The sequence below is a fragment of the Elephas maximus genome, chromosome 7, assembly GCF_024166365.1.
Source record: "Elephas maximus indicus isolate mEleMax1 chromosome 7, mEleMax1 primary haplotype, whole genome shotgun sequence".
Lineage (NCBI taxonomy): Eukaryota > Metazoa > Chordata > Mammalia > Proboscidea > Elephantidae > Elephas > Elephas maximus.
In genome coordinates, this window is record NC_064825.1 from 124,027,042 (window position 1) to 124,089,841 (window position 62,800).

At 48.8% G+C, this 62,800-nt stretch overlaps 3 protein-coding genes across 3 annotated transcripts; 2 read left to right on the forward strand and 1 right to left on the reverse strand.

The window, feature by feature from the left end:
* The first annotated feature begins 3,724 nt into the window (after nt 1–3,724).
* On the forward strand, nt 3,725–13,030 carry TMEM109 (transmembrane protein 109). The gene is made up of 4 exons (XM_049892124.1): nt 3,725–3,880; nt 9,030–9,277; nt 10,619–10,721; nt 11,413–13,030. Exons 2-4 carry the CDS (start codon nt 9,038–9,040, stop codon nt 11,802–11,804), a joined length of 735 nt encoding a protein of 244 aa, XP_049748081.1. The 5' UTR covers nt 3,725–3,880; nt 9,030–9,037; the 3' UTR covers nt 11,805–13,030.
* Nucleotides 13,031–13,830: 800 nt separating this feature from the next.
* On the forward strand, nt 13,831–29,741 carry TMEM132A (transmembrane protein 132A). The gene is made up of 11 exons (XM_049892122.1): nt 13,831–14,368; nt 19,033–19,247; nt 19,433–19,651; nt 20,567–20,898; nt 23,069–23,218; nt 24,306–24,501; nt 24,598–24,741; nt 26,216–26,418; nt 27,383–27,662; nt 28,085–28,276; nt 28,704–29,741. The coding sequence occupies exons 1-11, from the start codon at nt 14,269–14,271 to the stop codon at nt 29,736–29,738; spliced, it is 3,066 nt and encodes a 1,021-aa protein (XP_049748079.1). The 5' UTR covers nt 13,831–14,268; the 3' UTR covers nt 29,739–29,741.
* A 71-nt stretch (nt 29,742–29,812) lies between these two features.
* SLC15A3 (solute carrier family 15 member 3) lies at nt 29,813–43,930 on the reverse strand. Its single transcript, XM_049892123.1, has 8 exons — nt 43,240–43,930; nt 37,657–37,946; nt 36,909–37,056; nt 35,329–35,439; nt 34,476–34,644; nt 32,253–32,411; nt 30,679–30,834; nt 29,813–30,189 (listed from the first exon to the last, which is right to left on the reverse strand). The coding sequence occupies exons 1-8, from the start codon at nt 43,795–43,797 to the stop codon at nt 30,056–30,058; spliced, it is 1,725 nt and encodes a 574-aa protein (XP_049748080.1). The 5' UTR covers nt 43,798–43,930; the 3' UTR covers nt 29,813–30,055.
* Between the last annotated feature and the right edge of the window lie 18,870 nt (nt 43,931–62,800).

Sequence of the window (62,800 nt, forward strand, 5' to 3'; positions counted from 1 at the left end):
CTTCCATAAAGATTACAGCCTTGGAAACCCTATGGAGCAGTTTCACCCTGTCCTATAAGGTCAGAATGAGTCAGAATCTATTCAACGGCAACGGGTTTTGACTATACTATATGGCAATGGGAACGGGGTTATATGCCAAAGGGCTTTTTCAAGGCTTTTGGGTTTCAAAAGCCAGCCCCATGGGAAATAGAAGGAATTCAGGGAATAGACAATTGACTTAAATATCATGGGTAAGTGCTTGATCTCCACACCACCACCACCCACTTTGTCCTCCCCACAAAGGAGACAGGTATTCCCTAGTCTGAAAACGGAGCTTTAGAGGGAAAGAGAGAGACTCATAGCTGTTGGTAGGTCCCTAAGAAAGGAATCCTGATCCCTGTTCTTCAGGCCAAGGCTGTTGCTGCTCCTTGGAAAAGGTAAGTTCACATTGGCCAATAACCCAGAAGAAGGCTGGGCTCCATTTCCCAGGTAGACTCAGTGGCAACCTGTGTAGACAAATGAGAGGACGATGGAAGCCTCAGGAATTGACAACTGGATGCACACCTAGGGTCATATGAGCCTCCCCCTCCCCTTTGGCCATATGCTAATCTTCCAAAACGTGTGCACAGCATGAAAATCGGGGATGGGAAAAGTTCTAAACTGTCTGAGATTATTTCCACTCTACCCCAATGGAAAAGAGAGTTGAAAAGAAATTAATTTTTCCTAGGAAGAAAGAAGTTACATTTCTTGCACAGGAAAATCTGTGACCTGAGATTTAGGTAGTCCTACAAAGCAGCTGAAAGAACCGAAGAAAAAAGTCAAGCCTCGAGTTGCAATATTGAAGGATTCTATGGGGAAAATATTGAATGAAGCAGGAAGCATCAAAAGAAGATGGAAAGAATACACAGTCACTGTACCAAAAAAAACTGATTGATGTTCAACCATTTCAGGAGGTAGCATATGATCAAGAACTAATGTTATTAAAGGAAGAAGTTCAAGCTGCGCTGAAGACACTGGCAAAAAACAAGGCTGCAAGAACTGACAGAATATCAATTGAGATGGTTTGACTAAAAGATGTAGGGCTGGAGGTGCTCACTCACCTATGCCAAGAAATTTGGAAGACAGCTACCTGGTCAACTGACTGGAAGAGATCCATATTCATGCCCATTCCAAAGAAAAGTGACCCAACAGAATGCAGAAATTACTTAACGATATCATTAATATCATACACAATTAAGATTTTGCTGAAGAAAATTCAAAAAACAGTTGCAGCAGTACATCAACAGGGAACTTCCAAGAATTCAAACCAAACTCAGAAAAGGATATGGAACAAGGGATATCATTGCTGATGTCAGATGGATCTTGGCTGAAAGCAGAGAATTCCAGAAAGATGTTTACCCCTGTTTTATTGATTATGCAAAAGCATTCGACTGTGTGGATCACAACAGATTATGGATAACATTGTGAAGAATGGGAATTCCAGAACACTTAATTGTGCTCATGAGGAACCTGTACATAAACCAAGAGGCAGTTGTTCAAACAGAACAAGGGGGTACTGCATGGTTTGAGACTGAGAAGGGTGTGTGTTTGGGTTGTATCCTTACACCATACTTATTCAATCTGTATGCCGAGCAAATAATCCGAGAAGCTGGACTATATGAAGAACGCAACATCAGGATTGGAGGAAGACTCGTTAACGACCTGCCATATGCAGACGACACAACCTTGCTTGCTGAAAGTGAAGAGGACTTGCAATACTTACTGATGAAGATCAAAGACTACAGCTTTCAGTATGGATTACACCTCAACACACAGAAAATAAAAATCCTTGCAACTGCACCAGTAAGCAACATCACGATAAACGGAGAAAAGATTGAAGATGTCAAGGATTTCATTTTACTTGGATTCACAGTTAACACCCGTGGAAGCAGCAGTCAAGAAATCAAGGGACATATTGCATTGGGCAAATATGCTGCAAAAAAAATAAAGACATCTCTAAAGTGTTAAAAAGCAAAAATTTGAGGACTAAGGTGCGCCTGACCCAAACCATGATATTTTCAATCACTTCATGTGCATGTGAAAGAACAATGAATAAGGAAGACCGAAGAGGAATTGTTGCCTTTGAATTATGGTGTTGGCAAAGAATATTGAATATACCATGGACTGCCAGAAAAACAAACAAATCTGTCTTGGAAGAAGTACAGCCAGAATGCTTCTTAGAGGCAAGGATAGAGAGACTTTGTCTCACATACTTTGGACATGTTATCTGGAGGGACCAGTCCCTGGAGAAGAACATGATGCTTGGAAAAGTAGAAGGTCGGTGAAAAAGAAGACCTTGAATGAGATGGATTGACACAGTGACTGCAACAATGGGCTCAAGCATAGCAATGATTGTGAGAATGATGCAGGACCAACGGGTAGTGTTTTGTTCTGTTGTGCATAGGGTCACTATGAGTCAGAACTGACTCCAAGGCACAGAACAAGAACGCAAATCAGAAATGATCTCACAAGCATGTGTAAAATTGCCACTGTTACAAAGCCTTGATGGGGGGGCCCAGGATGCTACAGAGTCTCTTCTGGAAGAAAGAGACTCTTGGCAGAGGCTGGGAGTGATGAGGGCACTGACACAGATGGGTGAGTCTGAGAAACATCTGAAAGAAACAACTGGGCTAAAGTAAGACTGGGATCCACTCTTCTGTGCAGTCTGGAAAGAAAGCAAAATCAGAAGGCTGGCTGGGGAGGAAAAAAAAAGAGTTCCGTTTTAGAGACCGGAGTTTGAGGAACTGATTTAAACACTAGGGAGGAGCTGTTTTCTGGCGGACAATGATAGTGATAAAAGCATTTGGACAACAACTTAAAAGAATGATCACTCTTCTTACTTCATTGACTACTCACACCTACTATGAAGTGCTATTTTTAGTATCTTCCCCATTTTATTGAAGAAACTGAGGCTCCCCCAAATCAAGCCATGCGCTCAGGATCAAAAAGCAAGCAAAGGATCACCTCACTCCAAATCCCTAGTTGCTCCCCTTCACAATGCTGACTTTGCTGTAGAAAAGGGGTCTGGGGTTAGTTCCCTTCTGAGCATGGCTTCCGGTTAAAACCCCTGCTGAAAATTTGCATTTCCACCCCAGATGTTCTGAATCAAAATCAACATTTTTAACAAGATCCCCAGGTGATTCTTACGTATAACTTCCTGGGAACTTGTCAGAAATGCAAATTCTCAGCAGGGGATGGAACCGAATGAACCTGTTGGAAGCCCTGAATCTGAATAGGTTTCAGGACTGGAATTTACGGCATTAGCCGACTTGGCAGTCATTTGCAGAATACAGGTATGGATGTACCGCGTGCATTTTCCAGCGTTGTTGTGCCTTTAATTACTCCTCACCGTCTTTTCCCTTTGTGCCTTTTTAGCGCCGCAGGTTTTTTCAAAAGACCAGATGCTCTCAGGAGCCTCTTCCTTAGAACTACATTTCCCACAATGCCCCAGGGAGTCCTCGATGGCCCCGAGAACTACATTTCCCAAAATGCTGAGGGGCTGGAGAGGTGAACGGACTTCCACCCCCATTTAAAAATACAGTTTACCCACTCTACAGCCCAGATGCAGTCATTTCTTTCCCCTTTCCTGCCAGAGACTTCCGTTCCCAGCTCGAACTTCCGAACCCATTCTTCTCTCCGGTGGGATTGCTTGGGGCGGGGGCGGGGGTGGGGAGTAATCAAGAGGCTACAGCGCATGCGCGCAGGGCAGCGCTTTAAGCCTGTGAGGGAGGCAGGCTTGTGTCTAATCTCATCCCGCCTGGCGCGTGCGCAGACAATAAACCGACGCCCCGGAGTTGAGGCGCGGGTTTGGTGGCGCGTTTTAGCTGAGTCGCACGTGAAGGGTAGCAGTGATCGGAGCCGGGTGAGTGCGAACCAAGACCGGGGCTAGGACAACAGCACTTGCGACGGGGAGGCGGCAGCCCCCACGGGCGGGACCAGTGTGGAGTCGTGAGGCCTGGTGAACCCGAGTGGGGAGGGGTCCGACATCGCGCGGCGGGGAAAAAGAACTGGGGACCTGGATCCTCGTTGCTATGCAACCGGGGGCGTCGTTACTGGGTAACACGGGAGGCGTGCGTTTCCCGGGAGAAGAAAGTTCCGAGCGCTGCGCCGAAGTCCTGCGGAGGCGCGGCGACTGCCTGGCCGGGGGACGAGGCTAGCTCTGAGCCCCTTGCACCGATCTCCACCCCGCGACTCAGCTTCGCGCGGTCTCGGTCCGAGCCCCTCGGGGTACCCCGGGCCCATGGTCCGCGCCGCGTCCCCTGCCAGCGACGCCACCCCGCAGGGCTTGGCAGGGGACACTCTGTTCGAAATAGCACATGCCACTGACACCCTGTCTCGAGGAGGCTGGGCCCTGGGGAGGGCGCGGCGCGGCTGGGAGGCTGCCCCTTCACCCGTCGCCCTGCCCCCAAACAGTTGCTGGGCAGCAGCTGTCAGGGACTTAGGGCTGCCCCTGACCTGCCAGGGCGCTGACTTCATTCTCCCCACTGACGGCTTCGCCCCATCTAGGAACTTCCTTTCAACTCAGCCGTGCTTCTAGAGGGACTGCTGCATATTTGGATCAGCTATTAAAGTAACCCCCCTCCAACTCTTCGATGTCTCTCCGTTTCTATACTCACGGGTTCCTAGCATGCCTCTGATGTTAACTTAACAAGTGCTTAGTAACCCTCGTTCTATGCTAGCCTCCCCCCAAAAGCTAGACAGTGGAATTCCAAGATAAGTTAGACAGCACATCTGACCAGGAGGTGCTTAAAGTCTAATAGGGGAGACAGGTGTAAAAACTGCTAAATTAGCTACAGTGTAATGAGTTAACACTCATGGATTGGCAGTTTGAGGCTGAAAGTGCTGCAAACAAGGCTTTGAATCTGTTCATTCCTGTTCTAACCCCTGCTGGGAATTTGCATTTCTGACAAGCTCCCAGGCCATGCAAATGCTGCTGGTTAGGGACCAATTCTGAGAACCACTAGTAGAGCAGTGGTTCTCAAGATCATACATAAGAATCACCTGGGGATCTTGTTAAACTGTAGATTCTGATTCAGTATATCTGGGGTGGAATCATTAGTATCGCCTGGGAACTTGTTAGATTGTCTGCAGGGGTTCCAACTAGAAGGAACCTGTTGGAAGCCCTGGCTCAACATTTCAGTGGATGTTTACAGTTTACAGAGATCTTGCAGAAACATCTTAACTCCTTGCAACAACTCTCTATCCATTTGAGAAGACTGTAAGTAGCTGGCATGGGTGGTGGCTTCTGATCGTGGCAAAACTGAATTTAGGATGGAGGTCTAGAGTCCTTTGTACAGTGCTGCGCTGTTGGGGCTTTGCCTTGAGTAGACTTTTTCTTGCCGAGTTGATTATTTATTGCAGCTGTCTGGCTACGCATCAGAAATCCCTGGGGAGCTTTAAACACAAAAGCCTGCGCCCTTCTCTGGGAGGGTGGAGCAGACAGCTTTGCTTTACCAGGCTCTACAGCCGTTGTGAAGGGCATCCAGAGTTGAGAGCCGCTGCTCCAGAGGTGGCTATGAGCAGTGGATGGGAAGATGAGGGCCAGCAGAGGGCACTAAGTTAGCTGCTCCTCCTGCCACGGGGTGATTCATAGAGAGAAAGGAAACTAACCACCTATGAGAGGAGGAGGAAGAACAGCCTTGGCAGAGGGCTGTGGACTGCCCCACCCTGTCCTCTTAGCAAACCACAGCTAAACATATAGTCCTCACCACCATAGTAAGTGAAGCAGTTTCCCAGGCCAGCTGGGTTCTCCTGGCCTGGCTGGAGCCATACTGCAGCTGCCTGAGCAGAAGTGGGAGCCCTGGTGGCACAGTGGTTAAGAGCTCGGCTGTTAACAACAACAAAAAAAAAGTCAGCAGTTTGAATCCACCAGCCACTCTTTGGAATCCCTGTGGGGCAGTTCTACCCTGTCTTATAGGGTCGCTATGAGCTGGAATTGACTCGATGGCAACAGGTTTGGTTTTGGTTTGGAACAAAAATGACAGGTCTTGGCCCCATCTTTTGTGGTGCCCTCATGCTTCTAGGTACAAAACCATGACCTGTAGGCCCAGCCACTGGGTCATCTCGTGCTGTGTGGTCTCTTCTTGGGAGTCTGGGTGTCCCCCCACTTTGAGCTTGTTGATATTTGGCCGAACTTTAAGCTCCTTTGAAGGCAGGGACCACATTACTGAGGCTTGTCTTGTGCCTTAATACGAGCCTTTCAGGAAGGCAGCGTGGGGTGTGCAGCGAGCAAAAGGGCGAGATTTGGATCCTAGGTTCTGGAATCAAGTCCAAGTTCTGTTGTGTGATCTTGGGCAGATCACTTGATCTCTCCAAGCCATAGTTTTTAAGTAACATAGGGGAGAGTAGTAATATTTTATAGGATTGTTGTTAAGAGTTAAATGAGGTGGGGATGTAACAAGCGCTTGTAAAGCACCACACAGAAATTCTTATAACGCGTATTTTTGTTGCTGAGTGCCTGCTGTTAGTCTGAGTCCAGGCATTTGAAGACATTTAAGACCGGCTTCTCCTCTCAGGGAAACCCTGGTGGCGTAGTGGTCAAGAGCTATGGCAGCTAACCAAAAGGTCAGCTGTTCAAATCCACCAGGCGTTCCTTGGAAACCCTATGGGGCAGTTCTGCTCTGTCCTGTAGGGTCGCTATGAGTTTGTTTGTTGTTTCCTCCTCTCAGAGCTTGTAACTGTTTTGGCTCTTGACTTCCACGGCCTCTTTCTTTTTAAAAAGGATTTCATTGGGCCAAAGTGAGGAGGCATAATGGTGGTGGGACAGACTCTTGTTGCCTGGGGTTAGCCTGGAACAAGTGAGAAGGAATCTGTTAGAACAATTTGAAGAAACAGACCAGCCAGTCAGCCGTACTTGGTATCTCCAGAGGGGACACTCCGGATCCTGTTAGATTTTGGCTTCTGGTATAATTCAGATGCCGGCTTCACTGTGGAGGGTTTATTTCCAGGTGCCCGGCTCCCTTGGACTGGGGCAGATGGTCGCCTGAGAGTTGAGGCTGGTCCAGAAAGCAGCAGGCTGCCATGGTGGAGCAGCTCACGTCACCCTGACCTTCTAGAGTGGAGGAGATGACATTCAATCCCTCCTGGTGGAGGTCCTTGGATACAGGATCCAACCCAAGATAGCAGCCCTGCTCTTTAAGTCCCCGATGTGGTTATGACCCAGATAGCTCAGGAACTGACCCGTGCTTTCCTCTGTCTACCACTGGCAGGCAGGAACCATCCAGCTCTTGGTTTATGCCAAAAAGAGTAGAAAGCTTTCCCAGCCTGAGGTCCTTCCACACGAATTGCTTGATTTGCAACCCTGCTTGATCCTGCAACCCTCAGGAGGGGCTTAGAGCAGCTGTTTCTGGGCCAGAAATGCTCCTGAATATAGTATTTTTAGAACCCCTTCTTGGACGCTCCCACTAAGCGGGAATAGCAGGATGCTTCTCTCCCCTTTCCTCCATCCTGAGGCTCTGGATTTCTGGCCAGCCTCCTGAGTGCCACGGTAACTGCAAAAACTTCAAAAGCCTGGCTGCGCCTACCTCAGGGCCGTGGCTTGGCATCCCTTCATCAGATCTGAATCTTGGAAACTCCCTGGAGCTATGCGTTGGTTTCTGAGCCCAGGAGAGAAAGGTGCTATTTGACATTTCTCAAGCCTGGTGGCACATAGAAGGTGGATGTGCAAACATTTTTTGTGGCTGATCTTCATCTGGTTGAATGGGTAGGTACTTGTTGGGTCTTAACTTGCCTATGTCATCACGTTACAGACAAGCTCAGAGCACAAAGTGGTTAGGTGCATTTTTACCAGTAATTCCCTGAGACGATTTGTAGATGTCAGGTTTATTTTTGCTCATGAATCATCCATTGTCTGGCTTTCTAAATCCCTTCTGAGACTTAAGTTGGAGCCATACAGCAAGATGGTTGTGTGAACGGGTTCTGATAGCAGATGTCAGATGCACCTGGATTCAAAACTTGGTTTCCCTACTTACTACCTACCCTTCCTCAGTTTTCTCATCAGTAAAAATGGGGGATGATAACAACACCCACCTGATAGGTTGTGACGATGGAATGGAATCAGTGCCATATGACAAGACCTAGCTAAATGTTTGCTTTTTATTAATAACAATGTCTCTCTTTAAAGTGTTGTCTTTAACCCTTTGCCTAATTTGGGGGCGGAGAGAGTTGAGGTCATCCTGAGTCAGTGGCTCTCAGCTTTGTACCGTGGAATCACCTAGGGGAGCTTTTATGGTTCTTGTGCCTAGGCCACACCCAGACAAATGGCATCAGAGCCGGTGGGTTTGGACACGGGCAGTGTTACTTTGTGCAGCTCCCGGGTGATTCTGCTGAGCTGCCACAGTTGAAAACCACTGTATGACCTTGACGGCCAACGAGTAGGGGATTTGGAAGCAGAAAGTCTGTGTCTTAGCCCACTTCTAAGCCTCCTTTTCTTCTTGTCTATACACATGGGGACATGAGGATAATCCCACCCCCTCACCTGATGGTCCTGCAGAGCAGATTGTGTACCTGCAGTTGTTATTGTCAGAGCACATAGTTGTGAACTTTTCTGTACATCTTTATATGGTGGTAATTCTATTTGTGTGCTATTTTTTTTAAGCTGTTTTTTTTTTTTTCTATCAGTTTTATCATAAGTAGATTATAAGCTCCTTGGGGACAAAGCCTTAAAGTCTTATTATTCTCTTAGGCCCATAGCACCCAATACACAGGCCTTCAGATTTTTAGAGCTAGAATAAACCTTAAAGAGATCTTGTCCATCCACCCCTAAGGCATTGGAGAATACTTGCTGTCTAATTAATATACAAGTGGTCTGGGAAGTGAAAGGAGAGCCCGGGAATCAGATGGTTGTGCCCAGACTGAGTTGAAAGTCCCAATTCTTTCTTTCTCAGTGAACAACTTTCTAGCTTCAGCTTGGGTGCTTGGGGTGGGTGGGGGGGGGGGGGCAAATCCTAGCTGGCAGAATGGGTTTCTCCCACTCCTGGCTCCCTGCTTACCCTGTACTTCTTTCCTGGCAGACCCAGCCATGGCAGCAGGCTCAGGAAGCAGCTCTCCATGGGGGAAGCATCTGTACAAAGCCATCCTGATAGTCCTGGTGGCCCTCGTCCTCCTCCACTCAGCATCATCCCAGTCCCATCGAGACTTTGCACCACCAGGGCAGCAGAAGAGGGAGGCCCCTGTCGATCTCTTGACTCAGATAGGCCGATCTGTGCGAGGGACCCTGGATGCCTGGATCGGGCCAGAGACCGTGCAGCTGGTTTCGGAGGTAAGGAAGAGAGTCCCCACTGTGATTGCAGGTGTGATCAATGGTAAAGGGAGAGACAGCGCTGCTCCCGGCCAGTCCATCTTGGCTCCACGTCCTCTCTGTGTCATAATCCCTAGTGCAGAGAGGCCCAAATGCCACAAAAAGAAACCAGAAGGTACCTGCCTTTTGCTTTCATTGTTTGATTCCTACCCTAGGGCCTTTTAGCTCCTCCCCCATTTTTCCCTGGTTCCTGCCCTTTCTTGGCGAGAAAGACTGAGGAATGAGCCACCTTTATAAACCCATCACTGGGTGACCGTAGAGTCTGATTTTGGTTTAAATCTGATCTAAAGTCTTTACTTTTTTTCCTTTTTATTGTGCTTTAAGGTGAAAACTTACAGAGCAAATTAGTTTCCCATCCCATAGTTTGCACATAAAGTGTTTCATGACCTCGGTTTTATTCCTCACCGTGTGTCAGCACTCTCCCCATTTCCATCCTGGGTTCCCCATATCCTTTCATCCTGATTTTCTACCCCTTCCTGCCTTCTTATCTTTGCTTTTGGGCAGATAATATAATACCCTTTTGATCTCATATAACTTAGAGAGTTCTAAGGAGTACGTTCCTCTCGGGTGTTATTGTTTATTTTATGTGCTTGTCTATTGTTTGGCTGGGAGATGGTCTCTGGGAATGCCTTCCTTTCCAGGACAGAAGGGTGTCTTAGGGCTATAGTCTCGGGGGTTAACCTAAAGTCTTAAGTTGTCAAATACCAAGACCTGAATTGTTTCCTTCACCTATAAGGATGTGTGTTGCGGGGAGAAGGAGGGGAGGTGGCTTAGGAGCTTAAGACAGTTTCTTCAGCCTGCTGGCACCCCAGGGACGGTGCTTCATGCCTTGCCGGGTCATACTGACAGGCTGGGACTACCATTTATAAAGCATAGTACACCTGGTTGACTTTGTTTTCATTGACGGGCCCTAGCTCTTTACAGATATCATTTCACACATTGTCATGGTTCTCCTGGAGGCTAGGGGCACCCCAGTTTTATAGGGTGGCTGCTAAAGGGATTTGTTGATGTCCACTCTCCCACATACACATACTCCTCCCACCAAAGTCTCTTAGCAAATCAGTTGAGTGAGACCCCAGGTGTCCTGGCTTCCAGCTCAGGAAGGAGAGATGGCCTGCTATCCCTTCTGTGCACTGCAAGCCAGGTGTGGGAAGGACCCTAGGCAGGCCCAGGGCCCACACACCTCTGACCCGGGCCTGTCCAGAGACATTCTTGCCAGCCTTGCCCGAGCAGTCGTGCTTAGGCTGGGAGGAGAGGAGCGTCATTAATTATGGACTCGTCTCACCCGTGCTCTTTCCACAGACTTCGTCTCAGGCGATGTGGGCCATCTCTTCAGCCATCTCTGTGGCCTTCTTTGCTCTGTCTGGGATTGTTGCACAACTTCTGAACGCCTTGGGGCTAGATGGTGAGTGGCAAAGCACTAGTTAGGTCACCCAGAGCTTGGCCCATGACTTGTGTTGTGGGAGCTGATCTCTTGTCAGGGTCAAGACCTTTCCAAGCTGTTCAACACTCCCCAGGTTTCCCCAGAGGCGTGGCTTACGCGCAGCTGATAATTACTACCACATACATGGTGTTTAGGTCCCCTGGTGGTGTTCTTCTTGGCTACTAATCTAAAGGTGTCACGGAAGAAGGGCCTGGTGATCTGCTTCCATAAAGAGTACTGCCAAAAACCTATATGGAGCAGTTCTACCATGTAACTCATGGAGTTTAAGTGAGTCAGAATCGACTCAGCGGCAGTGCTGTTTTTGTTTTTTTCAAACCAGGAGTTCACTTCATGGCAGGCACCATGCTAAGCTGTAGTATCTCATTTGATTATTAACCACAACCCAATGAGGCGGATAGAATTGTTCTCATTTACTAGATGAAACAGAGGCTCAGAAGAGGGATGTAATCTCCCGAAGGTCCAGCAGGAAACAGAGCTGAAATTCAAACCCATGTCTCGTTAACTCTGTGGGAAGGGATTATTCCTTTGTAAGGGGTTTTTTTTTTAAGGGGGTTAGCGCCTGCCAACCTGTTTGTTTCTTGCCTCCCCCTCCTCCACCCCGCCGTCACCACTTCTCCAAGTTGGCTGACACTGTGACTCTCCTTCCTTCCAGGTGATCACCTCACCCAGGGACTGAAGCTCAGCCCCGGGCAGGTCCAGACCTTCCTGCTGTGGGGAGCCGGGGCCCTGGTCATCTACTGGTTGCTGTCCCTGCTCCTCGGCTTACTCTTGGCCTTGCTGGGACGGATCCTGTGGGGCCTGAAGCTTGTCATCTTCCTGGCAGGCTTTGTGGCCCTGGTGAGGTCGGTCCCCGACCCTTCCACCCGGGCCCTGCTGCTGCTGGCCCTGCTGACCCTCTACGCCTTGCTGAGCCGGCTCACCGGCACCCGGGCCTCTGGGGCCCAGCTGGAGGCCAAGGTGCGGGGGCTGGAGCGCCAGGTGGAGGAACTGCGCTGGCGGCAGAGGCGTGCGGCCAAGGGGCCCCGGAGCGTGGAGGAGGAGTGAGAAGGATGCCTGGCAGTGCCACCTGCGTCATACCAAAGAGCTGAGCTGCTTTTGGTTGCACAGCCTCCCTCCAGCCCCCTGCCCTTTTCTTGCCCTGTCTCCGAACCTCCAGAACCTTTGCCTTTACGCCAGACCCCCTAGCTCAGCAAGAGGAAGCTCATTCCCCCTGCTGGTCCCCAGGGGCCCTGTCTCCTGAGGTTCTCTGTCTGGGTTGGTTTTCATAACCCTTGCTGTGCTCCCAGCCTGTCTGAACAGGGCAGGTTGGATAGAAGGCAGCCCCAGCTTCTGCATCTGCTGTCAGCCAGCATCACTGCCACTGGTCTCCCCTGACGTTGACTGGCTCCCCCTGCTGTTGCCTCGCCCCCTCCTGCTGCTCTTGTTCATCTGTCCTGTAGCTCGTCCCTTGCAAGTCCCTGCTCCCTGCCTGGTTTCTTCTTCCTTCCAGCCCTGTACTCCAACCAAAGCACAGTCCCTCAAGGCAGGCCCCTGCCCTCTTCCCTGCCCTGCAGTGGGGAAGAAGCCAGGGATGTGGGGGCCTGAGGATGGGGGGCAGGGTCCCCGAGGCCTGTGGTAGAGTTCCAGCATGGGGCTGGGGGTGAAGATGGACACTGAGTCTGTTACAAGTGCCTTAATCCAGCCAGCGGGGCCCTCTGCTTGCCAGTGGCTGTGCTGTGTGGAGGCAAGTGGACTGTGTCTGCTTCGTGTCAAGAAGAGAGCAGCTCCCTGCAGAATCTTGATTCCCTTTCAGCCAAAGCAAAAGAGGGCTGCTTCTTCATAGGCTTGTGCCTGCAAGTGGGACCCTGCAAGGGGCCGTCAGGTTCCCTGTGGGCATTCAGAGACCCTGAAGGAGGAAGGTGGACCATCTCCTTGTCTGCACAGTCCAGGCTATTCTCTGTCCGCTCATTGCCACCGAGGCCCAGTAGGAGCACAGAAACCAGATTCGTCCCATTGTCCCTTTCCCTGCTCGTGCTCTGTGCGGGGCAGAGTGGGCCTACTGGCTGACCCTTCTCTACTGGGTCCTCATTCTTAGCCATGAAAGGCCGCTTCTTCCCTGGAAGCTCTGGTAGGGGTGGGTGTTCTCAGCCAGGCCTGGCATATGATGTGAAGAATAAATGCCCAATTCTTACTGTTAAGGTTTGATGTGGAATCACAGCTGCAGTGATAAGTATATTTTTATCAGTGCTTGGTTGGTTTTTAAATAAAGTGCACGCTATTTTATTATCTTGTTCCATGTGAAATCTATTTACTGAAGGTCTGGATCGCTTTGATTTCTCCCTCTACTGCTGAACTGATTTCTGCAGGATCATCCTGCTTTCTTGACTTCTCCCGGTAAGAGTGGTGTGACTCCAGCCCGGGGGTGGCAGGGAGGGAGCAGGAAAGGCAGGCTGGCACCAGGTACCCTCCCCTCCTGGAGGAGTGAGGAAGATGTCCCTCATCACAGACCTTCCAGGGACCAGCCAGCACTGTTGGAATAGTGGGGGGGTGGGGGAGGGAGGAAGAGCAGAGGGGAGCTAGCCAGCAGCCACAGGGAGACCAGCCTGCCCTCCCTGCCCCTCCCTGCCCCCCACCCCGGGCTCCTCTCAGACCCAGGTTGGGATTTGGTCTTAAATAAAATCTGTCCGGGGCTCACCAGCATCCGTGCCTCCCCATCGGTGCCCTCTAGGTCTCAAAGCCCCTGCACCATGGTTCTCAAGCAGGTCCACAGGGTGGATCAGTTGTTCTGTGGAAAGGCACGGTTTTTTAAAGCTGTCCAGGGGATTAATGTGCAGCTAGCTCCCCTGCCCTGGACCTCTCCCAGGCAGTGACCCCTGAGCCAGGCCTGCCTTGAGGAGAGAGACCAGCCCTCACCTTTCCCAGGCCCACAGGCCTCTCCCTGGGGTGGGACCGAGAGTGAGAGGAGCTGCCTGCACCTGGAGCCTTTCCCGTACAGGGTGGTCCATGGCTCTGTCAGGGCAGGCCCAGGTGGTTGTCAACTGGCCCCATTTGGCCCTTCCTGCCCCTGCAGGCCTCCTTCCCTGGAATCTGAATTTGGGTCTGATTCAGGTGTCAGATGCCTTTACAGGTACGCTGCTTGGGGGGTGGGGGATGTGGAAGCGGAAGTGGCTTTTCTCTGCTTGGCCAGGAGCTTTCTAAAGGGAGCCCAATACCCCGTGTCCCTCCTGGCAGAGGCGGGCCAGTCCCCGGTTAGGTCAGTTAGTCCAGAGGGAAGCGGCCTCCTTTCTGACCTCAGGCGCGGGGGAGCGCTGGGCTTCGGATCCGCAGGGCACTAGGACCCGGCGGGCCGGCGGAGGGGCAGCCCATGTGCTGCTGGCCTCCCTCCCACCCTCGCGCCCGCTCCATTGTCTGGGAACTGCTGCCGCGGGGCGGGCGGCCGGGCCGGGAGGCGCGGAGCAGGCGCGGGAGATGCCGGGCCGAACCGCGGCCGCCTGAGCCGCCCGCCTAGTCCCCCGCCTTCTGTCGCAGGATGTGCGCCCAGGTGGCGGGGCGCGCGGCAGCGGCCCCCGGGGGGCCCTGCGGCCCCTGGCTCAGCCTCCTGGTGGCCCTCGCCCTGGACGTCGTGAGAGGTCAGCGAGGGGGTGGCGGGGCCGGGCGGGAGGGATGCGAGCCAGCCGGGATCCTGCCGGTGCTCAGACTAACCCCAGAGCCGGGGCGCACCAGGGCGCCCTGAGGGCTGGAGAGGTCAGGTTCCCGGGATGCTGTGCCCAGCCGCGCGCCCCTATTGCTTCCCTCACCTTGTACAATCCGGCAACTTCTTCCTGACCCAGGACCAGCCTGGCTGGGGCGCTCCCATGCCCCCTTTCCTTCCAGGAGCTTCCTCTCCAGCCTGGCATCTAACCTGGCTACCTCTGGTCGAGCTGCCACTGTCCCGGCGCACCAGCGTCCCCTTCTCTCCCTCATCTGCCTTTCATAGAGCTGCACTCAGTTGCTCCTAGCCACCCCCCTCATCATACCCACCCCCCAGGGAAGAGGAGCAGCCCCTTTGCCTGAGACCTGCGAGATAAGCTGCCCCCAGCCCCTTCCTTTGCCCCAAGGAGCGCTCCGACCTTGTGCCTCTGAGCCCTTGGAATCCTCAGCCCTAAGAAGGGTCAGCAGCTGCGCTGTGCCAGGGATGGGGGTCGGATGCCTCTTGGCGTGGGCTGGGGAGGTGGGCTGTGGCTGCAGAGTGGATAGGGTTACAGGAAAGGAGTGGGGGATAGTGAGGCACCCCCCAAACCTCCCCAGAATTGAGCCCTGGGTGATGGCAGTCAGGCTACAGAGCACCTTGTAATTACCGGGTAATGGAGTAGGAGGAGGACCCGAGGCCAGAGGCCAACCCCAGGGAGGGGCAGTCACTCACCTGTTACACTTGGGACTGGTGGGGAATCTCAGACACATGCTTCCATGCTGGGAGGGCTGCTGGTGGAGGGCGAGGCCATCCAGTCCCCCTCCCACCTCCAGGCCCAGAGTGGGATGGCTGATAGGAAGTGGGCTCCGGGGCTACTTTCAGCCACCTGCTTCCCTCCCTGAGGGACCAGGCCGGAGCCCTAATAACCAGAGAGACTCATCACATGCATTATGCAGCAGTCATTATGCCTTCCCCCCACCTCCCTGAAAGAACTCCACAGTTTACAAAGGCCTGCCCCATCCCTGGTGTCACTAAGTACTCCTGTAGGTGAGGAAATGGAGGCTCCAAGCTCCCTGAGGCAGAGCAAGGACTTAAACCCAGGTCTACAGATTCCCAGGATGTCCTCTCCAGGGAGGGCTGCTTGTTAGAGGTATTCTGGACTGAGTAAGACAAGGCCTAGATGACAGACAGGAAGATGACTAACTCAGAGGAAGCACGAGGGGTGGGGGGTGAGGGAGAAGAACTGAGGGAGCTCATGGGAGGGTGAGCAATCAAGGAGGGCTTCCTTGAGGAGAAGGCAACTTTCATTGGTCCTGAAGGGAGCCCCTTGAGGAGGGAGGCTGCCACAGGGGAGTGAAACCTGCAAGTTCACTATTCCAACAGTGTAGGTAGGAGAGAGGCAGCCAGTGTAGAGGCAGGGTAGACTAGTGGTTAATGCCTGGGCTCTGCCCCCCATCTCCACCAAGCTCCAGCTGTGGAGCCTCAGGCAAGTATCTTAACCTTTCAACCTCATATCCATAAAATGGGGTTCGTTGTAGTAGAACCTAGCCTGTAGAGTTCCTTTCCACTTTAGCTACTCTACCTTCAAGAATAAGTTTCCATTTTGGCCTTTTCTTTCTTTCCTGTGTTTTTAATAACCTCTTGATTTCTTCATGTATGATGTCCTCGATGTCATGCCACAACTCATCTGGTCTTCAGTCATTAGTGTTTGATGTGTCAAATTGATTCTTGAGATAGTCTCTAAATTCAGGTGGGATATACTCAAGGACCTACTTTGCCTCTCGTGGACTTCTTTTAATTTTCTTCAGCTTCACCTTGAACTTGCATAAGAGCAATTGATAGTCTGATTCACAGTCAACCCCTGGCCTTCTTCTGACTGATGATATTGAGCTTCTCCATAGTCTCTTTCCACAGATGTAGTTGATTTAGTTCCTATGTGTTCCATCTGGTGAGGTCCACATGTATAGTTGCCACTTATGTCGCTGAAAAAGGTATTTCCAAAGAATAGCTCCTTAGTCTTGCAAAATTCTGTCGTCCAACCTCCGGCATTGTTTCTATTACTAAGCCTATATTTTCCGACTACTGATCCTTCTGCTTTGATTCTAACTTTCCCATTCCAATCACCAGTAATCATCAATGCATCTTGATTGCGTGTTTGATCTATTTCAGACAGGAGAAGTTGGTAAAAATCTTCGGTTTCTTCACCATTAGCATTAGTGGTTAGTGCGTAAATTTAAATAAGAGTTGTTTGTATTAGGTGGTCTTCCTTGTAGGTGTATATAGATGTTACCTCTCACTGACAGTGATGGGCTTCAGTATTGATCTTGAATATCACGTGCAAGTAAAATTTTTATGAAGATAATTAAAAAATGGTTGCAGCAGTATATCGACGAGGAACTGCCAGAAATTGAAGCCAGACTCAGAAGGGGACATAGAACAAGGGATGTCATTGCTGATGTCAGGTGGGTCTTGGCTGAAAGCAGAGAATACCAGAAAGATGTTTACCTGTGTTTTATTGAAGATACAAAGGCATTCAACTGCGTGGTTCACAACAGATTATGGATAACATTGTGAAGACTGGGAATTCCAAAATACTCAATTGTGCTCATGAGGAACCTGTACATAAACCAAGAGGCAGTTGTTTGAACAGAACAAGAGGGTACTGTGTGGTTTGAGATTGAGAAGGGTGTGCGTTTGGGTTGTATCCTTATACCATACCGATTCAATCTGTGTGCTGAGCTAATAATCCAAGAAGCTGGACTATATGAAGAAGAACATGACATCAAGATTGGATGAGGACTCACTAACAACCTGGGATATGCAGATGATACAACCTTGCTTGTTGAAAGCGAAGAGGACCTGAAGCACTTACTGAGAAAGATCAAAGACTACAGCTTTCAGTATGGATTTCACCTCAACGTAAAGAAAAAAAATTCTCACGGCTAGACCAATAAGCAACATCATAATAAATGGAGAAAAGATTGAAGTTGTCAAGGATTTCATTCTACTTGGATTCACAGTCAACACCCGTGGAAGCAGCAGTCAAGAAATCAAACGATGTATTGCATTAAGCAAATCTGCCAAAGACCTCTTTAAAGTGCTAAAAAGCAAAGATGTCACTTTGAGGCCTAAGGTGCACCTGGTCTGAGCCACAGTGTTTTTAATCACCTCATATGCATTCAAAAGCTGGACAATGAATAAGGAAGCCTGAAGAATTGATGCCTTTGAATTACAAATTGGCAAAGAATACTGAATATATCGTGGACTACCAGAAGAATGAACACATCTGTCTTGGAAGAAGTGCAGCCAGAATGCTTCTTAGAGGCAAGGATAGTGAGATTTTGTCTCACCTAGTTTGGACATGTTATCAGGTGGGACCAGTCCCTGGAGAAGGACATCATGCTTGGTAAAGTAGAGGGTCAGTGAAAAAGAGGAAGACCCTCAAGGAGATGGACTGATACAGCGGCTGCAACAATGGGCTCAAACATGACAACGATTGTGAGGATGGTGCAGGACCAGACGGTGTTTCACTCCGTTGTGCGTAGGGTTGCTGTGAGTCAGAAGCAACTCAGTGGTACCTAACAACAACAAAAGTCCATAGTGTTGTTACTAAAATGAAAAGAGTTAGTATAAGTAAAATGTGTAAAATAATGCCATGCATATAGTTAAGTGTTCAAAAAATGTTAATTATTATTATTAGGACTAACTATTAATCAATTAAAGAGCCCTGGTGGTGCAATGGTTAAGCACTTGGCTCCTAACCAAAAGGTTGGTGGTTCAAACACACCTAGTGGGTCTATAGGAGAAAAGCCTGGCAATCTGCTTCCATAAAAATCACGGCCAAGGACGTTCTACTCTGTTACATGGTGTAACTATGAGTCAGAATCAACTCGACAGTACCCAACAACAACCGTAGTCAGTTGGCATAAATCAAATATGGCCTTAGTGGTCCTTTGGCCTCCAGGTTGTTGAATATTTTGACTGTCTCTCCAGGTTCATGGTCCTCACCCCATCTCTGGGGACTCACATGGCTTCATAATCCTTTTCAGCATCCCCTCATACCACTCTAGTACTCCGAGACCCAGTTGGGAGAGGGCAGAAAGGAGCAAGCTTAGAAAGGTGGTCTGGGGTTGCCATGGCAATGACTGGGCTGCCCAGCCAAGTCTGACCAAGGACCCAGGGTCAGAGGGAGAGTCTTCATTTCTACAAAACTCATCTCTTCACAGTTGTTTATCTGCTGGGCCCCACTTGGGGAGAGTCATACCCCACAAATGCCATATTGGTATCAGAGGCAAGTAGGCAGGGAGCAGGAATAGAGGATGAAGGGCATGGAGAAAGTTTTGCTGGCAGGAGGAAGGAATGCGTTAGAAACTGTCATCCAGGTACTGTGGAACAAGTCCTGGACTCAGATTCAAATTCTGCCTCTGTTACATGCTACGTGTGTGGGGTTCTTTCAGTCAGTGTCCTCATCTGTGAAATGGGAGATTGCCCCTGGACCCGAGGGCATGGAACATTTACCTTTCTGCCTCTGCTGCCCACCGCCTCTGGGCCTCAGGTTGGAGCCCGATTCAGCCCCTGGCTGCCCAGGAGCTGTCACCATCCCCACCCCTTCTCCCTCTTCAGTGGGCTGTGACCAGGACCCCCTGGACCCCGTCTACCTGCCGGCAGCCCTGGAGCTCCTGGATGCCCCTGAGCACTTCCGCGTGCAGCAGGTGGGCCACTACCCACCGGCCAACTCCACCCTGGGCTCCCGATCTGAGACCTTTCTGCTCCTGCAGCCGTGGCCTAGGGCCCAGCCGCTTCTCCGGGCCTCCTACCCACCCTTCACCACTCAGCAGGTAAGGAGGGGGTACAGGCACTCCCAGGCTAATGGACTCAGAGCCTGAGGTCTGCTGTGTGTGGCTCAGGGATGTTCCCCAGCACCCGTTGGGCTTCCCATTTCCCAGATGGGGAAACTGAGGCCCACAAAGGCTCTCTCCTGGCTTCCACCTTCCCAGGTCCTGCTTTCTTATTCTCCCTCCAGGTGGTCCCTCCCCAGGTCACTGAGCCCCACCAGCAGCCAGTCCCATGGGATGTGCGAGCCGTGTCGGTGGAAGCAGCCGTGACTCCAGCGGAGCCCCATGCCCGTGTCCTCTTCCATCTCAAAGGGCAGGATTGGCCGCCGGGGCCCAGCAGCCTGCCCTGTGCTCGGCTCCATGCCAAACACCCTGTGGGCAATGCTCACAGAGCCTGCCGCTTCCAGGTGAGTGGGTGGGCCCACGTAGGCTGGCCTTGAGAGTGGGCCCAGGGTGTGAAGAAAAGAACTCGGCCCTCATGGGAAGTTTCTGTTCTGAGAGATTTCACAGGGGCCCATGAAAGGGTCATTTAGGGCCCCTAGGGGGTTCAGTCCATTGTATCTGACTTTGGACAAATAACTTAATCTCTCCGAGCCTCAGTTTTCTCATCTGTAGAGTGGTAAGAACTTCTATCTCATACGAAGTTGGAGTAAAGAATAAGTGAGAGGATGCAAGAATAGCCTTTAGCACAATGCCTGGCACAGAGGAATACTCAGCAAATTGTGTGCATTATTGTTGCTGCTACTTTTATAATGGCTGTCTCTGCTATTGGAGTCTGGCACAGGAATCCATTGGAGAGAGGTATTTTGTGGGCTTTGAGAATCTGAGGGAGGCCCTAGGTGACGCAAACGGTCAAGCACTAGACTACTAACCAAAAATTGGCGGTTTGGACCCACCCAGAGATGCCTCAGAGGAAAGACCTGGCAATGTGCTTCTGAAAGGTTCTAGTCTTGAAAACCCTTTGGAGCAGTTCTGCTCTGCACACATGGCATCGCCATGAGTGGGAATGGACTCAACGGCAATGGGCTTAGGATACTGAGAAGAAGCCCAAGTTGTTGCCAGGGCAGTCCTAGGGCATAAGGGTGAGTCGTTGGGATTGGCTCACTTTGGAATGAAACCATTCCCCAAGGTGGAATAACATCCTGCAGACATGTTCCACCTTACTACATGAGTCATGTATTGTCACCTGGGACACATCGCTGGCCCACCCTGGCTCTGTCATTCATGGGCCCCTCCAGCTCTGGTTCCCTGACAGGCACTGGGCATCCACTCCCACCCGACCCCAGTCTCCCATGCCAACCAGGACCATCGTGTCTCTACAGCCGTCCCTGGGGGCCTGCGTGGTGGAGCTGGAGTTCCCTTCACACTGGTTCTCTCAGGCGTTCACCACACGGGCGGAGCTGGCCTATACACTGGAGCCTGCAGCCGAGGGCCCTGGAGGCTGTGGCCCTGGTGGGGAGGAGGACCCTGGGAAGCAGGCACTTCCAGTTGGTGGCGTGGAGCTGCGGCCGGCAGACCCCCCACAGTACCAAGAGGTGCCCCTGGACGAGGCCGTGACTCTGCGGGTGCCCAACGTGCCCGTACGGCCCGGCCAGGTCTTCAGTGCCACCCTGCTTCTTCGGCACAATTTCACAGCTGGCCTCCTGACCCTGCGGTGAGCACCGGGCCTGGGCATGGGGGTGTGGGGCAGGAGTCTCTAAGGAAGACTGGTCTGGTCCCTGCTCCTCTTGGGGTCTTTGCTGAAACCCTAAACTTCTGTAAAACCCCTGTCTACCAAAACCCCTCGAGATAAAGAGCTGTGCTTGCCGTGGCAGCAGGCACGACCAGTGATGGGCATAGCCCTGAACTTAAGGTTAGAGGTAGGGAGGCACCCCTGTCCCTGGTGCCTTTCTGAGACAATTCTTTTTTTTTTTTGTGTGTGTGTGTGTGTGTGTGTGTGAAATTATACATACACCAGAAAATACACCCATTCATCAATTTCTACATCTACAATTCAGTAACATTGGTTACATTCTTCACATTGTGTCACCATTCTCACTGTCTCCACCCTTGTTGTCTTAGACTCTCTACCCCCTACCCTTCTTATCTCTGCTTCAGAGTTACTGTTGACAATTTGATCTCATGGAGATAATTCTTTGTGAGATCAAAAGAGTGCAACGCTCATGGTGAACATTCTTTACTAATTTCACTATACACGTTTAAAGATGGCTTCAAGGGATAATTTTGGTTCATGGTTTGAAGGTTTTCTCAGAGTGATAGATTTGGAGGTTCCTCCAGTCTCAATAGTTCTAGTACGTCTGGATTCTATAAGAATTCGATCCCTTGATCAAGGTGTTCAGTAATGGTAGCCAGGTACCATCCAGTTCTTCTGGTCTCATGGTCTTCATGAGGCAGTTAGACCTGCAGTCCAGTTCCTTCCCTGATTCCTGTATCTCCTTCCTCTGCTGGTGCAGGTGAATAGAGACCAATTGTTATATCTTAGGTGGCTGCTTGCAAGCTTCGAAGACCCCTCTCTGAGACACCTTTGTCCAATGTGGGTAACATTGCCCACTTCACAGGGCAGCTGCAAGGCTCTAAAAAAAAACCCATGGGCATTGAGTCAATTCCAACTCATAGCAACCTTAAAGGACAGAGTAGAACTGCCCCATAGGGTTTCCAAGGAGTGGCTGGTGGATTTGACCTGCCGACCTTTTGGTTAAGAGCTCAGCTCTTAACCACTATGCCACCAGAGCAGCTCCAAGGCTTTAGGAAGGGGAGAAAGGGGAGGGCTTAGAAACCGGAAAGAGGAGTGCCTGGTATGTGTGGTGGTGGTCGGGGGCCTAGTGCTCTAATGCCCCAGAGAGGGGTATTTGTCCCAGTCACATTCAGGTGCATATTCCCCTCTGCTTGCCACTCTTGCCCCAGCTCCCTGGTCTGTGGACACACCCGTTCCTCCCCACAGGAAGGGCCTCCTCTTTGTATCCCTTCCCCCACAGTAGCCTCCCCACCCAACTCATTAGCCAGGATTGGCGGAGTATGACTTGCCTCTCCTGTACTTGGGTTAGTGAGTGTCCCATCCCTGTGTGTCTCATGGGTGCCTCGAATACCTCCCCATCTCTCACTCCCTTACACGCTCACTAACCAGATCTTTGCTGGATGCTTGCGATATGCCAAGCCCTGTGTCTCCACTCTGGAGATACCAAGAGGAGCAGGCTCAGGCCCCATCCAGCACCAAGGAGCTCCCAGGGTGGGGAAGGGGTCCCAGTGGGCATGAATGGGGTTAGAAGGCACATGGGTCTATGTGCTCTGAGGAAGGGCCAAAGGGCTGTGGGGGTTGGGATGGAGGAAATTCACCCTGCCACAGAAAGTTAGGCCAAGCTTTCTAAAGGAAATGGCATTGGAGTTATTGGAGGATTGAAAATGAACCAATACAGAAAGGAAGGGCAGACCAGGTGGAAGGCATGGGCTGAGCAACCGCCTGGAGGCATGGGTGGCCTTTGTGCATGGGAGAAGAACTTCTGATGTGGTCAATGCCAAAAGTGTGGGAGAGATGTCACAGCCAAAGATAAGGCTGGAGCAGGCCCTGGAGGGCCTCGAATGCCAGGCTAAGACTTGACCAGTGGGCAGTGGAGAATCATAAGTGGTCTTTGAGTGGGAGAGTCTTTGGCATGACCTGGGTTGAGGTGAACTCCTTCTGAGAGCAGGTTGGAGGATGGCGAGGAGGAGATTCAGACAGGAACCCAGGAGGCTGGAGTCTTTGGCCCCTGTCCCTTATCTTCCCCTTCAGATCCAATCCATAGCTTGGTACCCACCTTGACACACTGGACCTATGTCCTGTCCCCCAGGATCAAGGTGAAGAAGGGGCTGCATGTGATGGCCGCCCGCCCAGTCCAGCCCACCATCTGGACTGCCAAGCTGGACCGCTTCAAAAGTTCAAAGCACCACACCACCCTCATCACCTGCCACCGTGCTGGGTCCTCAGGGCCAGACTCCAGGTGGGCAGCTCCCCATCCCAGGGGGTGGAGGAGGGAGGCCAGGTCCTGGAGTGCTAGAGGGCAGGTTTACCGGGCCCAAGGGAAGGGGGCCGCCATGATGCCTCCATCTCCCCATGTGAGCAGGGGCAAGAATAGACTTTTTCAAGGAAGCTATACAGAGCTGGTATATCATTCATTCATTCAGCCACATTTATCCAGCCCCAACCACATGCCAGGCACTGTTAGGGTCTGTGATTCCTATTCCCGGTGATGCCATTATATCCTGGCCACCCTGCTGAGCCCTCACTGCCATTAACCTGCCCCCACCTCCCAGCACGTGGTCCTCTTTTTCTGAGACTTTATAATTCAAAAAAGAAGGCCAGCTTTCCTTGCAGACCTTAACATTCATGAACTCTTCTTATTTATGCCCTGAGCCTGGGTCAAGGCCATGAGCTTTGTAGCCCCTGCTCGAATCTTGGTCCTAACAGTTTTCAGATGAATAACCTTGAGCAAGCCAGTAAACCTCCTACTTCATCCCTTTCCCCCACCTCAGCCTCGTTTTCCTCACTTGTAAAATGGGGATAATAACATATCACTCAGGGTTTGTGAAAATAAATGAGATACTGTATATCAAACACCCAGGACCAGTCCTGGCACGCAGTAGATATTTGATCAAAGGAAGCAATGAGAGTTACTATTCAGAGAGTTGAGTGTCCAGTGCTGGGACTTGGAATCGAATCCTCCTGCTTGTTGGAAATTGACATCAGGTGCTTTACACCATCCTAATGGCCCTGGAAAGTAGCTGTCTGAGTGGAGGGGGCTGAGTGAAGCCAGCAAGCGTTCTGAGAGGTGGTTAAATGCTGCGTGGATCTTGTAGAGCTCAAGAATGGATAAGAGCCTGGGCTCTAGAACTGGGATGCTTGGGCTTGGATCCCAGCCCAACCACTTAGTTGCTGTGGGACCTTGGATGAGGGACATAACCCCTGTACCTTGGCTTCCTCATCTGTAAAGTGATAATCTCCTAGTGCTTAACTGATGAATACATGGAGTGCTGAGGACAGTGCCTGGCAGCTCGCAAGCACTCAGTTCCTCTCTCCTCTGCCTGCAGCCCCCTTCAACTGTCTGAGTTCCTGTGGGTGGACTTTGCGGTGGAGAATGGCACCGGTGGGGGCGTGGCAGTCACTCGCCCCGTCACTTGGCAGCTGGAGTACCCCGGCCAGGCCCCTGAGGCAGAGAAGGACAAAATGGTGTGGGAGATCCTGGTGTCGGAGCGGGACGTAAGAGCCCTCATCCCACTGGCTAAGGTAAGGAGACCCTACCTCTGCCTGGCCGGGTGGGGGCCAAGTATCGGGGCCCCACAAGCTGAGGGGCTTGGGACTGAGCTTCTCCTGTACTCCCAGGCAGAGGAGCTGGTGAATACGGCACCGCTGACTGGAGTACCCCGGCGAGTCCCTGTGCGCCTTGTCACTGTGGACAGTGGGGGGGCCCTCGTGGAGGTGACAGAGCATGTTGGCTGTGAGTCGGCCAACACACAGGTCCTGCAGGTGAGTGGCACATGCCAACCCCACATAAGTATGCATTTGTGCACACATGGTGACACACCCCAGCTTGCCTCCTTCCCCACTTGGGTCCCTGTGAGAACTCCTTCTCCTTGAGATCAGAAACCTCATAGGGTAACCCCAGTTCACCTTCTTTTGTTCCCACCAGAGTCCGGTGGCAGCCAGGTAACCCTAAGAGCCACCAGCTAGGGCACTTTCATGTTTATTGTTGCATTGGCGTGGTCCCTGGATGGTGCAAATGGTTAAGTGCTCAACTACTAGCCAAAATGTTGGTGGTCTGAACCCACAGTGGTGCCTTGGAAGACAGGCCTGGCGATCTGCTTCCAAAAGGTCGCAGCCTTGAAAACCCTATGGAGCAGTTCTACTCTGCATACATAGGGTCACTGAGTCACAATTGACTTGACAGCACCCAACAACAACAACAAATTGAATTTGCAAGTGAGCTGACGCAGGAGAGTTAAGAGCATGTCCTTTAGGATCAGAAGGTTTTAGTTTGAAACCCATCTTTGTTATCTACTAGCTGTGTGATCTTGGGCAGGTCTCTTAACTTCCCTGAGCCTTGGTTTCCTACACTATAAAATGGGAATATGTCTTATGGTTGTTGTAAGAATTAAAATCTCCTAGGACAGTATCCAGCAGAAACAGTGGTAGATACTATTAGGATAATAATATAATAATTATAAAGTTATTATTTTTAGAACTTTGCAATGACCTGCGAGGTCCAGTGGAAACCCTGGTGGCATTGTGGTTAAGAGCTACAGCTGCTAACCAAAAGGCCGGCAGTTCGAATCCACCAGGCGCTCCTTGGAAACTATGGGGCAGTTCTACTTTGTCCTATAGGGTCACTATGAGTTGGAATCGACTCAACAGCAGTGGGTTTATGGGTGAGGTTCAAAGGGTCAGGACAACTTTCCACATTTTGAAGTTCTGAAGGGAAAGCCGGGGATCTGCATTTACACGAATCCTGGCCACCTGAGTGGAGAAGGTGTCTTTCTCCCCCGTGGCGGTGCTTTGCCCACAGGTATGTGGCTCCTACCTGGTTCCCACATGAGGGCCCTTGGATGGCTAGGTCCCTCAGCCTCTGTCCACCTGCCTATGGCTGGTTGCCCCTTGGCTCCAGCAACACAGTCAGAGGCCAGCACTAACGAAGAGCCAAATTTGTGAGTTCAAACCCCTCCTCTACGGGGAGGAAGACTGCTGCATGTTTCCCCACGTGAACCCCAGGCGAACTCACAGAATGGCCCAGTTCTTCCAGGGGCTGTGGGCCTTGGAGAAACAGCGAGTTCTTTAAGGACAGTGGTTTAACCAACAAACCACCATGACATACATTACAGCAAAATACAGAACTGGATTTCAGCTGTACCATGTCTTAGGCCTTGGTGTCAGAGCTGCCCTCTCTGGCCCCTCTTGTTCCATGGCTCAGCCTGCCCCTCCTCCCCCACCCTCTGCCTTCCCACAGGTGTCCGAGACCTGTGATGCTGTGTTTGTGGCCGGCAAGGAGAGCCGGGGTGCTCGAGGGGTCCGGGTAGACTTCTGGTGGCGGCGGTTGCGGGCCTCACTGCTGCTGACCGTGTGGGCCCCGCTGCTGCCCCTGCGCATTGAGCTGACCGACACCACCCTGGAGCAGGTCCGCGGTTGGAGGGTCCCTGGCCCAATGGAGGGGTGAGCAGAGGCCTGGGAAGGCTGGCAGGCCATGGGCACACAGCCATGAGCCCCAGGTGGGGCCAGAAACATTACCCAGTTGCTTGCAGCTCCTCCCTGCCTGTTCCTGCCCCTCACCACCCAGCCCCTGACCACGTTATTTGACACTGCCAACCTCCAAACTCCCTGGCCCCCTTCCCTGCCTTGTTTCTCTCTGTAGTAATTCTGTTGGTTGTCTGCCTACCCTTCTCTTCTCACCGAGAATGTAAACTCCAGGAAGGCAGGGCTTTGGGGGTTTTCTGTTTTCTATTCTGTTCACCGGTCCCAGTTTGCGCCTGACTACTAACCTGAAGTTGGCGGTTGCAACCCACCCAGTGGTAGAGCAGAAGAAAGCCCTGGCAATCTGCTTCCATAGAGATTACAGCCAAGAAAACCCTATGGAGCAGTTCTATTCTGTAATACATGGGGTCACCATGAGCTGGAATTGACTGGACAGCAATCGAGTTTGGTTTCAGTTATTCTTTTCACTGCTGTAACCTCAAAGTCGAAGCTGGTACCTCGATCAGTAAATATTGAATAAACCCTGAGGCTCTCCCACCCGAACCCTGGAGTCGGGGGGCGGGGGGGGGGGGGCGGGGAACAGGTCTTTTAAGTCTAAGCCCTTTGGCCGCCTACTCAATGACAGTGGTCCACTTAGGGGTTAGAGGAGGGTGAGAGCGGCTTGATAGACAAGCCCAGGCACCAATCAGGAACGGGGCTGGGGCGTCAGCGCCTCCAGGTGGAAGAGCCTGGCCCCGACAGGTGCACTAGTCAGTGAATTTTGATAACCCGGAGCCCAGAGCCTCTTGATAGGCTGGGGCGTGCGCAGGTTGGGAGCCAAGGGTCTCCTGAGGGTGGGGTTCTTGGCTAGTCGGGGGGAGGGAGCGGGGCCCTCGGCTGGCTGGGGAGGGGAGCCGGGCCGGCGTTGACCCCCGCCCGCCCGCAGGGCCGCGGAGCCCGAGGCTGCAGCTGGGGCGGAGGAAGCGGAGCGGCGAGCCCGCGGCTGCCGCTTGCAGTACCAGCACGCCGGCGTGCGCTTTCTCGTCCCCTTCGCGGCCCACCCGCTGGACGGCGGCCGCCGCCTCACCCACTTACTCGGGCCTGACTGGCTGCTGGACGTGTCCCACCTTGTGGCGCCGCACGCCCGCGTGCAGGACCCGCGCATAGCCTCGTTGGAGGGCGGCCGCGTCCTGGTGGGCCGGGAGCCCGGCGTCACCTCCATCGAGGTGAGCGGGCGCGGAGCTCCTCTGAGAAGGATGTAGGTGGTCCCTAGAATGTATGGGCAAGTGTGAAGCGTGTAGGAGGAGCTCAGGGTGTACCTGGGGAGGTGTGTAGCCTAGGTGTGTGAAGAGTGAATTGGGGATTGGATGAGAGTGGGGTAGCCCAGGGATTGGGGGAAGTCCCTTAGGCTGGGCGAGGACACGTGGGGGTCTTGAGAAAGGAGGGACCTGTTCCCTAGGTGTGGGACTGCGATCCAGGTTTGGATAGCCCACATAGTTGAGGTTGTGAAGGATGGGGGAGAGCAGCCTGTGAGTATGCTGGAGGCAGCAATCAGATTCCTTCGTGGGGGGTGGGGGTCTGGGGTCTCACAGAGTGGAGAGGCTGTTCATGCACAAGGCCCCCACCTCCACCTCTCTCCCACCCTCAGGTGCGTTCCCCACTCTCTGACTCCATCCTGGGGGAGCAGGCGCTGGCTGTGACGGATGACAAGGTCTCGGTGCTGGAGCTGCGGGTGCAGCCAGTGATGGGCATCTCGCTGGCCCTGAGCCGGGGCACTGCCCACCCCGGGGAGGTCACAGCCACATGTTGGGCACAGTCAGCCCTCCCTGCTCCAAAGCAGGTGACAGTTGGGAGCCAGGGGGATGAGGTCATGGTCTCCAGATGGGGGCTGATGGCAGAGGGGGATGGGAGCCCTGGTACTTCGACCCCTCATCCTAGGGTTTTCAGAATGAGGACTTACTTCCCTGTGAGGTAGTGAGCTCTCCGTGGCTGGAGGTGATCAAGCAGTGGCTGGCTGGAGTGTGGCAGTGGGAGGTTGATTAGATGGCTCTAACTGAGGACCCTCCCGATGACCCAGACCCCGGGGCTGAGTGGCAGAAAGGTGATTGACGCCGGTCCCCTCTCTCCCTGTGTTGTGTCCACCTGCCTGTGTCTCTGTTTTCTCTCTGGTCTCTTCTTCTCCGTGTGGCCTGTCTCTGTGGGAGTGGTCTCTGTGTGCATGCGTGCGTGCCCTTGCTTGTCTCTGCCTGTGTCCGTGTGCCCCACAGGAAGTGGCCCTCTCCCTGTGGCTGTCCTTCTCGGACCACACCCTGGCCCCTGCTGAGCTCTACAACCGCAGTGACCTGGGACTGTCCATCTTGGCTGAGGAGCCTGGCGCCATCCTGCCAGCCGAGGAGCAGGGCGCCCAGCTCGGGGTGGTGGTGAGTGGGGCGGGTGCTGAGGGGCTGCCCCTGCATGTGGCTCTGCACCCAGCTGAGCCCTGCCGCCGGGGCCGCCACCGAGTGCCCCTAGCCTCTGGCACTGCCTGGCTGGGGCTACCCCCTGCCCCCACCCCAGCCCCTGCCCTCCCATCCAGCCCAGCCCGGAGCCCACCAGCCACAGAGGCCAGCCTGGGTGGTGGAAGGTGGGCAGTGGGCAGTGTGGGGGGTCGTGAGGGTGTGAGGGGCAAGTTTGAGCCGGTAGAGGAGGAGGCCGGGAAGGAGGAGGCCGAGGCCAGGGAGGAGGACGAGGAGGAGATGGTGCCTGCCCCTCAGCGGGTCACCGACCTGGAGCTGGGCATGTACGCCCTGCTGGGCATCTTCTGTCTGGCCATCCTCATCTTCCTGGTCAATGGTGTGGTCTTCGTGCTGCGCTACCAGCGCAAGGAGCCTCCTGATAGCGCCACCGACCCTGCCTCCCCCCAGCCCCACAACTGGGTCTGGCTGGGCACTGACCAGGAGGAACTGAGCCGTCAGCTGGACCGGCGGTCCCCTGGCCCGGCCAAGGGGGAGGGGGGCTGCCCCTGCGAGAGTGGGGGAGGAGAGGAGGCCCCAGCCCTGGCTCCCGGCCCCCCCGGGGGCACCACCGGCTCCTCCAGCACCCTGGCCCGAAAGGAAGCTGGGGGGCGGCGGAAGCGCGTTGAGTTTGTGACGTTTGCACCAGCGCCCCCAGCCCAGCTGCCTGAGGAGCCCGCAGGGGCCCCTGCTGTGCAGTCCATCTTGGTGGCGGGCGAGGAGGACATCCGCTGGGTGTGTGAGGACATGGGGCTGAAGGACCCGGAAGAGCTGCGCAGTTATATGGAAAGGATTCGCGGCAGCTCCTGACCTCGTCCCCACCTGCCTGGTGGTCTTCAGGCCAGCAGCCCGGGTAGCAGGCAGCCTCCTGCCTGCCTCTCCTGCTGGTCCTCTGATCCAAATCCCCTGCCTGGTCCCCTCACGAGGACTACCACCTAGGACCCCAGTGCCCCATCCCTTGTCCTAGACCATGGTCATGAGGAAAGACTCGTGCCCCTTATTTATGAGAACCATTTCATTCTTTGTTGGGTACATAATAAAGCGAGAAGGAAATCACATCTGTGACTGCTGCTGCTCCCTGTGTCCAGCAGGGCGGGGGGGAGGCGACATGTGGATGGGGGGCATGTTCAGTTTAGGGAGGCTGGGCCCTGAGCTCTGCGCTCATAGCGGCCAGCAATCCAGAGAAATAGCAAGAATGTGGCAGCCTGGATGCCAGCCAGCAGGAAGAAGTAGAGGTCCATCCGGCAATTGTTGATGTTCCCTGGTGAAAGGAATGGTTGACATTGGGGTCAGGGCAGGGACCCCCTGCCTTGCACCCCTGCCCCCCATCCTAGCCCCATGGGAAGTGGGTGGGGTTTAAAGACAGTGGCCAGATACCAGATACCGCTGTAGTATCTGGCTGCCCCAGGTGTCTCTTGGGATATCTACAGCTCCCCTCTACCTAGCTTCTCATTCATTTTCTTGATAGACAAATATTGCAGGGAAAAGTGACCCTTCAGCTAGAAAGGCAACAGAATTTTAGAAGCAGTAACACACCTTGGAGGCCCATTGAGTTTGATGCTTCCTTTTTGGCAGTTGGGGAAACTGAGGCCTAAGGAACGGAAGCCATGGTGTGGGTGAGTGGCCAACGGTGGGCTAGAACCCTGTTTTCCGTGTCCAGTCCCCTGCCTGATTCTGCTTAGGGTCAGAGTGCTTAGCAGTGGCCACCTCCTTTCCAAGCCTCCACTCTGGGGATACCCCCCACACTCACCGAAGTCCTCAGGGCAGTGCAGCCAGCCCCCTGGCAGGGACAGTAGGGACAGCAGACTGGAGCCCAGCAACGAGCCCACCCCAGAGAGGAAGAAGAAGATGCCTATGATGGCGGCCTGCATGGAGCGAGGGGCCTCTGAGTAGGCAAATTCCAGGCCTGCAGAGAGGGAGGTGCAAGGCACAAGTGGAGTAGCAGAAAGACCCACCCAGCCACCCAAGCCTCCATCCTGCCTTCCCTGGATGACCATCTGCTCCTGTGGCTGTGACAACGTTGTGCACCAGTGACACCCTCACCTCTGCCCTGGGCATCCACCTCCCAGCTGAACACCTCCACCTGGATGTTTGGCACGCTGCCCCAAGAGCCTGCTGCTGTCTTTCCTCCCTCCTCCGGGGTTCCCATTTCAGTAACCACAGCTCCACCCAGGCACCAGCTTCACCCTATCCCTCCTGCCCACCGCCAGTGTCATCCCCAGATCATTTCGATTCAACCTCAGAAACCTCTTCCAAGTGTATATGCCCTCTCTGTCCCCACGGCCCCGGCCAAACCCCAGCCCTGGTCCTTTCCTTTCTGGCCCCTGCAAATTCTCTTAAACCCGTCTGTCTCCTGTCCTCCTCGCATGGCCAGATGGATCTCTGTTGGGGTCTTTTTCCTACCCAAAACCCCTTGGGGTTCCTATTGCTCTTAGGAGAAATCCCAACATCCAGGCTCAGTTCCCAAGGCCCTGTGTGACCTCACACCCCCGGTGCCTCCCCAGCCTTATCCTCCACACTTCCCAGCAGACTTCCCTCCAGCCTGTGTATGCATGGACACACCTCTGGGTTTTTGCAGATGCTGTTCTCTCTGCCTGTAAGGTCGTTCCCCACCTGCTGAGTTCTGCCTCCTCCAAAGCCCAGCTCAATACTCCCTCCCACCTTGCCCAAGGGCTCCTGCAACACTCTCTGGTCACAGCACTCAGCAGGGTTCCCGCTGGCATGAGTCTCTTCCCCCCCACGCTGAGTGCTTACACCAGGTCAGCTTTATCTTTACGTCCCACCAGAGCCTAGCCCTGGACTAGTTATGTGGGCCCAGCTCCTTTGCTAACTACAGAGCCTGTCCCAGCCTTGCAGCTCTAGCTCACAGCCCAGTGGGGGAGATGGACATACAAAGGCATTATTACAACACCGGGGCCTGTGTGCAGAGCTAGAGAGATGAACATGGGGATGGGAGGGAGCATTCTCCTCCGGGGCCTTGGAGAGGAGATGGCATTGAAGGGTAAAGAGGAGTTCACCTTCAATCTAAAGCAGAGGGAACAGCAACTGCAAAGATACAGAGGGCAGGGAACATGGCACTGGAGAGACTATGTGGAAAGTTGGTGAGAAATGGTCTTATTCACCTCCACTTCAGTGCCCATTGCAGTGCCTGGCACAAACTGGGTGCTAATAGATGTCCATTGGATGAAAGCAGTCCAGCTCAGAAAATAGTGCCTTCCTCCCTGCAGACGAGCCCTTGGAGGCTGTGTCACGGGACCCTGACTTCCAGGTACCACCAGGCATAGCCCATCACTGGTGCAAGAGCAGGGAGGGGATCCAGAGTACCTGGGATGCTGGCAAAAATCTCACTGATCCCAATGAGCAGATACTGAGGGATCTGCCACCCGATGGACAGCGGTGCTGCGTAGTACAAGTCCTGCCCAATCTGCTGGGACACTGTCTCATTGTGGTGGACGTAGCTTAAACGCTCCATCTCCAGGATGCCTGGGGGAGGGGGGAGAAGGGGAGAAAGGGGTGCTACAGACAAGCCCATCCCACCCTGTAGAATGTGGCACATGGTGGGTGCTCAGTAAGTAAGTAGCCAATGATCGACTGGGAAGGAAAAGAATACTTGCCTGAGGGGGTCAAGATTTGAGTTCCAACTCTTCCCTTTTTGCTTTGGCTGCCAGGAAGCTCAGAGCTAGGCTTTGTGCTCAGTAATCGTAATGATTCTCATTAATCGAGAGCCTGGTATGTGCTAGCCATCTAATATGCATTCTTGCAAATGAAGAAATAGAAACTTAGGTTAAGCAGCCAGTCCAGAGTCACAGCAGCTAAGTGGTGCGGCCTGGATTTGAGCCCCAGTGTGTCTGGTTTCAAAGGCTCTGCAGTGGTATCACATGCCTCCTCTACTGCAACAATGTTACAGTCCGTGTTTCTCAGCTGGCTTTCAAGTTTAACTATTTTATCTCTATCCGCTTGTTGCTTGGGAGGCAGATGTGCCCTAGTTGAATGAAACTGGACGTGGAGTTAAGGAGCCCTGGTGACACAGTGATTAAGCGCTCGACTGCTAACCGAAAGGTCAGTAATTCGAATCCACCAGCCACTCTGCAGGAAAAAGGTGTGGCAGTCTGTGTCTGTAAAGATTACAGCCTTGGAAACCCTATGGGGCAGTTCTACTCTCTCCCATAGTCTCTATGGGCCTGTTTTTTTGGATATGGAGTTAATGGACTTGGATCTAATCCTGGCTCTGCCACTGGCAAGCTGTGTGACCTTGGGCAAACCACTTAACCTCTGTGAGACTCAGGTCCGTTATCTGAGAAGCACGAATAAACACCCTAGGGTTATTGTTAGGATGAAATAGAACAACAGGCATTAAGGCATTTTATAGCTGAAAAAGAAATCTAGATCGTTTCGCATCCCAGACCAAAAAACTCATTGCTGTCGAGTCAATTCCAACTCATAGCGACCCTATAGGACACAGTAGAACCATCCCACAGGGTTTCCAAGGACCAGTTGGTGGATCCAAATGGCCAACCTTTTAGCTTACAGCGTGAGCTCTTAACCAGTGGGCAATACTGATAGACGCTTTAATTTCTCCAGTTCCTACTTGTGATCCAGGCACGTGGCTGGGTTCTTTACAGACGCCATCTCGTTTAATCTTCAACACCCCGCTAGGCCACATTCCATGCCCACATTCCAGGGCAGAGCTTGGGTCCAGCACAGTGTCTGAATGAATAAGCATCCCCATCTTAAAAGATGAAGCTCAAAGACCCGAAGTAACTTCAGGGTCATGCTGTTACTAAGTGTAGAAGACTCAGGTTTGTGTGACTTCATGAAAGACTTCTTTACCTGAGTCCTTTTTTAGTTACTGAGTTGATTCTGACTCTTGGCAACCCCATGAGTGCAGAGTAGAACTGCTGCATAGGGTATTCAAGGCTGTGACCTTTCGGAAGCAGATCGCCAGGCCTTACTTCTAAGGTAACTCTGGATGAGTTTGAGCCGCTAACCTTTTGGTTAGTACTCCGGTGCTTAACCCTTAGCAACACCCAAGAACTTCTGAGCCCTTTTTTATAAGTGGTTTCAAACCCCTTCAAAATGGAAGGAGGAAGAGAGTAAAAAATACATTAAAAAAAGTTTCCCGTTTGCCACGAAGTGGCTGTATGTCTTTGGAAAATTCATTCATTCAACACATTTTTGAGCACCTATAGACATTTTTTTTGTTTGTTTGTTTTATAGACATTATTCTAGACTCTGGGGACACGGCAGCGAGTAAAAAAAGATCAAAATCCCTGCCTTCAAGGAGCTTACTTCCCACTGGGAAATATCTTTTTGACTCTCTTGGGTTGAGTTTTTTCATCTGTCAAAACCAGAGGAGGCTGGATTCTATTAGGAGGGTCTCATTCAGCTCTTGCTTTCTGGGAAGGCTGAGGATATGTTTGGCATAGGCCCACAGCTTCAACTTCAGCCCACAGTGGAGCCAGCCACCCTCTTTCCTCCCTCCACACACCCGGACAGACCAAAGCTACTACCCACCCCCACTGCACCCCTCTGCTCAGGTCCACTCACCTGCCACAACGACAGAGGTAAAGCCAAAGAGCATTCCCAGGGCCATCTTCTTCAGAGCCGAGGGAAGCAGCTTGTGCCGCAGCAGGAAAGGGTCCAGCAAGTGGTCCTTCAGCGGAACCAGGATCAGCACTACCACAACATTGGCCAGGAGGAGCCAGGCTTCCGGGATCTGGGCAGGAGGCAGCCAAGAAAGGCAAATAGCAGAAAGAAGCTCAGGACTGGATTTGGGAGACCTGGACTTCCCAGGTGACCCAGGGTTAGCCCTGACCTTGGACTCCTCAGCTGTGTAATTAGGGCGTGGGATTGGTCAGGGATAGCAAGTAGGTTCCTCTTGTAATCTAACTTCTATCAATTGATGGTGGCTGCCTGGAAGATTTATGAGTTCAGAGTGAAATAATGTTGTGCTCGATTAGTGATGTCTGCCATGGGCAAGGAATGGGATATAGTGGTAAATATGCCATTTATCTGCCAACTCTGAAAATCTTTGATTTTATGAACTGGTTTTAAAAGCCCTGGTGAAAGGTGGAGATCTGGGGATCCAGGGGTCCTAACGAGGAAGAAAATGGCGTAGAGTCGAGTAGGAGCCTGAGTGCACCTGATCTGAGGGCCTGGTGCAAACTGGGCAGTGAGGCCTATTTCAGGTGGGAGTGAAGCTGGCTTGTATTCGTTTGAGCAATTGATCATCTTGACAGGATGCCTGGGCTGTGGCACAAGTTTACCCATCCTCCAGTATCCTGAGGACGCCCTGTAGCAGGAGGAGGGGAGTGTAGAGGCAACTTCACCTCCTCCTTTGCTCAGAGGAAGCCCCCAGCCCAGCCCGAGCCAGAGGCTGAACACATGCTTGGTCTCTCACCGTGTAGCTGCTGGGCCGGGTGTGGAGAGCTGTGAAGCTGCTGGCAGGATTGGCTGGGAAAATGTTGGGGATCTGGAGGTGAAGACCCTGCAGGACGTACGTAGACTGCATCTGCCAGGAGAGACAGACATGAGTCTCCCCTCCAACCACAGGAGATTCCTAGCTCCCAGGCAGGCATTCCTCAGCAATGCCACGGGGCAGTTGGGCAGCTGGCCCCTATCCCAGCCTCAGGGGAGAAGTGACTTTCCCACCCCTTAGGAGCCAGGCTTTGCTCTACTCTCAGACCCGTGAGCGGTGGGTGCGGCCTTATTCCAGAGCAGGGTCAGGGACTGCAGTGGGCAAGCTGGGTCTGATTCATCTTGTGTCTCCAGGACTTGACATGGAGTTAAAAAAAAAGGCATGGGTAAATATTTACTGAAATGGGGAAGATAATGGCATGGCTGTCCCCATGGGGAGTTCTCATCTGACACGGAGGCCAAGCTGAGTTCCACTGGCTGACACAGCCAGAACTAAGTAGACACTCGCCAACCAGAATGGGCTCTGGGCACAGCTGTGGGCCCCCACCATACCAGGCATCACCCCTTTAGTTACAAAATCATGGAGAGGGGCCCAGGGGAATCCCATGAGAGGAGCCAGGTCAGGGAAGGGCACTTGGGTGGCTCAGGACAGCAGCCACTTCGTATGGAAGAATGTCATTATCTGACAAGCGGTACCACTAAGAATCAGCCATGGGTTCCCCACCCCATGTCCCTATCCCATCATGGACACCCTCTACCTCTGCACCCCCCAAGTAGCAGGCTGGCTCTGCATGACCCTGTCTTCTTTTGCAACTCAATCAAACTTCCTATAAGGGGGTCTTATGGTCTGGGGCTTGTGCCCACCCTCCTCTCTCTCTCTCACACCACACACACACACACACACACACCCCTCTAACTTTTCCTATTGGAAGCAATATGGGGTAGAAAGCAGTAGTTCCCCGAACTGCCTGAGTATCACTATCATCTGAGAGGTTAATTAAAACTCCTAAGCCCTCCTTAAGCAATTCCAAATCGGTTGTCGAGTGAGACTCAGAAATCTGTGTCTGCTTTAAAAGCTCCACAAGTGATTCTGAGGCACAGTCAGGTTGGGGAACCTCTGTTGCAAAGCACTGAGCTTGCTCCTAACCTGCTGTGGGATCTTGAGCAGCCAACACACCTTCTCTGGGCCTCAGCTGCCAATCCAGAGAATATGAACACTTTAGTGCTAGAAGAGCCTATAATCCAAGCCATCAGTTTACACATGAAGAAACTTAGGCCCAGAGCAATGGAGCAACTTACTCAAGGAGCTGAGCTTCTGTCTCAAGGGTTCCTCCTGCTATACCACCTCCCTCTCCCCACCAAGGGGAATTCATTCCACAAACATATGTGGGGTACGGCTTTGTGCCAGGCCCCAGGCCAGCTGGTACCTCGCAGCAGTTCACTTGATTTTTCCTCTTTTCCTGCTCCCATATGCCCTGGGCTTCTGTGGAGAGAGTTGAGCCTAACGAGAAGACTAGGGAGCCAGGCTCTCCCTGCCAGAGCAAAAGGGCAGGGGGTCCTCACCTGGAAGTATACCATCCAGTAGGGCACCAGAGTCACCATGACAGGTAAGATCTTCACCAGCACCTTGAAGTTAGTGATGTCTTCTTGCGGGGAAGGGCCAGGCTGGGGAGACCTCTGGTTAGGGAGTAGTTGGGCGCCTTGTGGGTCTCTGTGGGGCCATAGCGACAGCAGATAAAACAGGTTTGCTTAGCATAAGTGGTCAGTTACCTAGGAAGGAGAGGGGCCAAAGAAAGCCACTGGGCTCATGTAAGGCCATGCAAAGCCTTTCTGCCTTGGATGTCAGCTAATGAGGGAGGGAGCAAGTATGTCTGATTTCTGAGACCTTCTTATACTTAATATGAGGATAGTGTAGAATTCTTCATATTATATCCCAGCAACCTTCACTGGTACCGTCATCTCTGTAATCGTCATCTCACTACCATTATCATTGCCATTACCAGTGTTTATCTTCACTGTAGGCACCACCACCATCATTGCCCTCTTTATCACCACTGTTACTGTCAAGATCATTAACGTCCTTACACTTTCTACAGTTAGCCCATCGCCAATAACACCGTCACCGCCATTTTGACCTCCATCGCCATCCTTAGCCACTAGGGCAACTCTGGCCCCCTGGAGAGCAGGTCAGAATGGAGGGCTATCACTGGGGCTGAACCAGAGTGCCCCCAATCTGGACCATCCCTCTCCAGGAGAAGTATGGAGCTTCTCCAGGTCTGATGGCCCCCTTTGCCCAGGGCCCACTCCTTACCTGGCAGAGTATCGACGACACAGCTGGGGGCAGCAATTTCGGAGTGCAAGTTTAAGCATTGAGGACACTTGGCTGCCCATGGGGGGCTTGGTGATGAAGACAGGGGTGGCAAAGAGGAAGATGAAGAATGCCAGGCCCACACAGGCCACGGGGATGGTATAGCCCAGCAGGAAGCTGATGTTCTGCTGGATAAAGGCCACCACCAGCAGCGACAGCACGGCACCCAGGTTTAGGCTCCAATAAAACCAGTTGAAGAAGCGTTGGGTGGCATTGCGACCAAGACTCATCACCTGCCAGGCAGGGGTGAATGTGAGGGACAATGAGGTCCAGGAGCACCCTGCCCATGATGTACCCTCTGTACCTGCACCCCCTGTCTCCCACAGAGACTCTTCTTGGGTCAGTGGGTGGGCATTCTGACACTTCCCTAGCCTCTGATCACTAAATAGATACACAATAAACATTTGTTGAATGAATGAATGAACTCTTTTCTTGGGAGTCATGCTAATGATCAAGACACTTCAGCACAGCTGTTTGTTCATTGCCCGTGACACATATTGCTTTTATATTGTCACCAAGTAGAACACACAGATGTCTCAGATGCTACTTTGTTCATTTCTGGCTGATTTATTCCTTTGACTGTGCAACCTGCAGTACGCATGACTTCTAGAATCAGAAAAATGCCAATTCTGCTTTCCGTGATTAAATGTGATGCGTGCACGTTACTGAAAGCACAGCTGGAAATCTGATGGAGAATTGCCCTGCAGTTTAAAGCTGCAAACACAGTATTCTATTTTGGCTCATCTCTTCCCCTGACTTGCCTCTCTCTGATATATGCCCAATTAAACAAGGCTGGCATAATTAGGGAAAGAGGTGCTCCTAGACATAGCCCCAAGAGTGGTTCTGGCTGTGTGAAAAAAAAAAAAAGAGATTTTTTTTTTTAGGTCCCCCAGCAAGGGCGGATGGGCTGAAAATCTTTACCCAGCATTTGAATTGATCAGCAGCAGTCAGGCCCTAGGCCCCTTTCTCGTCTGCTGGTTTGAGTCAGCAGTACTGGCTGCCCTCACCTTTCCCAGACCCTATTCCCAGATTCTGACTCAGCAGATCTAGAGCAGGGCCCTGGCATCTGCATTTTAAAAAGCCACCAGGGTAGCGATAATGGTGGCTCAACATGAAAAATGTTGTCAACGTCACTGAATTGTAAATGTGGAAGTTGTTACGTTGGCAAGGTTTTGATGTGTATATTTTCACCACAATAGGAAAAAAAAAAAAAAAAGCAATGAACCCTTGGAGTCACATCTCTAGATAAGTGATTCTCTACAACCATTCACCCTTTTCATAAACCCCAACACCTCAGAATCCATTACTGCCCTTCCACCCACAAATACATTATTTCTAGTAGGTGCCCTGGTAAGTCAGTGGTGAAGAGCTATGGCTGCTAACCAAAAGGTTGGTAGTTCCAAACCACCAGCCGCTCCTTGGAAACCCTATGGGGGCAGTTCTATTCTGGCCTATAGGGTCACTATGAGTCTGAATTGAATCGAATAGAATCAAATCAAATCAAATGACAAGAGGTTTTGTTTTGGGGTTTTTTTTGGTAAGACGATTTTGCCAAGCTTTACTTTCTATAGTTGCATTGCAGAAAAGATAGGTATTTTTTTTTTCTTGTCCAAACATAAAATTATCATCCATAAAGATGCTTTTAAAATGACGTTCCCTTAAGGACTCTGAGGCTTCCTTCTGGTGATGGAGAGGGAGGGGCATGCCCACTCACTGAGAATCCTTGCTCTAGATTTTCAAGCAGAAAATTGAATAAGTCCCCTTAGGAGCAGCCACATCCACTTATTAACTAGAAGTAAATGAATATGACAATTATAACCCTAAGGGGACAATCAGGCAGAATATTCAGGATACCAATGAGCTCCCCTGGAATGAGCAGACACTTTGTCTAGAATGATGGATGGCCCTTTCTGAAATCAGCAAGTGCGTTAAACATGCAGTTCCTGGGTATATATGCCTGCTAGATGGTGCCAACCCTTCTACCCCCAGGTCCACAGGCTGATTGCCTCCTGAATTCTGCCGCAGCTTCCTCACTGCTCCGATGCACCCACAATTGTCCCTCCATCCACTCTCTCCACTGCAGCCATTTTTCAGAACTCAAATCTAATGATGTCCATCTCTGCACTGTCTTACAGGTCAAGTTCAGACCTTTTTAGGTAGGCTTCAAGCCTCACTGTGTCCAGAGTTCATGCTCAGTACACGGAAGAATACTCAGGAGTTTTTATCACTGTTGTTGTCACCAGAGATGAGCTCTCCCACCAGGATGAGAGGAAGGGGGCACAGGACAGCTGAGGACCTCTGGAGGTCAATGGAGTTAAGGTCACAGGTCAAGGGCATCTGGGAGTGGAATGGGATGTCAATGTTGTTAGTTGCTTTCAAGTCGGTTCCAACTCATAGCGACCCCATCTACCACAGAACGAAACACTGCCATGCTCACAGTACTTGTTATGCTTGAGCCCATTGTCGCAGCCACTGTGTCAATCCATCTCATTGCAGGTCTTCCTCTTTTCTGTTGACCCTGTACTTTACCAAGCATGATATCCTTCTCCAGGGACTGATCCCTCCTGACAACATGTCCAAACTATGTGGGACATAGCATTCTGATTGCACTTCTTCCAAGACAGATTTGTTCATTCTCTTGGCAGTCCATGGTATATTCAATATTCTTTGCCAACACCACAATTCAAAGGTGTCAGTTCTTCTTTGGTCTCCTTTACTCATTGTCCAGCTTTTGTATGCGTATGATGCAACTGAAAATGCCATGGCTTGGGTCAGGTGCACCTTAGTCTTCAAGGTGACATCTTTGCTTTTCAACACTTTAAAGAGGTCCTTTGCAGCAGATTTTCCCAATACAATGCGTCTTTTGATTTCTTGACTGCAGCTTCCATGGTTATTGACTGGGGACCCAAGTAAAATGAAATCCTTGACAACTTCAGTCTTTTCTCTGTTTATCATGATGTTGCTTATTGGTCTGGTTGTGAGGATTTTTGTTTTCTTTATGTTGAGGCGTAATCCATACTGAAGGCTGTGGTCTTTGATCTTCATCAGTAAGTGCTTCAAGTTCACTTCACTTTCAGCAAGCAAAGTTGTGTCATCTGCACAACACAGGTTGTTGATGAATCGTCCTCCAATCCCGGTGCCCCATTCTTCTTCATATAGCCCAAATTCTCGGATTATTTGCTCAGCATACAGATTGAATAGGTATTGTGAAAGGATACAACCCTGATGCACACCTTTCCTGACTTTAAACCACAGTGACCTCTTGTTCTGTCCGAACAGCCACCTCTTGATCTGTGTACAGGTTCCCACATGAGCACAATTAAGTGTTCTGGAATTACTGTTCTTTGCAAAGTCATCCATAATTTGTTATGATCCACACAATAGAATGCCTTTGCATAGTCAATAAAACACAGGTAAACATCCTTCTGGTATTCTCTGCTTTCAGCCAGGATCCTTCTGACATCAGCCATGACATCCCTGGTTCCGCGTCCTTCTCTGAATCCAGCCTGAATTTCTGGCAGTTCCCTGTCCATATACTGCTGCAGCCACTTTTGAAGGATCTTCAGCAAAATTTTGCTTGCGTGTGATATTAAAGATATTATTCAGTAATTTTCGCATTCGGTTGAATCACCTTTCTTGGGAACAGGCATAATACGGATCTCTTCCAGTTGGTTGGCCAGGTCTTCCAAACTTCTTAGCATAGATGAGTGAGCACTTCCAGTGCTGCACTCATTTGCTGAAACATCCCAATTGATACTCTGTCAGCTCCTTAGATGAAATGCAACCAGAATGCTCCTTAGAAGTGAGAACAGCAAAACTTTGGCTCTCTTACTTTGGATACATCATCAGGAAGACCAATTGTTCAAAAGGGACATCATGGCTGGTAAAGCAGAGGGTCAGTGAGAACAAAGGAAAGCCTCAATGAAGTGGACTGGCACAATAGCCACAACAATGGGTTCAAACACACCAAAGATCATGAAGATGGTGCAGGACTGGCAACATTTCGTTCTGTTATACATAAGGTTGCCATGAGTCAGAGTCGAGGCGAAGGCAACTAATAACAGTCTTTTCCTATGGTTGTAATTATCTTGTGTGTGCTGTTCTGCTTCCTACTTTTGCTTGTTAACACCATACTTGGTTGTTTTAAGATATTGCACAATCCTTGTAGCATCATTTTAAATTATTGCCTAATACCCCATTGCAGAGAGCTTCAAATACAGCCCTGTCATTTGACATTCGCTCATTCATTCAGCAAGTATCTATTGAGCTCTGTGCTAGGGACTACAGAGGAAGACTCAGAGATTAAGATGTTTGCTAAGTGCCCTTCACTAAAGCGTGGTTGACCTGGGATCTGAACCAGAGTCTGCCTGACTTAATCCCTGGCACTGCTGGTAGAAGGGGGCTGCTCCTGCTGTAGTCGCCTAGATCCATGTAACACATAAAGATGGGGCTCAAGATGGGGCCTGGAGCCCCGCTGCTGGTAAACATTGGCTTGCTCTCTATGTGACCTGGGACAAGTTGATCAATGTTGTGGAATTTTAGTCTCCTTACATTGGGCACTGGTATGTGTAAAATGGACATAATAATACTACCTTCCTATGGATTTTTTTTTTTAATGGGTAGTTAAGAGGATTAACAGGAAAAACTAAACCTGTTGCCATGGAGTCAATTCCGACTCATGGTGGCCCATGTGTGTCAGAGCAGAACTGTGCTCCATAGGGTTTCCAATGGCTGATTTTTTGGAAGTAGATCACCTGGCCTTTCTTCTGGGGCACCTCAGGGTGGATTTGAGCTTCCAATCTTTTCGTTAGCAGCCAAGCTCCTGAACAGTTTGCACCACCATCAGGGACTAGTAAAGAGGGTTAACCCATTGCCCTCGAGTCAATTCCAACTCATAGCGACCTTATAGGACAGAATAGAAGTGCCCTATAGAGTTTCCGAGGAGGGCCTGTGGATTCAAACTGCTGACCTTTTGGTTAGCAGGGGTAGCACTTAACTGCTATGCCACCAGGGTTTCCTGTTAAAAGGATTAACTGAGTTTAAACATTGAAAGTGTTTAGCACAGGGCCTGGCACAGAGCTCAAGGAAGGCCAACTATGGTTATTACTATTGGTGCTAGGGTTAGTCTTCCTCATCTCAGATATAAGGAGCCCTAGTTTTTTCTTTTAGGAACCCTGGTGGGGCAGTGCTTAAAGCGCTCAGCTGCTAACCAAAAGGTCTGCGTTGGAACCCATCAGCCGTTCGGAGGGAGAAAAATGTGGCAGTCTGCTTCCCTAAAGATTTACAGCCTTGGAAACCCTATGGGGCAGTTCTACTTTATCCTGTAAGGTGGCTATGAGTCGGGATCGACTGGAAGGCAACCGGTAAGGGGTTATCTTAGATACAAGGAACTGGATGCAGAGTGGGGAAGTGGTTTGTCCGAGGTCAAGCTAGGGGCCTGTGGCTCCTGACTCCCAGGTCTCGACCCCATTGCTTTGGCTGCTTATCCCCAGGGCCTCCTGTTGGGGCGGGCGTCCCGCCACCCACCTGATCGGCACCGAAGGAGGTGAGGTTGGTCCTGACGGAGCTGGCAGCCAGGGCGAGCAGCAGCAGCGCGGCGTAGAGGGTAGGCGCGCAGTAGGGGCTGGGCGGGGAAAGCCGGCAGTTGGACGAGGTGCAGGCGGGCCCAATTGACATCTGTGGTAACTCGCCGCAGAAGGAGCGGCGGCCGTCGGGGAAGGCGGTGGCCGGCAGCAGGCCTGAGGCGCCCAGGTAGAGCAGCAGGCTGAGCGCCAAGGCCAGGTAGCGGCCCAGGTACACGTCCGCCAGCCAGCCGCCCACGGGTGCCAGCAGGTAGGAGGCACCCAGGAAGATCAGCGCGGCGCGTGAGGCCTGGTCGCCGGCCCAGTTGAAGTTCACGCTGTTGAGGTAGAGCACCAGGTTGGCTGAGACACCGAAGAAGGCGGCGCGCTCCAGCATCTCCACCAGCAGCACCGTGGCGCCCGCTGCCAGACGCCACCGCCGGGGACCCCGCGCATCGCGCGCCAGCAGCGGCCTCCGTTCCGCGGCCACCCGGGGCACCCCCGGGTCGCGAGGCTCAGACATGCCGGCCCCTCCGCCGCTGCTTGCCTGCTCTGTCCCGGGGCGCTCCGGTACCCCACCTCCGAGCTCCCCAGCCCTGGCCTGCGGCCTTCTCCTCCCCTCCCTGCCCCAATCTGGTCGCCCTCCTTTCTTGCCCCTTTTCGCGCCCTCGTGTCTCCCCTTTTAGCGCCTGTTCTCCCCTGTCCCCACTACTTTTTTTTCGTAACCCCCCTCTGATCCTTCTGCTCACTACCCAGGCTCTACATCCCCCTCTCCCAATTCTCAACTCTTTTCTTCTCCCTCCTTCCACCCCTAAACCTTCCTCCCTCCCTGCTGCTTCTCGCCCTCCCTCCCTCACCTCCCCCCACTCTGACACTTTCTCCCCATCCCCTCTTGGTCACCCCCGATTCTTCCTCTCTCCACTTCTCTGCCCTTCCCCCTCCTTTTTCCGGCTGTCTCCCCGGGTGGTCTCCCTTTCTTAACTGTCCACTTGCCCTGTGGCGCTTCACCTGCGCTCTTTGGGGGTCACCCTTCCGCAGGGGCTCCCTTTGCCTCCACCACTCCCTACTGCTGTCTCTTCCACTTCCTCCCTGCTCCCCGACTCCCTCCCGGCCCAGTCCCCTCTGGAGCTCCCTTCCAGCTCAGCCTCTGTCCTTCTCTCTTGGCTTCTTGAGAAACTCTGGGTGCCGCTCGCTTCCCCTTTTGCTTGCTTCTGTGGCCGGCCTGCGTCATGTGATGCTGCGGGGTATTTACGAGAAATGAAAGCCTGGGTCAAGAGGTCCCTCCGACCCAGCTTTCCAAAAACATCCTTTCCTCCTACCCTCCTACACCCACCCTACCTCTGCCTACCTTCCTGGGGCCGGGAAGGATAGTTTCCATCTTTCACTTTCATTTCTCTCCGGATTTCACTTCTGCTGCATCCTCTTCCAATCAAAATCCACAGATGGAGAGAACCAGAGAGGCTTCAGGCATCATTAGGTCTCCCCACCCCCAGCCCCCACTCCCACTTCACAGATGCAGAGACTGAGGCCAGGTGGCAGTGGGGGCTGACTGTTTCATGGTAACTGACCTGGGGTAGACTACTGTCCTGGCTCCTGAATGACAGGGGAAGCTGTCAACATGTAATTCAGATTGTGCAAATGCAGACGAGACGCTTTGGAGAGGAAGGAAGTAGGGACATCTACAAGAAGCCTGTGTCATCACCGAGAGCCTGCGAGAGAGTCGAGAGTCGAGATTGAGAGGGATGTTGAACTCAGATTAAATCACAGTCTAGCACTCCTCTCAGAGCTCTCCATTGCATTTAGAATGAGAGCCAACCCTCAGCTTGGCCTAAAAATCCAGTGGGATCCAGGCCTTGCCGTCCTCCAACCTCACGTGCCCTCAAGTCCAGCACACAGACCTTCTTTCTGGTCCACTCACATGCTGAGCTCCGTTCTGCCTCAGGACCTGGGTCTTTGCTGTTCTCAATGCCGGGACTGTTCTTCCAGACCTTTGCTTGGCTGGCTTCTTCTCCTCATGGAGGTCTCAGCTGAAATGTCTCCTCGTCCCACAGACTTTCCCTGATCACCTTATCTGATGCCTACTGGATTCTCGGCCTCATCTCTATGTCATTCATGTTGTCCTGTTTTAACGTCTTCTGAGCACATAATACTTGTTTAACTACTGATTGTCTCCCCCAGTAGAACAGAAGAAGCTCCACCAGGTCAAGGATCTTGTCTCACTTTTCACTGTTTTATCCCCTATAGCTGCCCAGGGCTTGGCAAATAGTACCAGTCACTGTTGAGATGATTCTGACTCCTGGCAACCCTATGTGTGTCAGAGTAGAACTGTGCCCCCCTAGTGTTTTCAATGGCTGATTTCTTAGAAGTAGATTGCCAGGTCTTTCTTTCAAAGTGCCTCTGGGTGGACTCAAACCACCAGCCTTTCAGTTAACCGACCAGTGCATTAAACTTTTGCCCCACCCAGGAACTTCTTGGCAAATAGCAGATGCCCAATAAATACTGTTTGAATAAATGCATGGAAAGAGTGTCCCAAAGCAAGATTTGTAGGGACAGCATCGGAAAGGCTAAAACCTAAAATAAACAGTCTTGCAAAAGCTGTGTTGTTGTTGTTAGGTGCCATGGAGTTAGTTCTGCCTCATAGCGACTGTATGTTCAACAGAATGAAAACACTTCCTGGTCCTGTGCCATCCTCATAATCGTTATGCTTGAGCTCATTGTTGCAGCCACTGTCTCAACCCATCTTGTTGAGGGCCTTCCTCTTTTTCGCTGATCCTCTACTTTACCAAGCATGATACCCTTCTCTAGGGAGTGGTCCCTGCTGATAACACGTCCAAAGCATGTGAGACGAAATCTTGCCATCTTAGTTCTGAGGAGCATTCTGGCTGCACTTCTTCCAAGGCAGATTTGTTGGTTCTTTTGGCACTCCGTGGTACAGACAATATTCTTCACCAGCACCACAATTCAAAGGTCTCAGTTCTACTCTGGTTTTCCTTATTCATTGTCCAGCTTTCACATGCATATGAGGCAATTGAAAACACCATGGTTTGGGTCAGGCACATCTTAGTCTTCAAGGTGACATCTTTGCTTTTTACCACTTTAAATAGGTCTTTTGCAGCAAAAGCTGTAGATACCTCCAAAGATGGGTCTTTGGATTTTATCTGAAGTAAGTAGCCCATACAGATGTAAGGCTGGAGAGTGATGGCAATTAAGCAGAGCTCTTCACTGGGTTCGGTTTCAGCCCCTTTAGTCAGGGACAGTGCACTTTGGATGATGTGGGCAGAGAAGCTGAAGCCTCAATGAGCAGACATGAGCCAAGATCAGATGTTCAGGTTGAGCCGCTTCTGCCTCCAGATTGGAGGAAGTCACAGTCATTAGTGTTGACTAAGGGCAGGTTACCTCACATTCAGCTCTTTCCTCTCTTGGCAAGGTCTTTAGGCCAAGGGCAGACATGACAAATGCCATCATCAATGGGCATGACTTCACCATTGAAAATTATAATCCAAGATTCAAATACCTGTGGGAGAATATGTGATAGAGCCCATTAACATGAATGAGGGTGACCCTATTTGCAGATTACATGAAACTAGAAGGGTGAGGGAAAACCTTGACCAAAAGACTCCAGACCCCAAAAGATGTTGACAAAACAGTTCTGTATAAATGAAGTGGACAGGTCTGAATGTCAAGGCTTCCTCTTGGGGCCCCAAACCCAAGAGGAAAGGGACAGGATGACGTGGCTTAGCAGCAGCAGCCCAAAAAAACCCATGGGGATTTTCATCAATGGTAAATTTAGGGTGAGTCAACATAGCTTGAAGCCGTCCTAAGCTACAGCCTGACAGTGGTTACCAAGGTGGTAAGACTATGGGTCATTTTTTTTCTTTTCCTCGTTTTCCAAAGTCCTTCTAATGTGGTCCTGTAACTTTCATCATTACACAAGGGTCAAATTTGGTATCAGGGAAAGTCACTCTGATCAACTCCAAGCTGATGAGGCCCTATGTGGTGTGTTGGGTTCGGCCGGTACCACAGTTAAAGGTTCAATGAGGAGTGATTAGGATGGAGAAGGAACTTGAAATCCTACACATGGATGAGAAGAGAATCAGGGTAGCATATACCTGTTGTGACATCTGCATAAAGCTGTTCCTCAAAGAAAACTTAGATGTCTCGCAGGCATCTCAGGGGAGGAACTAGAAAATTCCAGATGCCAGCTTTCAGCTTCGAGCACCTTCAGTCTTTCCCTGAAAACCAACAGTTCTCAAAGTGCATTCCAGGGACACTACAGGGTCCCTAAGACCCTTTCAGGGCCCGTGAGGTCTGTCTTCGTTTCCTAGTGCTGCTGTAACAGAAACACCACAAGTGGGTGCTTTAAAAAACAGACATTTGCTTTCTCACAGTTCAGAAGGCGAAAAGTCCGAATTCAGGGCACTAAATCTAGGGGAAGTCTCTCTCTCTGTCAGCTCTGGGGGAAGATCCTTGATCCTCATGACTTTCAGCTTCCGTAGCCCCAGTGTTCCTTGGTTCCTTGGCAATCTTCACATGGCACCTATCCCCTCCCACCTCCATCCCCACCCCCATTTGTGCTTACTTCTGTGTCTAATCTGCTCTTTTTTATAACTCAGAAGTGATTAGGTTTAGGACACACCCTATATCAGTATGGTACCGTTAACATAGCAAAAAAATTAAAAAAAAGAAAACCTTATTTCCAAATAGGGTTAGGATTTACGACACATATTTTTTCAGGACACAATTCAATCCATAACAAGGTCAAAACTGTTTTCATAATACTATTAAGACATCTTTTGCCTTTTTTGCTGAGCTGACACGATTTTCCTTTTGCACAGGTGGTACAACAGCAATGGTGGGTAAAACTGGTGACGCTTTAGCCCAAATCAAAACAGAGACACCAAATTGGACAAATAGGCTTTGTCTTCTTCACCCCCGTGCACTCAGAGTAAAACTAGAAAAATAAATGGCTAGTTTAACTTAAGAAAGTCCTCAAAGCAGACGTTATAGTTCTTAATTTTATTAGAGCTCGGTCCTTGGGTGCATGCCTTTTTAATATTCTTTGTGTCAAAATGAGAAGTACGCATAAGGCACTTGTGCTGAATACAGAAGTAGGATTGTTGCCTCTGGGAAAAAGGATTGTGCAATTGGGAAGGGAGGGTTGCCAGCTGAACTAGCTGCTTTTTTCATAAAGCACCATTTTTACTTGAAACTATGGTTATTCATTTTTTTTTTTTAAGTGATCTCGATGAGCCTGTCACTTCAAGGAAAACAACTGACAGTATTTGTTGCCAGTATTAAAATTTGAGCTTTTACGTGAAAATTTGAATTTTAAAAAACTTATAGCCCTAGTGGCTCAACGGTTAAGTGCTCTGCTGCATTGCGAGTCGAACTCACCCAGAAAAGAAAGACCTGGCAATATTCTTCCTTAAAGATTGTTGTTGTTGTTAGTTGCTGTTGAGTTGGTTCCAACTCATAGCGACCCTATGCACAACAGAACAAAACACTGCCTGGTCCTGTGCCATCCTCACAATTGTTGCTATGTTTGAGCCCATTGTTGCAGCCACTGTGTTAATCCATCTCCTTGAGGGTCTTCCTCTTTTTCACTGATTCTCTACCAAGCATGATGTCCTTGTCCAGGGACTGGTCCCTCCTGATAACATGTCCAAAGTACATGAGACGATGTCACAGTATCCTCCCTTCTCAGGAGCATTCTGTTTGTACTTCTTCCAAGACAGGTTTGTTTGTTTTCCAGGCAGTCTATGTGGTATATTCAATATTCTTCACCAACGCCATAATTTAAGTACGCCAATTCTTCTTTGGTATCCTCATTCATTGTCCAGCTCTCTCATGCATATGAGGGAATTGAAAATACCATGGCTTGGGTCAGGCAGACGTCCTCGAAGTGATACCTTTCTTTTTTTTTAAACACTTTAAAGAGGTTTTTGTCAGCAGATTTGCCCAGTGCAATACAGCATGTGATTTCTTGACTGCTGCTTCCATGGATGTTAACTGTGGATCCAAGTAAAATGAAATCCTTGACAACTTCAATTTTTCTCCCTTTATCATGATGTCAGTTATTGGTCCAGTTGTGAGGATTTTTGTTTTCTTTATGTTGAGGTATAATCCATACTGAAGCCTGTGGTCTTTGATCTTCATTAGTAAGTGCTTCAAGTCCTCTTCATTTTCAGCAAGCAAGGTTGTATCATCTGCGTAATGCAGGTTGTTAATGAGTCTTCCTCTGATCCTGATGCCCTTTTCTTCTTCATATAGTCTGGCTTCTCGGATTATTTGCTCAAAATACATATTGAAAAGGTATGGTGAAAAGATACAACCCTGATGTACACCTTTCCTGATTTTAAACCACACAGTGTCTTCTTGTTCTGTTTGAACGACTGCCTCTTGGTCTACACGATTAAGTGTTCTGGGATTCCATTCCTTGCAATGTTATCCATAATTTGTTATGATCCACATGGTGAAATGCCTTTGCACAGTCAATAAAACATAGGTAAACCTCTCTGTTATTCTCTGCTTTCAGCTAAGATCCTTCTGACATCAGCAATGATATCTCTTAGTCCATGTCCTCTTCTGCATTTGGCTTGAATTTCTGGCAGTTCCCTGTCTATGTACTGCTGCATTTTTTAAATATCTTGAGCAAAATTTTACTTGCTTGTGATATTAATGATATTGTTTGATAAATTCCACATTCTGCTGGATCACCTTTCTTTGGAATGGGCATGAACATGGATCTCTTCTAGTCACTTGGCCAGGTAATTGTCTTCTACATTTCTTTGGTTTAGATGAGCAAGCCTTCCAGCGTTGCATCCATTTGTTGAAATTTCTCAGTTGGTATTCTGTCAATTCCTGGAGCCTTATCTTTCACTCCTGTCTTCAGTGCAACTTAGACTTCTTCCTTCAGCACCATTAGTTCTTGATTATATGCGACCTCCTGAAGTGGTTGAATGTTGACCAATTTAAAAAGAATTGATTTGTGTATTCCTTCCATCTTCTTTTGATGCTTCTTGCATCATTCAACATTTTGCCTATAAAATCCTTCAGTATCACAACTTGAGGCTTGAATTTTTTCTTCAGTTCTTTCAGTTTGAGAAATGCCAGTTGTGTTCTTCTCTTTTGGTTGTCTAACTCCAGGTCTTTGCACATTTCATTATAATACTTTACTTTGTCCTCTCAAGCTGCTCTTTGAAATCTTCTGTTCAGCTCTTTTACTTCATCATTTCTTCCATTTGCTTTAACTACTCTACATTCAAGAGCAAGTTTCAGAGTCTCTTCTGACATCCATTTTGGTCTTTTCTTTCTTTCCCGTCTTTTTAATGACCTTTGCTTTCTTCATGTATGATGTTCTTCATGTCATACCACACAACTTGTCTGATCTTCAGTTATTATTGTCCATTGCGTCAAGTCTATTCTTTTTTTTTAATTTTATTGTTGTAAAATATATGTAATAAAATTAGCCATTTTCACCATTTTTAAGTGCACAATTCAGTGACATTGATTGCATTCACCATGTAATGCTACCATCACCACTATTTCCAAAAGTTTTTCATCACCCCAAACGGAAACTCAGCACCCCTTAAGCAATAACTCCCATCCTCAATGCCCCATCCCTTATTAACCACTCATCTTAGTCATCTAGTGCAGCTGTAACAGAAACATCACAAGTCAATGGCTTTAACAAAGAAAATTTTATTCTCTCACAGGTTAGGATGCTAGAAGTCTGAATTCAGGGCACCAGATCCAGGGGAAGACTTTCTCTCTCTGTTGGCTCTGGGGGAAGGTCCTTGTCATCAAACTATCCCTTGTCTGGGAGCTTCTCTGCACAAGGTCCCCAGGTCTAAAGATGTGCGCTGCTCCCAGCTCTGGACTTGTTTCAGATTTTAAGTTTTGTTCTACATTTTTTCTCCCATTCCATCCAGCATCTTACATTGTGTCCCTGGTCTAAACTGTTGGTAGTGGTAGCCGGGCACCATCCAGTTCTTCTAGTCTGAGGTCAGAAGGGGTTTCGGTTTGCGTGGGCTATTAGTCCCATGGACTAATTTCTTCTTTCAGCCTTTAATTTCCTTCATTCTCTTTTGTTCCCTAAGAGTAGAGACGAGTAGTTTTAACTTAGATGGCTGCTCAAAAGGTTTTAAGACCCCAGATGCTACTCACCAAACTAGGATGTAGAACATTATCTTTGTGAACTGTGTCATGCTAGTTGACTAAGTTGTCCCCTGAGACTATGGTCCCAAGACTTTTGACCCTGTAAGGCAATCTTGCGAGTTGTTTGGACGTGCCTAGGGAGCCTCTGTAACTGTGCTCCCATGTGGTTTGTTATATATGTGGAAATATATGCAGTATACACGAATGTGTATACATATGCCTATAGATGCACCTATACATGCACTTGCTTATGCCTTCCTATACACATATATGCATCCGTATCTACCTACATAACCACACACATATTTTTTGGTTGTTTTTACAAAATCGTATGTGTTATAACATTTACTGAAATTGTTCCTTTTTCTCATGTACTTCTTAGTGTCTTTATTTATCTTGATCAGGTTGTGCTGACTTCACTGGTATCTGGTATTGCCTTTTCCATCACTAAAAGTAACAAGCGTCTACTATCTAGAAAGGGGTTCCCTCTCACTCCCATCTCTGGTAACCATCAAAGAGCTTTGCTTTCTGTGTGTATATCTATTCTTGACTTTTTATAAAAATAATGGGATCATACAATATTGGTTTTTTTGATTGACTTATCTCACTCAGCATAATGTCCTCCAGGGTCATCCATGTTACAAGATGTTTCACCTGACTCATTATTCTTTTTGCGTGTGTGCTTTAGGTGAAAGTTTATAGCTCAAGTTAGTTTCTCATTCAAAAATTTATACACGTTTTGTTTTGCGACATCAGTTGCAATCCCTGCAATGTGACAGCACTCTCCCCCTTTCCACCTTGGGATCCCTGTGTCCATTCAACCACTTTTCCTGTCCCTTCCTGCCTTCTCATCTTGCTTTTGGGTAGGAGTTACCTATTTGTTCTCGTATATTTGATTGAAATAAGAATCACGTTCCTCACATGTGTTATTTTTTGTTTTATAGGTCTGTCTAAATCTTTGTCTGAAATTTTAGGCTTCAGGAATGGCTTTAGGTCTGAGTTAACAGAGTGTCTGGGGTCTGTAGTCTAGGGGGTTCCTCCAGTCTCTGTCAGACCAGCAAGCCTGGTCTTTTTTTGTGAATTTGAATTTTGTTCTACATTTTTCTCCTGCTCTGTCTGGGACTCTCTATTGTGATCTCTATCAGAACAGTTGGTGATGGTAGCCAGGCACCACCTAGTTCTTCGAGCTCAGGCTGGTGGAGGCTGTGGTTCAAGTGGTCCTTAGTCCTTTGGGCTAATACTTTCCTTGTGTCTTTGGGTTTTTTTTCATTCTTCCTTGCTCTGGACGGGAAAGGACCAATAGATGTATCTTAGATGGCTGCTCACAAGCTTTTAAGACCCCAGATGTTAGTCACCAAAGTAGGATGTAGAAGGTTTTCTTTATGAGCTATGTTATGCCAATTAAGCTAGATGTCCCCTGAGATTATGGTCACCAGCCCTCAGCCCCAGTAACTTGGTCCCTCAAGGTGTTCAGGTGTGTCTGAGAAACTTCTGTGACTGCCCTGGTCAAGTTGTACTGACTTCCTCTATACTGTGTGTTGTCTTTCCCTTCACCAAAGTGGCAATTGTGTAGTATCTAGTTGGTGATTTGCCCTCACCACCCCTCCCCACCCTTGTAACCATCAAAGAATTTTTCTTCTATGCATAAACCTTTTCTTGAGTTTTTATAATAGTAGTTTCAAACAGTATTTGTCCTTTTGTGATTGACTTATTTCACTTAGCATAATGCCCTCCAGATTCATCTATGTTGCCAGATGTTTTGCAGATTCATCATTGTTCTTTATTGTTGCACAGTATTCCATTGTGTGTATGTACCATAATTTGTTTATACATTCATCTGTTCATGGGCACTTAGGTGTATGGATCTTGATTCATTGTTCTGCATATGGATATACGGTTTTGCCAGCACCATTTGTTAAAGTTACTGTTTCTTCTCCATTGAATGGACTTTGGCGCTTTGTTGAAAGTTAGCTGCCAGTAGATGGATGGATTTACTTCTGGGTTCTCAATTCTATTCCATTGTTCTATATGTCTGTCATTGAACTAGTACCAGGCTGCTTGATTACCTTGGCTGTATAGTAAGTTTGTATGCTAAGCAAATAATCTGAGAAGCTGGACTATATGAAGAATGAGACATCAGGGTTGGAGGAAGACTCATTAACAACCTGCTATATGCAAATGATGCAACATTGCTTGCTGAAAGTGAAGAGGACATGAAGCACTTACTGATGAAGATCAAAGAGAGCAGCCTTCTTAGAACGGAAATTCCTCAACATAATAAAGCACATCTAAACAAAAGCAACAGCCAACATCATTCTCAATGGAGAGAGGCTGAAAACACTCCCCCTGAGAACAGGAACAATACAAGGATGCCCTTTATCACCACTCCTATTTAACATTGTGATGGAAGTCCTAGGTACTGGCAATAAGACAATAAAAAGATATACAGGGTATGCAAATTAGTAAGGAAGAGGTAAAACTACCCCTATTCATGGACAATATGATACTATACAGAGAGCCCTAAAGACTCTACAAGAAAACTACTGGAACTAATAGAAATATTCATCAAAGTAGCAAGATATAAGATAAACATACAAAAATCAGTTGGATTCCTATACATCGATAAAGAGAACTACGAAAAGGAAATCACGAAAGAAATACCAATTATAATAGCCTCTAAAAAAATAAAATACTTAGGAATAAATCTAACCAAGGATGTAAAAGACTCCTTCAAGGAAAACTATAAAACACTACTTCAGGGAACCAAAAGAGACCTACATAAATGGAAAAACATACCATGCTCATGAATAGGTAAACTTAATATCGTGAAAATGTCAATTCTACCCAGAACAATCTACAAATACAATGCAATCCCCATCCAAATACCAACAGCATTCTTTAAATAGATGGAAAAACTAATCATTAACCTTGTATGGAAAGGAAAGAGTCTGCAGATAAGTAAAGCATTATTGAAGAAGAACAAAGTAGGAGGCCTTGTACCTCCTGACCTCAGAACCTGCCATATAGCTACAGTAGTCAAAACAGCCTGGTGCTGGTACAACGACAGACACATTGACCAATGGAACAGAATCGGAAACCCAGATGTAAATCCATCTGCCTATGGCAATCTGATCTTTGACAAGGGCCCAAAGTCCATTAAATGAAGAAAAGACAGCCTTTTTAACAAATAGTGCTGTAGGGTCACTGTGAGTTGGAATTTGACTCCAGGACAATGGGTTTGGCTTTTTGGTTTGGTTTACTATGTTTATTGATTATTATGTGACTCTCTTCCTGTCTTAGTTTTCTAGTGCTGCTGTAACAGAAATACCACAAGTGGGTAATTTTAAAGAACAGAAATTTACTTTCTCACAGTTTAGGAAGCTAGAAGTCCGAATTCAGAGCACCAGCTCTAGGGGAAGGGTCTCTCTCTGTTGTCTATGGGAGAAGATCCTTGTCCTAGTTTCTGTAACCTCTGTGCTCCTCAGTTTCTTGGCCATCTCCACATGGGATCTATCTTTTCCCCAATTTCTGCTTGTTTCTCTCTGTGTCTAATCTGCTCTTTTTTATATCTCAAAAGTGGTTAGGTTGTGGAATAGAACTGAAATTCTTAAGAAGTCCAGACATATTGGACTGGTCGAGACTAGGGGACTCCCCAAGACACTTGCTTAGATACTCCTTAAACCTTGAACTGACACTACCCATAGATCACCTTTTAGCTAAATAACAGATTTACTCCTAAAATAAAGAATATCACCCATGAGTACTGTGAACCTTTAAAAAATCATCTATATGAGACTGAAAGGTCAACAATTACTCTGAAGCAAAGATGGAATAGTAAGGGGACAGAAAATTAGATTACTAGAAATGGAACATCCAGAATGGAATTAATGAGAATATTGACAATTATGAAAAATCTAACCAATGCCACTGAACAATTAGTGTAGTACTTGTTAAATGGGAACCTCATTTGCTGTGTAAACTTTCATTGAAAATGCAATAAAATTTCGTTTTTTAAAAAAGTGATTATGTTTAAGACTGTAATGTACTGGTGTCTGAAGTCCTCTAAATTCACAAGGAGGGAGAATCACCATCCGTGTCAGCCCAAAGCTGATTCCTGATACTAGCCGTCCCTCCCACGGCACTCTCTACTTCTCTGCTGGGTTCAATAATTCATTGCAATGGTAATGCAGAACTCACAGACCATACTCATGATTATGAGGTTTATTAGGGAAGTAACAGGTTACAATTCATGATCAGGATCAACTTGGAAGTAACTGGAACAACTCAAGAGACAGGATACAGTTTGTCAATTAGAGCAGCTTCCAGCCAGGACAGCTCTCAGCTCCTCCTTGGTCGTGCCCAAAGGCAGGCCACACTCAGGCTTCTGCCACCAACTCTCACTCAGGCAAATGTTACATTTCTTTTGGATCTGCCATCAAGTGCCCAGAGGCACCCCACTCTATCAGCAAGACCCCTACCTGAAGGCCCTCAGCTCTCTTGCTCCATGAGTTGGCGAGCCCACTGCGGCCCTCTTGCGCTGGTCTGGTTCTCACCACTCCTGCTGTCTTGTGGAGTCTTGTGCTGTCTTTTGCCATTTCAAGTATTACACCTCTCTCTGTCTCCTGGGTTGAAGAGTTTCTTACCATAGGTACCCCAGATCCAATCAACACACTCTGCTCTTGGCTCTTCTTGATGGTAGTGAGGTTCCCCCTCGATCTCTGTGGAATTGGCTCCTTTAAGCCTAGAAGGATGAGAAAATTGACCAGTTCCCTCGGTAGGCTGTAGGCACCTTATTTGCATAGTAATTGACCAGTCCCTGCAACGGTTTTACATACCTTATCTGCCTAGTACTGTCCACTTCATTTGCAGAATTGTAGCTTAGCAAATCTTCCTGGCAGAACTACAAACCCAGTGCCAAAAGGTCATATACAAAGAGAAACCCTTTGCCCTGCAAAGACACACTCTACACTGATAGGTACTCATTAACATAGCAAAGAAAACCCTATTCCCAAATGGGATTACATTCACAGGTACAGGGGTTAGGATTCTAACACATATTTTGGCGGGACACAATTCCCAATCCATAAAAAAAAAATATTCTTGTTCTCATAGAGCTTACATTTTAATGGGTGTTATGGATTTTTTTTTTAAGTCCATAACACCCATTAAAATGTAAGCTCTACGAGAACAAGAATATTTGTCTGTTTTGTTCAGTGCTATGTCCCCAGCACCTAGAATATATGATAAAGTCTCAATAAGTATTCGTTGAATGAATAAATGACTAGAGGTGTTGTATGTACATTTAGGTGCTGAATATTTAGACCCTGGTAGAACATTCTGGGCCTCAGAGAAGACAAAGATTGTTTGGGGATTGGGGTCAGGACCGTGGAGTACCAGGACTCTGGAGACTGAGGAGTGGGTTTGGTTTGGGCTGGGGGTAGAGCTGGTCTGACGTTCGGATTCACACAGAGCCAGAGCCGCTTTAGACAGAGGTCCTGTGTTTCAGCTGAAGCCCTAGTGCCTGTTGTTAGGTGCTGTTAAGTTGGTTCCAAATAACAGCGACTCTGAGTACAGTAGAACGAAACACTGCCCTATTCTCTGCCATCCTAACTTCTAAGCCCTTGTGCTTAGATCCTGTAAAGATGGAATTCCCTGTTCCTGAAGAACATCCTTGCAAATCTTCTTAAATGAGAGTCTGGGAGTTGAAAAAGCCCCTAATTTTTATCTAAAAATGTAAGTATTTGAACCTCACTCTTGAAAGCTACTTAACATTGACGGTTATTTTTTCTTATCGCTTTGAAAGATGTGGTTCCATTGTCTCTGGCTTCCGCTGTTGACCAGGGAGAAAGGCAGACCCAAGTTCACAGCCTAGGCCTACTACATCACTATATCTTAGCTATGGAATCTTGAGCAAGCCACTCCACCTCTGTGACTCAGTTGCCTTATCTGCAAAGCTGTGTTAGAGACATAGATAAATAGCTGCCCTCAAGTCGACTCTGACTCATGATGACCTTATGTATAATAGAATGAAACACTGTCTGATCCTGCATCATTCTCACCATCACCGGCATGTTCAAGTCTATCATTACGGCTATTGTGCCAACCCATCTCACCAAGGGTCTCCCTCACCCTTGTTGGGCCTCAATTTCACCAAACATCATGTCCTGCTCTAGTGATTGATCCCTCCTGATGACATGTCCAAAACTAAGTGAGTTGGACAGTGTTTTCTTGTGATCCATAAGGTTTTCATTGGCTAATTTTTGGAAGGAGATCACAAAGCCTTTCTTCCTAGTCTGTCTTAGCCTGAAAGATTCTCTGGAACCTGTCCACCATGGATGACTCTGCTGGTATTTGACATACCAGTGGCACAGCTTCCAATATCGCCGCAACACATAAGCCTACTGGCAGATTGGTAGTGGGTGTTGTCTTAGTTATCTCATGCTGCTGTTACAGAAATACCACAAGTGGCTGGCTTTAACAAAGAGAAATTTATTCTCTCACTGTCTAGTAGGCTACAAGTCCAAATTCAGGGCGTCAGCTCCAGGGGAAGGCTTTCTCTCTCTGTCAGCTCTGGAGGAATGTCCTTGTCGTCAATCTTCCCTTGGTCTGGGAACATCTCAGTGCAGGCACCTCAAGCCCCTGCTCCCAGTGCTGCTTTCTTGGTGGTATGAGGTCCGCCTGTCTCTCTGCTCACTTCCCTCTTTTATATCTCAAGAAGATTGGCTTAAGACACCATCTAATCTTGTATATCTCATCAATATAACTGCCACTAATCCATCTCGTTTCATCATAGTGATAGGATTTACAACACATAGGAAAATCACATAAAATTGTAGATAATCACACAATACTGGGACTCCTGGCTCAGCAAAGTTGACAGATGTTTTGAGGGGACAAAATTCAATCCATGACAGGTGTCAACGATAGTACTTATTTAATTGGGTTGTTGTGAGAATTGAGGCAGAAAAAATCCCACTTACAGTGTTTAGCACGACAGAAAGTGCTCACTAAGTAGCAGTCAGCATTAAACTTTCAGAGGGGGTATAGTTCTAGGTCCTCCTTCTGATCAGAAAGTCAGGCTTCCCTCAATAACATTGCTTATTCCATTTTGCTGGGCCAAGGTCAGGAGAGAGCTACTGTCCAGATGAAAAATGCGTGGGCTTTCCACAGGATGGAGAGCCACTAGCTGTCCCTTGCAAATTGAGTTCAAAAGGTCCTGGTTCCAAGACTTATAAATAAAAATGAGCTCATTGATTTGGGCACCCAGCTCAGTACATCTTCCAGCTTCCTGTTCTGAGTTTCATGTCCATGAAACATAGGCTGCTTGAGTCATTTCAATCCAGTCCCAGCGACACTTGGCTCATGCTGTCCTGCCTGATGTGCTACATTCTGAAACCTACCCATTCTTCTGTTTGTCCTGTTTTTCCTACTGCCTTTCTTTTCTCTACCTTTCTTGTCTTTTTTTTTAGCTTTATAGCAGAGTTATTGTTTTCTCTCTCTCATTCCATTTTATCACTCTACTAGTTTAACACACAAATTTAAATTAACAGTGCCAAAAATTAGTCAATATTTTGCCCTCCTGCCAAATAATAGACTTTCTAACTCTAATAGCTCCTTCCCAATTTGTTTGTTCTTGTTGTCTGGTTCTCTAGTTTTATCTTTTTTTATTTCTAGCCCCACAAATTAGATATTATTATTATTGTCTTAATTTACCTCTATGTTTACATTTTTCTTTGATCACCCTTCCTACTTGAATCTTAGACTTTCCTTCTGGGATCATTTTTCTTGTTCTTGAAGAACATCCTTTAAAGTTTCCTTAGATGAGGGTCTGTTATAAAAGCTCTTAGTTGTTACCTGAAAATGTATCTACTTCAACCTCATATTTGAAAGATATTTAAGCTTAACAGTTATTTTCTTTCAGCACTTTGAAGACGTGATTCCATTATCTTCTAGATTCATTGGTTGATATTGAGAAGTTAGCTGCCGGTTTTTGTAGTTCATCCATTTTTTCTCTAATAATCAACAGTTTTGCTACCAGAAGTGTTTGATGTAATTGTTTTTATTTACCATACTTAGGTTGGTCAAGCTTTCAGAACCTGAGAGTTTTGTCTTTCATTAATTCTGGAAAATTCTCAGTAATATCTCTTTGAACACTAGACTCTCCCATTTCCTTCTGGAATTCTATTTAGACATATGCTGGTCTTCCTTTTTCCAAAATCTATGTTTCTTAACCATTGTTTCATATTTTTCTTCTCTGTCTCTCTGTGCTACATTCTGGGTAAATTCTTCAAATCTATTGTCCAGTTCACTAATTCTCTCTTCAGCTATGTAAACCTGCTGTTTAATCTGTCCACTGAATTTCTAACCTCAAAGAGTATGCTCTTACTTATAAAAATACCAGTTGGCTTTTTTTTTTTTTTAAATCTTCCTGGTCATTTTTAATAATCTCTTGTTCCTTAACTATACTTACAATTACCAAAATTAATTTTTTAAACATATGAAATATCCTTACTTTATATTATGTATACTATGATTCATACCACATATCTGTCATTTTATCTTACTCTGGTGGCTTGCATGTTGTTGTGATGCTTATGCCACTGGCATTTAAAATACCAGCAGGGCCACCCATGGTGGATAGGTTTCAATGGAGCTTCCAGACTAAGACGGATTAGGAAGAAGGACCTGGAAGTCTACTTCTGAAAAAATTGGCCGGTGAAAACATGAATAGCAGCAGAACATTGTCTTGTATAGTGCAAGAAGATTAGCCCTTCAGGTTGGAAGGCACTCAAAATATGACTGGGAAAGAGCTACCTCCTCAAAGTAGGGTTGATCTTAATGATGTGGATGGAGCCAAGCTTTCAGGACCTTTATTTGCTGATGTGGCACGACTCAAAATGAGAAGAGACAGCTGCAAACATCCATTAATAATCAGAATGTGGAATGTATGAAGTATGAATCTAGGAAAACTGGAAGTGGTTAAAAATAAAATAGAATGCATCAAGATCAATATCTTAGGCATTAGTGAGCTAAAATGGACTGGTATTGGCCATTTTGAATCAGACAATCACATGGTCAACTGTGCCCAAAAACCAAAACCAAACCCATTGTCGTTGAGTCAATTCTGACTCATAGCGACCCTATAGGACAGAGTAGAACTGCCCCATAGAGCTTCCAAGGAGCACCAAGGTGGATTTGAACTGCTGAGCTTTTGGTTAACAGCTGTAGCACCTAACCACTACTCTAACAGGGTTTCCTTAACTATGCCAGGAATGACAAATTGAAGAGGAATGGCATCGCATTTATAGGTCAAAAAGAACATATAGAGAACTGTCCTGAAGTACAATGCTGTCAGTGTTAGGATAATAGCCATATACCTACAAGGAAACCAAGTTAATACTACTATTATTCAAATTTACGCACCAAACTTTAAGGCCAGAAACGGAGAAATTGAAGATTTTCACCAACTTTTGCAGTGTGAAATTGATTGAACATGCAATCAAAATGCATTGATAATTACTGGTGATTGGAATTTGACAGTTGGAAACAAAGAAGAAGGATTGGTAGCTGGAAAATATGGCCTTGGTGATAGAAACAACGCTGGAGATTGCATGATAGAATTTTGCAAGAACAATGACGTCTTCATTGCAAATGTCTTTTTTCAATGACATAAACAGTGACTATATATGTGGGCCTCACCAGATGGAAAACACAGGAGTCAAATCAACTACATCTGTGGAAAGAGATGATAGAGAAGCTCAATATCATCAGTCAGAACAAGGCCAGAGGCCGAATGCAGAGCAGACCATCAATTGCTCATACGCAAGTTCAAATTGAAGCTGAAGAAATTTAAAATAAGTCCACAAGAGCCAAAGTACGACCTTGAGTATGTAACACCTGAATTTAAAGACCACCTCAAGGATAGATTTGAAACATTGAACGCTAATGACCAAACACCAGACAAATTGTGGGATGACACCAAGGACATCATACATAAAGAAAGCAAAGGTCATTAAAAAGACAGGAAAGAAAGGAAAGACCAAAATGGATGTCAGAAGAGGCTCTGAAATTTGCTCTTGAACATACAGTAACTAAAGTGAATGGAAGAAATGATGAAGTAAAAGAACTGAACAGAAGATTTCAAAGGACAGCTTGAGAAGACAAAGTAAAGTATTATAATGAAGTGTGCATAGACCTGGAGTTAGAAAACCAAAACGGAAGAACACGCTCAGGATTTCTCAAGCTGAAAGAACTGAAGAAAAAATTCAAGCCTTGAGTTGCAATTTTGAAAGGTTCTATGGACAAAATATTGAATGACACGGGTAGTATGAAAAGAAGATGGAAGGACTACAGCGTCACCTTACCAAAAAGAATTAGTCGACTTTCAACCATTTCAGGAGGTAGCAGATGATCAAGAACCAATGGTGCCGAAGGAAGAAGTTCAAGCTCCATTGAAGGCACTGGGGAAAAAACAAGCGTCCAGGAATAGACCCGAAAACCAACTGAGATGTTTCAACAAACGGATGTAGTGCTGGAAGTGCTCGCTTGTCTATGCCAAGAAATTTGGAAAACAGCTACCTGGCCAACTGACTGGAAGAGATTCGTATTTGTACCCATTTCAAAGAAAAGTGATCCAGCAGAATGTGGAAATTATGAACCAACATCATTAATATCACATGCAAGTAGAATTTTGTTGAAGATAACTAAAAAAGGGTTGTAGCAGTGCATTGACAGGGAACTGCCAGAAATTCAAGCCAGATTCAGAAGAGGACATGGAACAAGGAATATCATTGCTGATGTCAGATGGATCTTGGCTGGAAGCAGAGAATACCAGAAAGATGTTTACCTGCATTTTATCGACTATACAGAGGCTTTCAACTATGTGGATCTTAACAAATTATGGATAGCATTTTGAAGAATGGAAATTCCGGAACACTTAATTGTGCTCATGAGGAACCTATGCATAGATCAAGAGGCAGTTGTTCAAACAGAACAAGGGATACTGAGTGGTTTAAAATCAGGAAAGATGTGTGTCAGGGTTATATCCTTTCACTATACTTATTCCCAAAACCGGACTTTTTGAAGGGTTAGGTCTATTGTTTACCGCTTTGTGCAACTCTCATTCAAAGTGCCTCTTGTCCTGTGTTTTGTTTATTTTATTTTGCATATGAGCTCATGTTCCTTCGAACTTTTTCTGTGAGAGCTCTTTGAGGCCTGAGTTTAAGAGGAGTTAATTGAGAAGAGGATTTTTGCATTTGTTTCCACCAACTGGAAACCCTGGTGGTGTAGTGGTTAAGAGCTACACCTGCTAACCAAAAGGTCGGCAGTTTGAATCCCCCAGGTGCTCCTTGGAAACTCTATGGGACAGT

Excerpts from the sequence above, each read along its gene's own strand:
- TMEM132A (XM_049892122.1), top strand. The coding sequence starts at position 14,269 with ATGTGCGCCCAGGTGGCGGGGCGCGCGGCAGCGGCCCCCGGGGGGCCC. Across the intron at positions 23,219-24,305 it reads TCCTCAGGGCCAGACTCCAG|CCCCCTTCAACTGTCTGAGT; the intron begins GTGGGCAGCTCC and ends CTCTGCCTGCAG. Across the intron at positions 27,663-28,084 it reads CCGGCGTCACCTCCATCGAG|GTGCGTTCCCCACTCTCTGA; the intron begins GTGAGCGGGCGC and ends TCCCACCCTCAG.
- SLC15A3 (XM_049892123.1), bottom strand. The coding sequence starts at position 43,797 with ATGTCTGAGCCTCGCGACCCGGGGGTGCCCCGGGTGGCCGCGGAACGG. Across the intron at positions 37,947-43,239 it reads CCTCCTTCGGTGCCGATCAG|GTGATGAGTCTTGGTCGCAA; the intron begins GTGGGTGGCGGG and ends CCTGCCTGGCAG. Across the intron at positions 34,645-35,328 it reads CCCGGCCCAGCAGCTACACG|ATCCCGGAAGCCTGGCTCCT; the intron begins GTGAGAGACCAA and ends CCTCCTGCCCAG.
- TMEM109 (XM_049892124.1), top strand. The coding sequence starts at position 9,038 with ATGGCAGCAGGCTCAGGAAGCAGCTCTCCATGGGGGAAGCATCTGTAC. Across the intron at positions 9,278-10,618 it reads CCGTGCAGCTGGTTTCGGAG|ACTTCGTCTCAGGCGATGTG; the intron begins GTAAGGAAGAGA and ends CTCTTTCCACAG. Across the intron at positions 10,722-11,412 it reads GAACGCCTTGGGGCTAGATG|GTGATCACCTCACCCAGGGA; the intron begins GTGAGTGGCAAA and ends CCTTCCTTCCAG.